This window comes from Cervus canadensis, chromosome 9, assembly GCF_019320065.1.
Source record: "Cervus canadensis isolate Bull #8, Minnesota chromosome 9, ASM1932006v1, whole genome shotgun sequence".
Lineage (NCBI taxonomy): Eukaryota > Metazoa > Chordata > Mammalia > Artiodactyla > Cervidae > Cervus > Cervus canadensis.
In genome coordinates this window covers 32,621,597-32,693,685 of record NC_057394.1, presented here as the reverse complement: position 1 = coordinate 32,693,685, position 72,089 = coordinate 32,621,597, and the positions used below count along the sequence as shown (strand labels likewise).

The 72,089-nt window shown below is 41.8% G+C and overlaps 1 long non-coding RNA gene across 1 annotated transcript; it reads left to right on the top strand.

The window, feature by feature from the left end:
* The first annotated feature begins 23,294 nt into the window (after positions 1-23,294).
* On the top strand, positions 23,295-45,673 carry LOC122447431. The gene is made up of 3 exons (XR_006271224.1): positions 23,295-23,406; positions 32,681-32,686; positions 45,632-45,673. It is a non-coding gene; the product is annotated as an uncharacterized LOC122447431 (long non-coding RNA).
* Positions 45,674-72,089: the final 26,416 nt, after the last annotated feature.

Sequence of the window (72,089 nt, the reverse complement as noted above, 5' to 3'; positions counted from 1 at the left end):
CACTCCCTTACAGGTTGGATTAGTCTAGCCTGTGGGGAGGCTTGGCCTAATGAGGGGAGGCCTCGCTGGGCATGCCTGACCCTGGAAATCTTATAGAGGAGGCGCCACTGCTTCTTAGGGAGCTGGTGGTGAGATAGACCAACCAGCCCCTGTCTTGGAAGGCCCCGACTGGACCACATTCTCTGCAGGAACAGAGACTGAAATACAACCAGCCCTGGCATAGGACGCTGATACCCATGCTGAACCCTGTGATGGGCCAGACATTTATGATATGGCGGTGACCCACTGCTGATCTGGGGGAAACTGACATATCTTAGGAATGGGTAGGGGCTTTGGAAAAACCAAAGACAGAAAGGGAGCTTTAAAAGCTATCCCAAACAGCTGTTGAGGATCTGGTAAAAGTATTAATAACCTGAAAGCAAATGTTGTTTGACCTCATGGCTGCCAGGACCCACCTGAAAAGCAGTGTTGGTCTCCTGTGAAAACCTGACCAGTGCAGACATACCCACCTGCCCTGACCATCTCCGATGCCCCACCTGCTCCAGCAGAGGCCTCAGGGATACAGCCCTCGTCAGGGTAGGAAACCCCCACACCTGGGGTTTAGGATGCAGGCCGAGATCACCTCCAGCTGAGGGCCATTGGAGCCACAGAAGACCTCATGTTGAGGTCATTATTCCCTGATCCCCTAGAAATAAACTAAAGGTGACAGCTCTGGTTGACACTGCGGCTATCAAGGTGTGGGTTAAAAATATGTTCTGTTGATCACCAGCCCAGGTTGGATGCATGAGACAAGTGCTCGGGGCTGGTGTGCTGGGAAGACCCAGAGGGATCGGGTGGAGAGGGAGGTGGGAGGGGGGATCGGGATGGGGAATACATGTAAATCCATGGCTGATTCATGTCAATGTATGGCAAAAACCACTACAATATTATAAAGTAATTAGCCTCCAACAAATAAAAATAAATGGAAAAAAATATGTTCTGTTGCCCTTTCTCTCTCATGGCTCAAGCTCCCACACTGACTGAATGACATGCCCCTTTGTAGCACGCTTCCCTTGGATGGTAAAGAATCTGCCTGCAATGTGGGAGACCCGGGTTTGATCCCTGGGTTGGGAAGATCCCCTGCAGGAGGGCATGGCAACCCACTCCAATATTGTTGCCTGGAGAATCCCAGGGACAGAGGAGCCTGGCAGGCCACAGTCTATGGGGTTGCAGAGTCGGACACGGCTGACCAACACTTTGTAGTACACGAGTGCCCGGTCGGCCAGCCCACTGTCTCTAGAAATGGGGGTGCTCCTAGGCCCTGTGTTGGATGAGGATTCTCCAGATGCCCACTCCCCATTCCCCTGCAGCCCATGGGGGTGGGGGAAGCTCCTGCTGATGCCTGGTGTGTGATGATCTAGCGGGGCAATCTGTCTTCCATGGACTGCAGACTCTATTAGCCCAACAGTGACACCATCTGGATGGAAACAGGAATGAACCACAGCAGCCCATGGGCTGAGCTGAGTGGTCTGGGTGGTGCTCACTCGGGAGTCCTGGCCCTAACCCTTGGCACTGATAGCTGGGCTGTTTTAAAGGGGTGAACGCTATGGCTAGGACAGTGGGAAGCCAAGGGACAGATGATTGTGAATAAGCCCTTGTGGGGTCAGAATGTGTGGAAAGACACACTCATGCTCCCTTGCCCTGGCTCATAAGATGCTCTGCTGTGTGCTTAGTCGCTCAGTTGTGTCTGACTCTTTGCAACCCCGTGGACTGTAACCCACCAGTCTCTGTCCATGGGATTCTCCAGGCAAGAATACTGGAGTGGTTGCCATGCCCTTCTCCAGGGGTTCTTCCCAACCCAGGGATTGAAACTTCTGAGGCTCCTTCATGGGCAGGCAGATGCTTCACCACTGAGCCGCCTGGGAAGCCCACCATGTACGAATCCCCTTATCAAATTGATGATGACCAAGGATCACATTTCAAAAGTCATGATAGGAAAGACTGGGTAAAAGAACATGACGTTGAAGGGGTTCCACCTCCTTCAAAGAAAAGAAAAAAACACTCTTCTGATTCTTACCATGGATCACTGTCTATATGCTGAGAACATCGTGTCCCATCGTGCTGGGAAAGGCGTGAATCCACTAGAACATTCGATGGGATGTCCCACTGGGATGGATGGGTTACTTTGCACCCTCAGGTGAGGGGGAAGCACTCAGTCATTACTGGGATCCTGTTGTCTTGCGGCAAATGGGACCTGCTGAGATGCTATCTACCTGGAATGGCACGTAGCACCACTGAGAGAAGGTGGGAGTCCTCCTCTGGCCTCCCTGCCCCAGTGCTCCCCTCACAGTGCTGCCTTCCCAGCCAACGTGGAGGGTCTGTACAACCGGGTAGATGTCTAAATCTGTGGTCCCATGGACATCTAAGGATCAGGCCACAAGTGTAATATATATATATAATAGATAATTAATTTTATTTTTGGCTGTGCTGTCTCTATTGCTGCACAGGCTTCTCTCTAGTTGGGGTAAGTGGGAGCTACTCTTTGTTGCAGTGTGCAGATTTCTCACTGCAGCGGCTTCTCTCTTGTTTCAGAGCACAGGCTCTAGGGCACATGGACTTCAGTATTTGCAGCAAAAGGGCTCAGTAGTTGCAGTTCCTGGGCTCTAGAGCACAGGCTCAGTAGTTGTGGCCTATGGGATTAGTGGCCCATGGGAGTTCACATGCTCCACGGCTTGTGGGATCCTCTCAGACCAGGGATTGAACCTGTGGCTCCTGCATTGGCAGGCAGATTTTTTTTTACCCCTGAGCCACCAGAGAAGCCCACAGAAGTGTAATTCTTATAGAAGTGGAAGACCTTCCCGTACAAGTTCCTACTAAAGATCTGTCTTTTCAGCATTAGACTTCTGCTCCTCTTATGGTGTTTGGTCATGGAATGGGTCAAGGATGGAAATACCTTTCTACGGGGGGGCCCAGTTGTGTGCCTGGCAAAGGAATTGATCCATCTATTGGGTATGTGGGCGGCTGCCCCCTCTCGCTGGTCAGGATGGTGGCTATCACCCCCCCAGGAAGGGGATTGGAAAGCACTAAAGCAGAACATAAGGGAAGAACAAGCTGGGACAAGCATGCTTAATTCATCTGGTGTTACCCATGCTGATCTGGACACCTGGCCTGTGACACACGCTATCACTGTGTCTGGGTATTCATTTTCTGTCAGTCAAACTACACCGGCAGCCCATCAAATGGCTGACCAACAGAGTCCTAAAAATACCACCACCAGCGCCGTGGGTAGCTACACAGATTTGGGATACGTTTCATGTCACTCATCCAGCTAATAGGCATTTGAGCCCCTGGGCACCCCTATGTTGGGGATAGAACAATCATGCTATAAAAATAGCCAACCTAATTGCATGAGGAATAGGGGATGGATATCACTGGAACCTTGCAATCATTCTGTCACATCAGAGGACAGTGGCAGGTGTGGCAGTGATTGGCTGCGCTGCCCACGCCTGGGTATATATTGGGTCACTCCCAGAGGGACTCTGGTTACATGGCACAAATCTTTGGCTGTGGCTTCCACCTGGGAGGTTAGCCTGATGCTCCCTGGGTTTTCCCTGGGCACAGGAGAGAACCCACCCCATAGTAACAAACACTGCCAACCTCCCTCTCCTCGAGGCCAGATGAGCATGTTTTGTTTACCACGAGTACGATCATTTGGCCACAGACTTTGTCCCTTCTGCTGGCCTGGAGCAAGACTTAAATGAGAGCTGGCAAAGCCTGTCATTACCGAGTACTGAAATCTCTAATGAGAAAAGCTGTCCTCCCAAACAGGGTGGACTTGGACGTTATACAGCCCTGGAGGAGGCATCTGTGTCATGATCTAAACAGACTGTTGTGTGTTCACACCCGATGACTCTGCTAATGTGTCAACTTTATTAAGTCACACGAGTGCACAAGTGAACGCTCCAAATGAGCCGAAACCTGGCCTAGGGCACTTGCAAAAACAGTAGTTTGGATGATGAGGCTTTTTTTTTTTTTTAAGTCTTCATTGAATTTGTTACAATATTGCTTCTGTTATATGTGTTGTGTTTTTTTTTTTTGCCTCGGAGGCGTGTGAGATCTTGGCTTTCTGACCAGGGATCGAACCAGCCCCTGCATTGAAAGGCAAAGTCTGAATCACTGGACTGCCTGAGAAGTCCTGATGAGACTTATAATAGGAAAGCATGTGACTTATTTTGGGAATCATTATCTTAACCTGTGTCTTCTCCTGCATCTGCCTGTATTGTTGCTGCCTCCAGTGCAGCCAGAGAGTCACCAAATTAGTGAAACCCCTTGATGACCGCTCAGGTGAAAATTGTGGGGGGGATAAAAGGGGGCGTGTAAAACTGTAAGGGCCAGTCGTGGGGGTGGTGTGACCGCTGGTTCACCCTTGAGCTGGATCCGGACAGGGGGAGGCTCTTCCCCTCCTTCCGCCCATGTCCCGTGAATGTACATTTCACCTACCGTTCCCACGCTGGGAGCCATTTTCAAGGACACAGCCTTGAGAGAGAGCAGTGTGTTGTTGAGACTGTCTGGATGCACACCTAATTGAGCCCCCTTGAGAGCTGGACTGTGAAGAAAGCTGAGCACCGAAAAATTGATGCTTTTGAACTGTGGTGTTGGAGAAGACTCTTGAGAGTCCCTTGGACTGCAAGGAGATCCAACCAGTCCATCCTAAAGGAGATCAGTCCTGGGTGTTCATTGGAAGGACTGATGCTGAAGCTGAAACGCCAATGCTTTGGCCACTTCATGCGAAGAGTTGACTCATTGGAAAAGACCCTGATGCTGGGAGGGATTGGGGGCAGGAGGAGAAGGGGACGACAGAGGGTGAGATGGCTGGATGGCATCACCGACTCGATGGGCACGAGTCTGAGTAAACTCTGGGAGTTTGTGATGGACAGGGAGGCCTGGCGTGCTGCGATTCATGGGGTCGGAAAGAGTCGGACAGGACTGAACGACTGAACTGAACTGAACTAAGGCTTCTGTATAAACTGTTAAGATGCTTGGGTAGTGCAGACAGATACCCATCTTGTGGCTGCTGAAGACAAACCTCGTAAGTTCCCTTGCTTGAGAAAACTGCTACCTACCTACCTGGGGTGGGCTGCCTGCTTCTTGGGTCTCTCCCTGTATCTTCATGTTCGGCACCCATTTTGGATATCGTTGGGATGCCGAGTTTGTGAACCAACACCTAGAATAGCCAAGTTTGCAGAGACAGAAAGTAGAACAGAAGTTACCAGGGCCAGGGGGCACAGATGGGGAGTTATTTGGGATGGAGTTGCAGTCTGGGATGGTGAAAAAGTTCTGGAGGTAAATGGTGGTGATGTTTACATGATATTGCAAACAGAGGTAATGCTGTTGAACTGCACACTTAAAAATGGTTAAAATGGCAAATTTTATATTACATACATTTTATCATCATAAATACTCGAGGCCATGAATGTATTCGTTCAATGAGAAATAAACGATATGGTAACACAGGGCTTGATGTTTTTAACATCTGGCCCCCCGAAACAGCCCTGACCCCTCTGAGGGTTTCACAAGCTCCTTCGGGAACTTAACTCCATTTTTCAGTTGACTCCTCTCTCCGAGGGACTCAAAATCAAGCCCGGGGTGTGTTACCAATGCCAATCTTCATTCTGTATCACTTTCTCTGCTCAGGAGCATCCGTCCACTGAAAGTATAACCTCTGCCTCCTCTTTAGGTACTTTTCTGTCCCACCATTGCAAGAAAAGCCAGGAGACCACATATCAATGAGGTTTTTTTTTTTTTCGTTTATTTTTATTAGTTGGAAGCTAATTACTTTACAATATTGTAGTGGTTTTTGTCATACATTGACATGAATCAGCCATGGATTTACATGTATTCCCCATCCCGATCCCCCCTCCCACCTCCCTCTCCACCCAATTCCTCTGGGTCTTCCCAGTGCACCAGGCCCGAGCACTTGTCTCATGCATCCAGCCTGGGCTGGTGATCTGTTTCACCCTTGATAATTTACATGTTTCGATGCTGTTCTCTCGATGCTGTTCTCTAGATGTACAGAATAGAATTTTGGACTCTGAGGGAGAAGGCGAGGGTGGGATGTTTCGAGAGAACAGTGTCAATGAGTTTTAAGAGGTGCTCACAGGGGTCACTAACTCCCCACTTCAGGATCCAAGCCTGAGCCAGGAATTGTTGCCGAAATTTGACCTCTGTGTACCCACGTGGGTTCAAATCTTGGAGACAGAGCTTTGGGTGAAATAAAAATAGTGTTATTAAAAAACCTTTTTTTGGCCACGCCAAGTGGCATGTGGGATCTTCTCCAACCAGAGATTGAACCAGTGCACCCTGCATTGGGAGCACAGAGTCTTAACCACTAGACTGCCAGAGAAGTTCCCAAAATAGATTTATTGCCAAGCAGGGAGTCCAGAGTAGCTAGTGCTTTAAAGACTTGAACTCTCCCAAAGGCTTTCAGGGAAAGGTTTTTTAAAGATAGGGTGAGGAAGAGGGGTTTGGGGGTGTGTTATCAGCTCATGGACATTCTTCTGACTGGTAGGTGGTGAAGTAATTGGGAGTCACCATCATCAAGTTACTGGTTCCAGCTGGTCTGGGGTCTATGTGTTTGTGGACAGCATACAGTTAATTTCTTCCACCTGGTGGGGGCTTCAGTATCTGCAAAACAGCTCAAAGGACATGGCTCAGAATATTACTAGAGCCCTTGAAAGTGAAAGTTGCACAGTTGTGTCCGACTTTTTGTGATCCCATGGACTGTAACCCACCAGACTCTGCCCATGGGATTTCCCCAGGCAAGAATACTAGAGAGAATTGCCATTCCCTTCTCCAGGGGATCTTCCCGACTCAGGGGTCAGACCCAGGTCTCCTGCATTGCAGGCAGATTCTTTACCATCTGAGCCACTAGGGAAGCCCTTGAGGAGGAACTAAAGGTCCTTGAGTTTGTTTAATGGCTACATTATTATTGTTTTGTCTTGCTTGACTATTTCCCTTTCATTCTGCATTTTCTAACTTCTCTGATTAAGTTTGTTCTATGAGTAAAGTTTTTCTACAGACAAAAGGCAGGCAGAGATCATGGGTGGGAGGGTCTATTCCGGGAAGGCCTCATAGTGTCCTGCTGAGTTGTAGAAGGACTCACCAGTGTAATAAAAAAGATAGATCGTATTATTCTGAAATTAACTGTTTACCTTGCGTTTATTCCCCTTAAAGGAAGCTAGTAGAAGGGAGGGCACTGATTCAAGTGTGTATATTCCTAGCCTCTGGGCTTCTCTGGTGGCTCAGATCGTAAAGAATCTGCCTGAAATGTGAGAGACCGGGCTTCGATCCCTGGGAGGGGACGATCCCCTGGAGGAGGGCATGGGAACCCACTCCAGTATTCTTGCCTGGAGAAGTCCATGGACAGAGGAGCCTGGTGGGGTCCATATGATCGCAAAGAGTCGGACACGGCTGAGCAACTAACACACACACATTACTAGCCCCTGACACTGTGCCAGACACATAGGAGTAGGTGTTCAGTGAATTTTTTCAGCTGGAGATATTCAAGACAATTAAACCAATTTAACATTTAGTTACACCTCTATTAGTTATCTATTGCTGTGTAGCAAATTACCTGAAACTCAATGGTTTAAAGTAAAATTAATCATATATTATCTTTTACAATGTTGCTGAGTCCAAATTTTAGGCATAGCACAGGAGAAATGGCTCTATGATGGCTGGGGGCCCCAAGGCAAGGCTCAGAGGCTGGGGGCTGGAATTGTCCGAAGGTTCATTTGTTCACATGTCTAGTCCTTGACAGTGGGTCACCACACGTGGCCTTTCCATGTGGCCTGGGCTTCTTCCCAACATGTTGGCTGGGTTTCAAGGGTAAGTATTCTAAGAGACAGAGAGAGAGAGAGAAAGCCTTGTATAACTTACCTTCAGAAATCACACTACATCATTTTTGTAACATTTAGGATAGTTACAAGGTGTGTCTGTGTTCAAGGAAAGGGAAGGTAGACTCTAACAGAGGCATGTCAATGTCACTTTGTACGAAGAGTGTGGGAGATGGGTTTGTGAATTACACATGCCACAGTGGCTCAGAATCTGCCCACAATGTGAAGAGACCTGGGTTCGATCCTTGGGTTGGGAAGATCCTCCGGAGGAGGGCATGGCAACTCTCTCCAGTATTCCTGCCTAGAGAATCACCATGGATAGAGGAGCCTGGCAGGCTCCATGTGGTCACAGAGTGGGACACGATCAAGGGACTAAGCCCAGCACACAACAGCACAATGTCTATAATGGGTCAGGTACCGTGTTAATGCTTTTTCCCTTTAGAATATCTACTTCAGCTTTTTTAGTAAAGAAATCAATGATGGCAACATTCTTTTGCTCTGTTCTTCTACTTCAAGTTCCTGTAAATGTAAAAAAGCAGAATATAATTGGCTGTCTTTTTCATGACTCAAGGTTGATTTCCTTATTAATATGCTTGTTCAACAAATATTGATTTGAGCACCAACAGCTAGATGCTAAGTTAGGTGCTAAGGAGAGAGGTGAATGAAACAGAATTGGTTTCTACCCAGGTGGCCTGGTTGGTGGTGGATGAAAGCCTTGTGACCATTAATTTATTTATGTGTAGATTCTACACCAAGTCATCAAATAATAGTCATAGATTGATATGACTTTCATGAAGGCCACCCTTCTTTCTTGGTAGGGCCATGGCAACCAAGTGGCTGACCATTCTAATTTTAAAACTATCCAGGGAATAAGAGACAAAGTTCCTGATGATAAAGGTTTATGGCAATTTAAGCTCATTTTTCTTTTGCCTAGTTTTTTGTGAAGCCACAAAACTAGTCAGGTCTCTCTTTACAAACACTCGTTACACATTAAATAGTTGTTATTGATCACTTGTTATCTCTTTGCTTTTCTGGCTAATTTTTCTCAACTTTTAACTTTTCCTTAAGGGGTAATTATCTATTTTGTAAACATTTAAATATCTTGTCTTCTTCCTGTAGGGAAATTCAAACTGTACACAGAATTTTGGATAAAGTCAAGAAGGCAAGAAAGTGCGAGGTTAACTTGCGGGCCTACAAATGCTGTATTTCTGTGAGTACACACTGATAATGCTGACTTCTAATGTGGTGTACCGTATTGTTTGTACTTACATTGAAGTTTCTTGACTCTGATTCCTCTTCCTTGTAATGTAGCTCCCAACTCATGTCTGTAACCTTGCTCTAGTTTGTGCTCTGTTCTTTTAAAAAAGTTTTTTGTTTTTATTGAAATAGAGTTGGTTCACAATATTGTATTAGTTTCATGAATATAGCAAAGTGATTCAGTTATATATATATTTTTTCAGATTATTTTCCATTATAGGTTATTACAAGGTATTGAATATAGTTCCTTATGCTATGCGGTATATTCTTGTTGTGTATCTACTTTGTGTACAGTGGTTTGTGTTTTTTAATCACATACTCCTGGTTTATCCCCTCCCCTGCCCATCCTTTTTCCTTTGGTAATCACAGGTTTGTTTTCTATTTCTGTGAGTCTATTTCTGTTTTATGTATAATTTCATTTGTATTATTTAGATTCCCTATGTAAGTAATATCATATACGTCTTTCTGTTTTACTTAGTATGATATTCTTTAGGTCCACCCATGTTGCTGCAAATGGCAATATTTCATTCATTTTTATGACTGAGTAATATTCCGTTGTGTAAATATCTCCACCACATCCTAAACCAATCACCTGTCAATGGGCACTTGAGTTGCTTTCACATGTTGGCTACGGTGAACAGTGCTGCTATAAACATTGGGGTACGTGTGTCTTTTCGAGTGAGAGTTTTCACCTTTTCAGTATGTATGCCCAGGAGTCACATTGCTGGATCATATAGTTTGTGCTTTGTTCTAAAATGTCTATGTTAATCTCTTATCATCAGAATTAACATCTTAAATGAAATTACTGGGATCCTATTTTCTTGTTTTGATATTTTAACTATTTTAGCATTCTTCCTGACCTGGGCTTGAATGTTTGAAATTAATGTGTTTAGAGAAAGCTGTTCTAAATACCCTTGGAACTAGTATCATTCATTTAGCATTACTGAACTCCTATTATGTGCTAGGCACTGTGCCAAGTTGCAGAGATCTGATGCCCAGTAAACAGGCATGATCCCTGCCTTCTCAGAATCTAGTGTCTGGTCAGAGGGCTAGACTTAATCAACTGAGTTACATACCAAGAAAATGCTTGCTTAATAAGACACAGAATTGTGTGTTATTATAGAAAGATGTTATGCAGAGATGTTGGACATTTTAGTTAAATGAAATTTTGATTTTTGGACAGTTTTAGATTTACAGAAAAATTGAGAAGATACTACCAAGCATTCATTCTTGTCTACTTGGCATGCAGTTTCTTCTGTTACTGACATCTTATATTCATATGGTATATTTGTTACAGTTCATGCACCACTGTTGATACATTATCAAAGTCCATCATTTATATTTATATGTTTATTTTAATGTATTTATTTTTAATGGAAGGATAATTGCTTTACAATATTGTATAGGTTTCTGCCATACATCAGCATGAATCTGTCATAGGTACACATATGTTCCCTCCCTTTTGAACCTTTCTCCCACCTCCCACCCCTTCCCACCCCTCTACGTTGTTCCAGAGCCCCAGTTTGAATTCCCTGAGTCATACGGCAAATTCCCATTGGCTATTTATTTTACATACAGTAGTGTATATGCTTCCATGCTCCTCTCCATTTGTTCCACCCTCTCCTCCTTCCACCTGCTCATGTCCATAAGTCTGTTCTCTATGTCTGCATCTCCATTGCTGCCCTGCAAATAGGTTCATCAGTACCATCTTTCTAGATTCCATATATATGTGTTAATATATGTTTTTCTTCTCTTTCTGACTTACTTAACTCTATGATAGGCTCTAGGTTCATTTACCTCCTTAGAACTGACCCAAACGTATTCTTTTTTATTCCATTGTACATGTGTACACATGTATGTTGTACATGCGTACATGTGTATTCCATCGTACATGTGTACATGTGTATGTTGCACATGTGTACATTGTATGTTGCACATGTGTATATGCGTATTCCATTGTACATGCCTACATGTGTACATGTGTATGTTGTATGTGTGTACATGTGTATTCCATTGTACATGTGTACGTGTGTACATGTGTATTCCAGTGTACACATATACATGTGTACACATGTACATGTGTATGTTGTACATATGTATTCCATTGTAGATGTGTACATGTGTTGTCATGCATGTGTACATGTGTATTCCATTGTACATGTGTACCACAACTTCAAAGTCCATAATTTCTTCAGATTTCCGTAGCTTTCACCTCATGACCTTTTCCATCTAGATTCCACCTAGAACACCACAGTAGCTTTAATCATCATGTCTCCTTAGTCTCCTCTAGGCTGAGATGGTTTCTTAGACTTTCCCTGTCTTTGCTGACCTCAACAGTTTTGCAGAGTGCTGGTCAGGTGTGTGTAGAATGTCCCTCAGTTGGAATTTGTCTGTTTTTCTCGTGATTAGCCTGGGGTGATGGGTTTTGGGGAGGCAGACCACAGAGGTAAGGTGCCGCTCTCATCACGCCCAATCAAGGGCACATACTGCCCGATCTCCCAGAACTGGCTGGCCCCATCCAGCTCTTTAGCCCCAAGGGTGGCTGCTCTTTCTGGTCCCTTTGAAGCTGCTCACCTGCCACCAGGGGTGCTGCCCTGTGTGTGTATGTTGTCATTCAGTCACTCAGTCATGTCTGACTCTTTGTGACCCCATGAACGGCAGCACACCACACTTCCCTGTCCTTCACCATCTCCTGGAGCTTGCTCAAACTCATGTCCATTGAGTCAGTGATGCCATCCAACCATCTCATCCTCTGTCATCCCCTCCTCCTGCCTTCAATCTTTCCCAGCATCAAGGTCTTTTCTAGTGAGTTGGCTTTTAGCATCAGGTGACTGAAGTATTGGAGCTTTAGCATCAGTCCTTCCCATGAATGTTCAGGGTTGATTTCCTTTAGGATTGACTGGTGTGATATCCTTGCAGTCCAAGGGACTCTCAAGAGTCTTCTCCAACACCACAATTCAAAAACATCAGTTCTTCAGTGCTCAGCCTTCTTTATGATCCATTTCTCACATCCATACATGACTACTGCCCTGTGTGTATAGAGGTGAATTTGGTGTCGGGGAAACTCCCACTTTGAAATCCACAGATGTCTTTGGAGCAGATCCCCTCTTCCTGTCAGTCACCCTGGCCCAGCCTCTGAGCTGCTCCCTAGAGTCGATGGGACGGGAAAGTGGAGACACTGCAAATGTGAAAGTGACATCTGAGAATCTCCTCCGGGTGTTCCACCTCTGGCCTCTTTCTAGGTTCTGCTTAGGGGCCAAGCCTCACTCTCTCTCCCCCATCACAGAGAACAAGAGTTTGTTCTCTTCTGGAGGAGAGAGAGCTTCTCCACTTCATCCTGGTGGAGAGTGGGACACTGGTCTCCCCTGATCTCCCACAGTGGGGAGGGAGCATCCTGGATCCTGTTCTCTGCTCCAAGTGGGGGCCCTGGAGGGACCGGCCTGGCAGTTCTTGGCGCTCTGTGTTCCCAGAGGCGGGGGAGGCTGGAGTGAGGAACCTGAGGTAGGAGAAGGCTTGCCAGGTGGAGTCAGGGAGGCCTGGTCTCTGCTCCGGAGGCCTAGGACTTCACCTCCACCTCCACTGTATCTGCTAGACCCTTATGAAGGAGCCTGCTTCTCTCCTCCCCTCCTCCCACCAGAAAGAGGTGCATCCTCTCTACGTGACATATCTCAGTTGACATTGACCTTGACCAGCTAGTGGTCAAGGCTCTGTCAGTTTCCCCACAGTACAGTTACCCCCATGCTCCCATGCCATCCTCCTGGAAGGTCATCACCATGTACTGCCCACATGTATGGAGTGGGCAGTTCTCTTCCACCTCCCTTGAGTATCTCCATAAATTATTTGGAATTTTTCTGCATGATGGATTTGTCTTCTCTCCCCTAAAAAGTTTATGTTCATAACCAGTGTGGTCATTTGCAAGCTATGTGACCTCTGGTGAGCTGCTTAACCTTGATGAATTTGTCTCCTTATCTTTATTTTTTTTAAAATTAATTTATTTATTTTAATTGGAGGCTAATTACTTTACAGTATTGTAGTAGTTTTTATCATACATTGACATGAATCAGCCATGGGTGTACATGTGTCCCCCATCCTGAACCCCTCTCCCACCTCCCTCCCCATCTCCTTATCTTTAAAATCTGTCTTCCACAAAAATTTTTGAGACATGGAAGTCCAGAATGCTTTGTGCTTTATGAACTGTGACTCTACGGGGATCTTAGTCATTGTTTATCTTAGTTCAGATTTCTTGTCCCCCGAGGCAGTCTTTCCTGGAGGTTATCTGCGTGGTGCTCCCCGCCACCTCCAGCTCTGGGAGGGGTGAGGGGACAGTGGACCAGCCGTTGGTGGAGAAGGGTCTGTGGTTTCAGGGTGTGGCTGCTGGTTGGGGACCCAGACCCTCGGGCCCTGGTCGGAAGTTCTGCATGGCTTGAAATTCTTCACCTTCCTGCCAGGAAAGCCCCTCACCTGGGTGATGGCTGTGGTTAAGATTACCCAACAGCAAGCCGTTTCAGGACTGTGAACTGGGTCAGAGGTATGAGGAAGAGAAGGGCTTTTTCTAATCGGGGAACAGACAGGGTGCATCTGGGTCCCAGAATTTCAGTCGAGGCTGCCTCCCCTCCTCTTTCGAGCATCCTCCTTTTCTCTGCTCCTCCCTGAGACTCTCTTAGGAGGATTTTTGCTTTCACTTCTGTGCAAGTTCCTCACGCGGTTGCCCGTTGTGATTGGAACGATTGTCTTTATAAAGACACTTGAAAGTCAGGTTGGAACAAGGCACGGTCTCTGCAGAGGATGTTAAGCATGTTGACTGGAAGCCTGCCTGCCAGGACAAGATCCCTCTGCGAACACCACACACAATCTGCTATTGTCTCCGGGGATGAGACGGTGCCAACAAAAAATGCGAAGTTCCAGCCAAGAGGAGGAATCCTGCCTTAACTGCTTCACCACTAAGAGTCATTACGGGAAGGGATTGTGAGTGTGTGCGTGCGCTCGGTCATGTACGACTCTTTGCGACCCCATGGACTGTAGCCCACCAGGCTCCTCTGTTCATGGAATTTTCCAGGCAAGAATACTGGAGTGGGTTGCCATTTCTTGCTCCAGGGGAACTTCCTCACCCAGGCATCAAACCCTTGTCTCTTGCATCTCCTGCATTGGTGGTGGATTCTTTACCAGCTGAGCCAGTAGGGAAAGAGAAGGCAAAACCCCTGTCCTTGGTTTAAAGCCTGCAGACACCAGAGCACAGATGGGACCGCAGCCGAGCCTGTTAAGTGTCCTGGTACCATGGAGCTAGTGGTTCCCTCGCAGATGGGCACTGGTCAGCATCAGAGCCTCGCCTCTGTTCTGAGCTTGCCTGATGCTGCCAGTGGGGAAAGTCAGTGCCCCCTCACCTACTTTTCCACTTTCTTATTGTGGTCCCAGAAGTGTTCCTCAGGGCTAACCCTGTGCCAGGACTGTGGGGGTAAGTTTGGGGTAGCCGCATAGCTTTTTGGGCACCTTAAGGGGAAAGGATAAAATGCAATATGCAAGGAAGGACCTCGGGAAGAAGAAACAAGACAGAAAAGAGCAAAGAAATTATACTGAGTTAGGTAACGGAGGTGTCTCAGGTGGTACTAGTGGTAAAGAACCTGCCTGCCAACGCAGGAGACGTAAGAGACACAGGTTTGATCCCTGAGTCAGGAAGATAACTGGGAGGAGGGCATGGCAACCCACTCCAGTATTCTTGCCTGGAGAATCCCATGGACAGAGGAGCCTGGCAGGCTATAGTTCACAGGGTCCCAAAGAGTCAAATATGACTTAGCACACACAAAGGCAGTGTCCTAATTTTTATTTGTCCTAATTTTATTAATTCTTTAATTTGCAACTTCATGAGTGTGGGGACAGTATGAGACAAAAAGGGGAACTAAAATTCTCAAAGCCCCTTCTCCCACTTTCTCCCAGCTTCTGATGAATAAAAATAAAGGGATAATAATTAATTCTACATAGGAACTCATTTTCATTTTTGTTTTGTTTATTATTTATTTAGTGTTTGGCCATACGGCATGGAATGTGGAATCTTGGTTTCCTGACCAGGAATTGAACCTGTGCCCCCTGCATTGGAAGCGCAGACTCTTAACCACTGGGCTGCCAGGGAAGTCCAGGCGAACTTTGTTTTCTTTCTTCTCACAGCCTGTGTCAAGGTTTGAGCCTCACTGCCACTCACAGGAAACTCCTCACTGCTGTTCTGAGCTTCTGTTCTTCACTTGCCCATGAACGCAGTCCATCCTCTCCTATCCTCTCATCCAGTTCGGCTTTACTATTTAAAAATTCTAGTGCTGTGTCCTAATTCAGGACTCCGGGCATTTTGGGAAATACTGGCTTCATGTGAGTAACCCCTCAGGGGTAAAGGACTGAGCCTCTGGGGCAATGGTCAGCGTTTTCCCCTTCCTTCAAGGCCACTCCATACAGAACTACTGGCTTCAGAGGAGAAGCTCACTTCTGAGTCACCAAGATGCTTAGCCAGGTCCCATTCTAGTTTCACTCACTAAAAGTTTGTCTGTGACCCTTTATGAACTGTCTGTGGTGAAGGAAGGTGGACATCTGCTCAGGTTTTAAAGTTAGAGTCTGATCCCTTTGATATCCGAATCGCAACTGCGGCTGGTTCCACGATGGATTTTTTACCTCCTAGTCCTCTCGGGTGCACTTGACCATCTTCCAGGGAAGCCTGGAGCTCATGTATGAAAAACTGGAGAAGCTCTCGAAGATACTCTTTCTCCAGAGAGAGTTTCTTTAACTTCTGGAAGGCAGTTAGAGGAGCAGATCCCCTTAGTCCAATTAGGGGGCAAGCTGATTTGAGTCCAAGTTCCAATCTTTATGGCTTCTTTACTTGAGGTTTCCTTTTACTTCAAAAGTATAGGACATCTCACATGAAACCCTGAAATGACTGCCTGGGCATCTCCACATTGGCAGCTGCTATACTTTTCTTTTTTTTTTAATCTCCCAGCATAGTGAGACTGCCAATAGCCCTCCTTAGTGTTTCAGCTGCTTAGCAGAGAAAACACTTTTTGGATTTGCTTCCTCATCTTTTGGCCTGCACCGCAGACAAATGGATGAATAACTCGAGAGCAAAAGTGGCTTATTTTCCTGCATTTCCCTTCCCTCTAAGATCTTGTGTGCTAAGTCGATTCAGTGGTGTCCGACTCTGTGCAACCGCAACCCTATGAACTGTAGCCGACAAGGCTCCTCTGTCCATGGGATTTTTCAGGCAAGAATACTGGAGTGGGTTGCCGTGCCCTCCTCCAGGGCATCTTCCCAACCCAGGGATTGAACTCAGGTCTCCTGCATTGCAGGCAGATTCTTTACTGCTGAGACACCAGGGAAGCCATCTAGGCTCTTAGCTTGTTGCATATTGGATCTCCTGATGGTCTTGACTTGCCTGATGCAAGAGACTGCTCGCTGGTCTCACTTGTATGTATGTAAAAGTTTCTCAGTCATGTCTGACCCTTTGCGACTCCATGGACTATACAGTCAATGGAATTCTCCAGGCCAGAATACTTGAGTGAGTAGCCGTTTCCTCCTCCAGGGGATCTTCTCAACCCAGGGATCGAACCCAGGATTCCCTCATTGCAGGCGGATTCTTTACCAGTTGAACCACAAGGGAAGCCTAAGAATACTGGAGTGGGTAGCCTATCCCTTCGCCTATCCCTTCTTGACCCAGGAATCGCACCGGGGTCTCCTGCATTGCAGGCAGATTCTTCACCAACTGAGCTAAGAGGGAAGCTGCTGGTCTCACTGGTTGAGCTCAATTTCTCTGCATCTCAGCAGCCACTTTCTCTCCAGCCCCTCAATTAACTTTCCTTCTGCCAAGGATCTTGACCTTCTCAAGCTTTTGACTGCCTTTATAGTCCTTCAGCATCATTAATAGTGTGTGTGTGTTGTCCTTCTTTTCTGGTTTTATAGAATTGGTCAGCTATCAGCCAGGCAGCAACATCCTGCCCTTGTTTTAAATGCCACAGATGGAAATAGTCTACAGTTTCCCTTTCTTTTGCCTTGTTCTGAGCCATCGGTTTTAACCTGAGAAAACAAAAATATACTTGTTTGATTTTACTTACAACTTCAATGTAACAGATCTCATATTTGGGATTTCGGATGTGTTTTAAAAGACAGGGGTTCATATTTCCAGCTTCTCCCATTGTGACCTGGGCTTCCCTGGTGGCTCAATGGTAAAGAATCTGCCTACAATGTGGGAAATCCTAGTTCGATCCCTGGGTTGGAAAGATCCCCTGGAGGAGGGCTTGCAACCCACTCCAGTATTCTTGCCTAGAGAAATCTCCGTGGGCTACAGTCCATGGGGTTGCAAGAATTGGACATGACTGAGTGACTAAGCACAGAACACCTACAGGGTTGGTACTCTAGAGTAAATGCATTTTATAGTTACCATCTTACTGGTGAGAACTTCTTACTCTCTGAGAATCCAGATGAATCATCTGGGGTTTCAGCCAGACAGAGATTTCCTGCCAGAGTGAGAACAGACCATCTGTATCTCACTTGAGACAAAGGAGAAAGGAAGCCAAGGATAGATTCCTTCAGTTTCTTCAGCTGTGCAATGGATAGGATGACTCTGTGTGTGTGTTAGTCGTTCAGTCATGTCCAACTCTGTGACCCCATGGATGGTAGCCCACCAGGCTCCTCTGTCCATGAAATTTTCCAGACGAGACTACTGGAGTGGGTAGCCTTTCCCTTCTCCAGGGGATCTTCCCAACCCAGGGGTCAAACCCGGGTCTCCCACATTACAGGGAGATTCTTTACCAGCTGAGCCACAAGGGAAGTTCCAGGATGACACTGCTGCTGCTGCTGCTAAGTCACTTCAGTCGTGTCCGACTCTGTGTGACCCCATAGACGGCAGCCCACCAGGCTTCCCCGTCTCTGGGATTCTCCAGGCAAGAACACTGGAGTGGGTTGCCATTTCCTTCTCCAATGCATGAAAGTGAAAAGTGAAAGTGAAGTCACTCATCATGTCTGACTCTTCACGACCCCATGGACTGCAGCCTACCAGGCTCCTCTGTCCATGGGATTTTCCAGGCAAGAGTACTACAGTGGGTCGCCATTGCCTTCTCTAGATGATCTCAAAAATCCCTTCTAGTGGTGAGCCCACCTTCATTCTTCAGCCTCTTTATTGAGGATTTTGTTAAAAACAGCACATTTTTGTTTCCCCTAGCTGCTCAGTGGTACTGTAGGCTGGGTTTTGACATTTGCATGAATTTTGTGCATCACTAAGTTTCTTAGGGTTACCATCACAAAGGACCACAAATTGGGTGACTTAAAACACCAATGTTTTAAGAAATTCATTCTCTCGCCAATCTAGAGGCCAGGAAATCTGAAATCAAGCTGTCAGCAGGGCTAGTTTCCCCCAGAGGCTGAGGGAGAAGTCCTGTGCTGCTCTCTTAGGTTCTTGGGGCTGCTGGCAACCATTGACTTTCTCTGCCTTGTAGATACATGTGTGTATGTGAGTGCTAAGTCACTTCAGTCATGTCCAACTCTTTGTGACCCTATGAACTGTAGCCTGCCAGGCTCCTCTGTCTATGGGGATTCTTCAGGCAAGAATACTGGAGTGGGTTGCCATGCTCTGCTCCAGGGGATCTTCCTGACCTAGGGATCGAACCCATGTCTCCTGTATTGCAGGCAGATTCTTTACCACTAGTGCCAGCTGGGAAGCCCGTGATGACTTATATGGGGAGGGAATCTAAAAAAGAGAGAATGTAGATATATCTATGGCTGATTCACTTTCCTGTGTAACTGAAACTAACATAATATTGTAAATCAACCTACTCCAATAAAGAGCAAAAAATAAGAAAAAATGGGTCTGAAATGTAAACCAATACATAGACAAACATATTTAAAATAAATATATATTTCAGTAAGACTTAGATAAAAGGACTCTCAAACATTTAGATAGATTCAACTTTTGAAAAAAGAATGATACTTACTGAGTTTGTAATGTTTCCCTGAAGAAAGAAGTGGCTCATTTTGTATTTTAAATTAGTCATCAGAGGAAAAGAATTCTATGTTTTCTGGCATCCAGTCTTTTAAGGCATTACTGTCTGCATCTCTTCTATTAAACTAGGACATAGAGAGGGAGGCGACATTATACATAATAAGCTGCTCGCCATCCAACTACGAGATCCTTTCTCGTGTATTTCTGAGGGGTGAGATTGTATGGCTGCCTGCAAATATCTCAACTTGCCGCACTGTTTGAACATTGCTATTACCTTTCTGAACTTCAGATCTAGCTCTTGGATTTGTTCTCGCCAGCTCCTTAAGGTTTCTTCTGCACCAGTTGGGTTGGTATTTAGGAATCTGGATGAATACGCTCACTATCTAATACAAAGTGACATAAAACACTCCTGCCACGAACTCCACCACATAACCATACCCCGCTGTACTCCTGTGATTCATTCGGTACTAGATTAATAGCATTTATGTTATTCACAGATCTCAGTTGACCTTGATTTGCTAGAAACTCCCTCCTTTTTATCTCTGTTCTATACTGCGGAGGTTTTGTCCCACACAAACAATGGTTCTTTTGTACATCAAAGCACACGCACCCCGATACAACATCTCAAGTTTTAATTTTCCTTGCATGCATAATATGTATCCCTGCTCTGTTCAAACTCTGTTACTTCTTACCTATGTTTAATTGATGGGTAATAGAATTTTCTATTTACTTTGCCAAAGAAAAGTACTTAAAAATTAACCTTTCAGTGCCTGAATAATAAAAAAGACTGAAGCTTTTGAATGAAAATGTTTACAAAAAATGATTTCTCCTCTTTTTCAAATTTAGGAAATTCAGAGAAAAGCAGAGATCAGGTCTCACATATCTCTATTTGTCCAGCATCTCTCAAGTAACAGTCTTTATTTGTTTTGGAAAACAAAAGAGTTTTACACTCACTGAAATCTATATTTAGGTTGAGTATTAAATATATATGTATACACACACACACACACACACACACACACACACACAATCTTTCTTCAAGAATGATACAGACATTGAAGGAAGGTTTGTGGGCAATAACTAAGAGTTTAATTCAGTGAGTCAATTCTGCCATTCCTTTTCAAACTTCTTTGAAAAGTCTTTATCAAAAACCAAACAGATATGCACAAAACAGAAAGCAAAATCTAAAAACAGAATTCTCATAACCTAGGAGTTTACTCTGTAACATGGATCTTCCCTACTGTCAATAAGATACCTTAATTATAAAGCACTCCCTTTGATTAGCTTACTTTTTAGTAATCAGTGAACAATTACCTGGTATTTAGTAGTTCTGTGTAAAATATTTGTTTTCTAGCAATTACTCTATTGGCAACAGTAGGTGGGTAAAATCTTTTAAAATCTTCTTTCAAGGAGTCCAGTTCAGAGTGTTCAGCCTCTTGTTTTCACTTGTGAATTCAAATTTTTATTGAATTCAAAAATTATTTGAATGTATCTATTGTTCTAGTATGTTACTTCTCCATGAGAAGGCATAACATAGCTATTTCTGACAGCAAGATGTGTAGTGAGAATTGTCTACCTTACTTAAGAAAAAGGATCAAATTCTCCAATTTTAGTGTGACAGATATCACCTGGGCAACCTTTTCCAAATGTAGATTCCTGGGTCCCATCTTGAGAAATGCTGACTTAGTAGTTGTGGAGAAAAGGACCCAAGTCCTTATTTTAAGGAAGCAGCTCTGTTGATTCCAGTTTTCTGGCCTCAGATCATACTTTGAGAAACATTATTTTAAAATCTTACGGAGCAAAGAGCTTAGTTCTTCTTTTTTATTGCTTTCATTTTATTGATATATAATTGCCTTACAATGTTGTATTAGTTTCTCTTGTACAGTGAAGTGAATCAGCCACATGTTTACATATATCCTCTCTCTTTTGGACTTCCTTCCCACATGCTCCCTCATCCACCCATCTAGCTAAACTCCCTGTGTTTTATAGCAGGTTCCCATAGAGTAAAATAATTCAGAAAGAGAAAAACAAATATCACAAAAGAGATATGATAAAAGAGAAAATCATATATTAATGCATATATGTGCAATCTAGAAAGATGGTACAGGTGAACCTATTTCCAGGGCAGAAATACAGATGCAGGTATAGCGAACGAACATGTGGACATAGGGGAGGGGAAGAGAAGGATGGGATGAATTGGGGAGATTGGATTGATATATATACACTACCGTATATAAAACAGCTTAGTTGTATTGCTGGGAAACTTTGGAGTCTGAAGGTTTGAAGGATGAAATGGAAATGTTTTCTGGAATGCTAATATTGTACCTAGAGATGCAACAGAGATGCATAAAATATGTAAATTAGGTAGAGGAAATATTTCACAGGTCTGGCTTAATACTTTGCCTAAAGTAGGAAGGGAGAACCCTTACAGGGATAGGTGTCAAGGATAATACAGGTTGCCAAGTATTGGCTGAGCTGACAGTGGTAGGGCATTTTCCTTTTTCTCTCTGTTGGGCTTATTTAAAATGAGCTGGGCCCCATGATTACTCATGCAAAAGACTGGGACAGGCTAAAACTCCTCCATGGGAATAAAATTATTCACTCAACCATCTATACTTGTTTTTGTGTTTAAGTCTTCCCATAATTGTGCCATGTAAATACTTTGGAAATGAAATGATTGAAATCACTAGACAGTTCTTATCTCCTCCAGGGATAAATTGCTCATTTCCCCAGATGAATAGATATGGGCTACTCATAGCCTGGATTAACACAATTAGTGTAGTGCCTACTTTAAAATTAAATCATATAGTTAATTGTTTTTTATCTATATTTGGCTTTAGTTAATTACATGAGATAATATGTGTGAAAGTGCCTGGCACAGAATCTGGCATATGCTTATACTTAGATCCAATTACCTATTTAGCATCTCCTCTTAGATAACTTGCAACTACCTCAAACTCGTGTAAGTCAGATTGAACCATCTTCTCTGTCTCCTCTCCAAAGTTTCTCTAAACCAACCAGTGACTCAAGCCAGAAACATTTGTTTCATCCTTAGGATTCTTCTCCCCTCCAAGTTTGATAAACTACAAGTCTTATTGATACATACAAATCATTCATGTCATTCATTTATTCCTCAGTGAAACAGTTATGACTTTTATGAAGTTTCTGGGCAGGTTATTTGACCTCAATGTCCAATGAGTTTAGAGAAGTAGATGGGTAAGCTTTTTCAAATATTTCAAACGGTACAAGAAATAGAGAGGCTCAGTGTGTAAGGGGCAGGAAGGGGCATCCAGACCATGAAGGGTCCTTTAATAAGCCATGTTAAGAGTTTTTGAAATTTTATCCTGAGAACAATGGAAAATGTTTGAAGTTTAAAGTGAGAGAGTGACATCAGATTGGAGTTTTACAAAGAATGCTCCCTTCCTTCCTCTGATTCCATCTGTCACAACACAAGACTAGATCCCAAGCATTTCTCCCAAGGAGTATTCACATCTAGTCTCCTCCTTTCTCCTCTCAAAAGCTTGCTACACACAGTAACCAAACAAACAGAGAAAAACTGACAAGCACAAGCCCTAGAAATCTGATGCTATCACTCTCGTTTCGAATCTTTTAATGATTTCCCAATGCCCCCAGGATATGATCCAAACCCTTTGACGGGTGTTCCAAGGTTTAGGGTTCCTGTTTGCCTTTCCAGCCTCTTCTCTCACCACCTTCCCTCTCACACGCTCCAGATACACTGAACTTCTTTCAGTTATTCTAACGAACTGTGCTTTCTCATCCAGACCTTCCTGCTCTCCATGCCCAGGCACCGATCCTGCCCAGCCCACCTTGGGCAGCCAATTCAAGCTTCACTTCTATAAATTTTGACTGTGAGATCTCCTGCTACTGATCGCCATCTTTCTCAGTTGTAACATTTATCACGTTTCGCTGCTGGTCCTGGTCGGTACTCCAACCACAGTTCCTCATATGGCCCTGGCCACCCAGCAGGCTCTCAAGAAGCTGGCAGATTCTTAGTACATACCCTGGAGAACAAATGAATGAGCTAATACCTATTAGCTTCCTTCCTTTTGCTTTTTACATCATGTCTTCCTTCAAGAGTTCACTGGGGAAAGGAATGTCTCCACAATGGCATACCAGCTTTGTGTTTAGATGACAAATATTACCATGTTTGGAATGACGGTTTGCTGTTGTTCAGTTGCTCAGTCGTGTCTGACTGTTTGTGACCCCATGGACTGCAGCATTCCAGGCTTCCCTGTCCTTCACTATATCCCAGAGTTTGCTCAAACTCGGGTCCATTGACTCAATGATGTCGTCCAACCATCTCATTCTCTATTGCTCTCTTCTCCTTCCATCAATCTTTCCCAGTCTCAGGATCTTTTCCAATGAGTTGGCTCTCCACATCTGGTGGCCAAATATTAGAGCTTTAGCATCAGTCCTTCCAATGAATATTCAGGGTTGATTTCCTTTAGGATTGACTGTTTTTAACTTCTTGCAGTCCAAGGGACTCTCAAGAGTCTTTTACAGCACCACAATTTGAATACATCAGTTTTTCAGCACTCAGCTTTCTTTATGGTCCAACTCTCATATCCATACCTGACTACTGGAAAAACCATAGCTTTGACTATAGAGAATAATGGTAACCAAGTTAAGTTTTAGACAGAGATGTGAGATATGATCAATTCTGGCAAACAAGGAAAGGCTTAAGGGAAATTATTTCTAATCCAAAAGAGGGATGCTAAATTATTGTTGTATAAAATCAATTTAATCATTTGCTTAAGGTTTTTACTTATTCCTTTCACAATCATAATAATTAATATTTCAAACATGCTTTATATTTTATAAAGTGCTTTTCAGACCCCTAATCCCATTATCCTAACAACCCTATATCATTATTACTCAGCTCCTGCATTAGGAAATTGAGGCCTCACAAAAAGAGATGGTTTCAGTCCCTGGGTCGGGAAGATTTCCTGGAGAATGACATGGCAACCCACTCCAGTATTCTTGCCTGGAGAACCCCATGCACAGAGGATCCTGGCAGGCTAGAGTCCATAGCGTTGCAGAGTCAGACAGGACTAAAGGACTTAGCAGGCAATGAAGCAAAGTGACTGTCCAGCATAGGCGGTAGACCACGGCTTAAATCCACATCCTGACTTCAGATCCAGAGTTCTGCTATCTGTTCTTCTTCCCTAAACATCTGAAATGAAAGTCAAAGTAGTTGGTTACTTCTGAGAATGGTTTCACATGCATCATTATTGTATTTTTAAAATAATTTTATTTATGTATTTACTTTTGACTGTGCTGGGTCTTTATTGCTGGGAGGTCTTTTCTCTAGTTGCAATGAGCAGGGCTGTTCTCTAGTTGTGGTGCATGGGCTTTTCCTTGCAGGGACTTCTCTCGTGGAGCGCAGGCTCTAGGGCAAGCAGGCTTCAGTAGTTGTGACACGTGGGCTCCGCAGTTGCAGTTTCTGGGCTCTAGAGCACCGGTCAGTAAGCTGGGCTTAGCGAGCAACAGTGCATGGGCTTAGCTCCTCAGTGGGATGTGGGATCTTTCTGGACCAGGAATCAAACCTGTGTCCCCCGCATTGTCAGGGTGATTCTTTACCACTGAGCCATCAGGGAAGCCTGCATCATTATTTAATTCAGTAAAAGTTGAAACAAATGGGAGGAAAGGAAAAACAAGAGGTAATATAGTGCTTTGGCTGGGAATGGAACCCATTTCTGCAACATTTGCCTGTAGAAGGAGCCGTGGCAGTGTGGCTGTGTGCCCCACCTCATGGATCTGGTTCTCAGCAGGCAGGTTATCACCTGAGGAAGAAACGCTAAAACGGGGAGGCTTCCAGCTGCTGTCAGAGTTTTCAATCTTTAATAGCCAATCAGTCAACAGAAGATAGAGATTCAACCAGGCCCTTAATGAGATGAATGGAAAGCTAGAAGGCAGAGGTTAAAAAAAACAATTAGGAAATAAAGAGATAATTCTGGTCTTGATGAAGCTGCTAATCTTTGAAGGAAATATATAAGCTTTCAAAACCTCTACTGACGTGATGAGAATAGGTCTAAGTTAATTAAGAACAAATGACTTATGAAGAATCTATGCCATCAGTTCTCAACCTCGGCTGCACATTAGAACTTAAAATTAATTCTTTAAAAATTCAGTTGTCCAGACTGCAGCCCAAACCAATTAAATCAGAGTCTCTAAAGGTGGAACTCAGGCATCAAGAGTTTAAAAAACTCCTGGTTACTCCAAGTAATTCCAGTGTTTAGGCAAAGCTGAAGTGTGAGAAACAGTGCCCAGAATCCTCTTCTCTGCTAATTTAAAAGGAGTCCAACTGAGGCTCAGGTTCAAGGCATGGGTCAGGAAGATCCCCTGAAGAAGGGAATGGCCACCCACTCCAGTATTCTTGCCTGGAGAATCCCATGGACAGAGAAGCCTGGTAGGCTACAGTCCGTGGGGTTGCAAAGAGTCGGACACAACTGAAGCTACTTAGCACGCACACAAGCACGCATTCCATTCTTATTTTTATGATCCCTTATGTAGTATTTTTGCTCCCCTGGTGGTTGAGGACATGACTGAACGACTAACACACACACACACACATGCAGTATTTCAGATAATTTTAAGAAGTGCTGAGAAATTTCCAAACTGTTGAACCAAAAGTTCATTTAAATCTACTTTAAGTGACCATGTTACAACCTACATCCACTTGGATGTGTTAGTCGCTCAGTCGTGTCTGTCTGTTTTTGACCCCATGGACTGTAGCCCATCAGGATCCTCTGTCCATGGGATTCTCCAGGCAAAAATATTCGCGTGGGTTGCCATTTCCTTCTCCAGAAGATCTTCCCAATTTAGGGATCAAACCCAGGTCTCCTGGACTGCAGGGAAATTCTTTACTGTCTGAGCCACCAGGGAAGCCTGCACCTATTAGAGCACTCATTAAAGCCCAGCACAAGACTAGCGGCTTTTTCTAATATATCTCATTTAAGCTACTGTCCTCCCTTGTTATCGTGAGGTATTGGTTCCAGGACCTGAGGTGGATATCAAAAGCCATCGATACTCCATACTCAAGTTCCAAGGTGGGCCCTCTGCATCCAGGATTCTGCATCCACAGATTCATCCAAGGGAGGGGAGAGTGGTGCTGTCGTATTTATTGAAAAACATCCGAATACGAATAGGACCCCTGCAGTTCACACCTGTGTTGTTCAAGGGTCAATTGAAACTGAATTCTCACAACCCTAAGGTTTCATTATTATTTTGTTTGGTAATGAATAAGCTGAGGTTCGAAAATACACTACCTGCTTAAATTCATATAGCTCTCAAGAAGTAGCAGAGACAGAATTTGAACTTTCTGCCTGACTTTATGGTTATTAGTTTTTAAACCATGATGCATATTCATCAGAGGAGAGAAGAGATGATATTAAAGCAAGTAACAGCAAACCTTGTATCCAGATAGGCTGGGCCTTGCTGGGACTCACTTTACAGCTAGAGAACATAGATTTAAGTTTCATTTCTGCTACTACTTTCAAAACCTTTAAAATTTTAATTTTTAGGCTTCAGCTTGTTAATAAAAAATGGAGGATGATGCTATTTACAAATTTTATGTATTTTTTCTATACATGCTTGTTCTAATTGAAAAATTTAGAGTTCAAAGATGCTTTTAGAGATAAGTAAATCTCTTTTCAGTCCCTATCCCCCAGCCACTGGTTTCCTCCTGAAATAGTGGTCTGGAGATTTTATTATATTCCAACAGGGAGAATGAAATGACTGTGATTGAGTTACACTCTTCAAGACTAATATATCCTAGTGCTGGGGAGAGAATTAGCGAAATATGGACTGTTAGCACAGTAAGTGGTGCCAGTGATTAAGGATCCACCTGCCAATGCAGGAGATGCAAGAGACATGGGTTCCACCACTCTGTTGGGAAGAACCCCTGGAGTAGGAAATGGCAACCCACTCCAGTATTCTCACTTGGAAAATCCCATGGATAGAGGAAGCCTGGTGGGCTACAGTACATGGGGTCTCAAAAGAGTCGGACATAACTGAGCATGTGCACACACGCATACCAGAATAGATGTTGGGCCATAATCACTGGATAGGTAAACAAGAATGCTGCCATGGTTAAGATGACTTGTCACTTATTTAAGCAATGTCTTAACTGATTGCAATTTCCAAACTTTTGCTAATTTGGTGCTGTTGCCCTGATGATCTTTATGTAGATATCTTTTTGCACACACATAGTTCTTTCCATTGGATGAATTGCTGGAGGTGGAGTTTCCATAAGTATGTGCATGTAAATTTTGATAGATATTGCTGTTGCTTTCCATGAAATTTGGATTCATTTGCACACCACCAGGAATAATAGAATTCCTGATTCACTGTACGCTTGGATCACTATACATCATAAAACTTTTTAAACTTTGCTAATCTGGTGTGTAAAAAATGGAATTTCAGTATAGCTTAACTAGCATCTTAAAATTATTCTTTATTGAAGATTTTTTCATATTTTTAGGAGATATTTGTATTTACTCTTTAGTGGCTTACTGTTTCCAAACTTTGCTTACATTTTGTTGGTCTTACTGACATTTAGAAGCTCCTGGTATTAGAGAAATTATACTTTTTTTTACATGAATTGCAAATTTTATTCTCAGTTTGTTTTGGGCATCTTACTTACTTTCTTATTTTTCTCCTTAAATATTGTCTCTCTGATTACTAGACAGATTTCAGGTTAAAAGCTTTAACTCTACTATGGACAAATACATATATGGAAATATTTTCTGCAAGTTTTTTTGGTATCAACTAAATATTCAGTGGCCCACATATATGTTTAACCATCCACATCCATAAAATCTCTAGTTATCTTTCTGTAAGATGAAGTTTCAAACTTAGTTTAATATTTTTTTGATTTAAAGTTATTTATTTATTATAACTCTAACTTGGATTATAGTCTTTTTTTAAAGATGGGTTTCCTTGGTAGCTCAGATAGTAAAGAATCCACCTGCAATGTGGGAGACCTGGGTTCAGTCCCTGGATTGGGAAGATCTCCTGGAGGAGGGCATGGCAACTTATTCCAGTATTCTTGCTTGGACAATCCCCATGGACAGAGGAGCCTGGTGGGTTATAATCCACGGGATCACAAAGAGTTGGGGACAGGACTGAGCACACAGCACAAGCCCAGATCCTAAATTAGTTCCTTACCACCATAGGTATGATGACTCAAAAACATTTCCACAAACCATTTTGCATCACATCACATAATAAATAAGTTTACCTAATGTTTTCATCTCTCTACTTCTTGTGAGTATGCAGCTTATTCCAAGAATGCTACATTTTCTTTTTTCTTTTACTTAATGACCCCTTCCTTCACCCATTTCTCCCATTCCTCATACCCTGTTTCTACTCTGACCACCATCAATCTATTCTTTGCATCTATGTGTTTGTTTTTTTCTGTGTTTTTTATTTGTTTTGTTTTTTAGATTATACTTATAAGACAGCTGATATTTCTATTTTCTGATGGACTTATTTCACTTAGTATAATGCCCTTCAGGTTTATCTATGTTGTTGTAAATGGCAAGATTTCCTTATTTTTTATAACTGAATAATATTCTACTGTGTGCGTGTGTGTGTGTGTGTGTTGTATATCTATAGCTCAGATTTTATTTATACAGTTATCCATGGATAGACACTTAGGCTCTTTATGTTGGCTATTGTAAATAATGCTGTAATAAACATAAGAATGCATATATCTTTTTAATATGTTTTAGTGTTTTCACTTTCTTCAGATAAATACCCAGAAGTAGAATTGCTGGATCATACAGTAGATCTGAAAAATGGCTCAGGGGGTAAAGTGTTTGCCTGCAAGGTGGAAGACCTGGGTTTGATCCCTGAGACCTGGATTCAATCCCTGGGTCAGAAAGATCCCCTGGAGAAGGAAATGGCAACCCACTCCAGTACTCTTGTCTGGAAAATCCCATGGACGGAGAAGCCTGATGCAGGCTACAGTCCATGGGGTCACAAAGAGTCAGACACAACTGAGCGACTTCACTTTCACTTTTCACAGTAGATCTATTTTTAATTTTTTAAGGAAACTCCATTCTCTTTTCCACAGTGATTGCATCAACTTACTTTCACATCAATAGCGTAGAAGTGTTCCTTTTTCTCCACATCTTCACCAACACCTTATTTATTGTCTTTTTTGATAATATCCATTCTAACAGGCATGAAGTGAAAAAAAAACAAGTTTTGCTCTCACAAAATCTTGTGAATACTTGGTCCTGAAAGTCTGAACAGGTAGAAGAGTTTTCGCAATGCCAAGTTTGTTTTTGTCTTAAGACACTTGGCTGGGAAACATAAACTGAATTCTAACTAAACAGTCCTTGCGATTTCATAGCAGTATTTTGCAAGTTCTGCTAGTGAGTCCTGTGACTGTAATTCCCAAAGTTTAATGTATCTTGTTTCGGCCTTGAGACTTCAATAGCAATGCCAGGTCATCCAGTTCAGCTAACACTATTGTGCTGTGATGTGCTAAGTCACTTCAGTCATGTTCCACTCTTTGCGACCCTATGGACTGTAGCCTGCCAGGTTTATCTGTCCATGGGACTCTCCAGGCAAGAATATTGGAGTGGGTTGCCATTCTCTTCTCCAGTGGATCTTCCTGACCCAGGAATTGAACCTGTGTCTCTTAGGTCTCTTGCATTGGCAGGTGGGTTCTTTACCACTAGTGCCACCTGGGAACACCATTGCAGTTGGCATATTAACATTTTGTAACCAGCCTCACTCCGTGCCAACATTCCAAAAGGACAACCTAAATAAATACTTATTTGCCTGAATAAATCCTGTGTTAACTTCTGCAAATGAAGCCTGAATGTTTTCGAAGTCAACTTGGTGAGTAATAAAAATACTCTTATCAACGTGGAGCATATGCTGTAATCCCAGTGTCATTGTTTTGGAAAGTACTTAGATTATGGCTAAATAGTCCTTTCCGTTTGTAAGGAGCCTCTGTGCAATCTTGTGAGAGTTCTGCCATCTTTGCGTGTTCTGACTTGCCATGAAGTAAAGAACTTCCCCCATAGCTAACCAAACTTTCTTGATTTCTGACTGCTCTAAGCTTTAGAGTGCTGTTTCTTAGAGATGTATTTGTTTCAGTTGAAATTATTCCTTTTTGCATCACATATGCCAACACCTCTATTCCAGGGAGCAGCATTTTTTCTCTTTTTAAAAAAATATGTTTACTTGATTGTACTTTGGGGACAAACGGAAAGTTTGAGGTTAGTAGTAACTTAACCTCATTAGTTTGTGCAGATATTTAATTTGGGGGAAGTATCCTGAAATGTATTTGCCACATTTTAATATTTTGCTGTATTGCTGCAACAGGTCCAGTCAGAACCTATCAGAAGTAAACGTGAATTTCATGACCAGATAGGAGGAGAGCACCGTCTGCTCTTCATTTATTTGATGCTTCATAACTTTGAGGAGCGCATTCTGCTATCTGCCCATTAACCTGCCCAAGTGTTTTTTGCTGTTTGTTTATTTTGACTTGATTGGTTTTATATTTTTGTCCTTTTAGGAAGAATCAGAAAGGAGTGATTGATGGTTTTGGTGACTTGGTCCAAGTCCAAAATAAAACAGGTTTATGGGATGGAGAGGGACTAGAGGATGAGGATAGCTAGTGTGTTCAGGGAAATGTAGGCTATCTGAGGAGAGACATGGATTTCTGAGGAAGTTGGCCGTGTAAAGACTCGAGGAAAAGCCTTCCTAGGCAGAGGAATAGCTCGGGCAAGGTGCTAAGGTAAAGTTGAGTTTGGTGCATTCAGATGGAAGATGGCGGTCTCAGGACAGACATCAGCTCTCAGCAGCAGCATCAGTGTCCCTATGAACCCATTGCTGGTCGCCACTGCTGTGAGCTAGGGGTGCGGAGCTGCCATTTTGGCTCCGCAGTGACGGGAGCTGTCACTACAGAAGAAGAGAGAAAGAAAATGGTGGATGCCAAATTGTAGCCACTCTTGGGGACTTTTCTTTTGCTGAGGAATTTAAAATGGGTTGCTGAGACTTCCATGGTGGTCCAGTGGTTGAGAATCCACCTTTCAATTCAGGGGACACAGAATCAAATGCTGATTGGGGGAACTAAGTTTCCACGTGCCAGGAATCAGCTAAGTCTGTGCGCCGTAACTAGAGAAGCCCATGAGCTGCAATGAAGACCCAGCTCAGCGCCCCAAAGTAAAAAACCAAATTGGTTACACTTTCTCAAGTGGCATAGAATCAGAGAATTCTCATGAGCCTATTTTTATCTCCAGGCTGTGTTGTCTGGAAAGCAAAGATTATATAAGCAAGAGTCATTAAAGAGGACTTCTGTATTTGTTGAAAAACTGTTGTCAAGAGCTTTATATACAAATATGTATATAACAATCCTAGATGATATTATTAATGTTTATTATTTTAATCAAGCCACTGATGTGCTCCCACTTCTGTGTTCAAAGGATTGACATAGGTGATTGTGTTTCCTGTTTTAGCCCTACCTCTCAGGATGCTCACAGATGAATTTCCCTCTCAGTTATATTTTTGGAATATTTGCATCTTCCTCAATAATTAGTTTTTATTTCATAATTTCATTTCTTAATCATTGTGAAGATGTCTTTTTCTGTTGTTCTTTCAAGCTTTTTAAAAAAAAAAATTGAGAAAGATGAAGGACGTTTTAAGGTAACACAATATGGTATTGCAAATGTCCTAAGTATTTTCCATATTGTGCAATATGGCACAGATTTTTCTACATGTCACTAACCTTTTCCTTTGAAATATTTCTCATTCTTAGATAGGAAAAAAGAGAAATTCAAATAAAGTTTAAGTTTTTCTTTGCCTCTTGCCCTTTTTTCTCAACTAGGGCATTTTGATAAGTGAGTGCTTTTAGAAAAATTATACAGCCTTAGGGAGGTTAAAGGTGTTTGAAGTATGAGAAAGTTGTTAACTGAGTAAAAAGGTTGACAGGAAGTTCTGAACTAGAAATTAGCACATTTGCTCCAAATATTTCCTCTAATATATTTAGAATAAAAATTTCTTTAATGTGACATTGAATTCTATTTTTTCCAAACCATTCTTTTCTTTTAAAAACTCCTGGTATAGTGTGTGATATTGTTTTCCCTAAATGTAGTATTTATTACCTCTCATATTATTCATTAATTAATAACCAGTAAACTTGATGGCATAGGAAAATATTACTATTTCTTAAAATTTCAGATGTGTTAAGATGAAATTGCTAAATAAGTACTAGGAGGTATGCACATTGTATTATGTCGCATTTAAAGACATCTTCATAGATGGGATGACCTTACTTGTTGACTTTGCACTTAAACTTATTGTTTTTAAACTCATGTGGGAATTTATTTTCCTTATTGAGAAAATCTCAGGGCACAGTCTTGCTATAGTTTCTAAATAATAGTTTGAATAATTTTTACAGTATGAATAACTAGCTTAGAATATACATTTTTCTTTCTCCAAGTTTTCAGACTGAGCTAGTACATTTTCTTTCTCCAGTTCAATAAATCTCAAAAAGACAATGTTATACTATATAACCTATTAATTTATTGATGGAAAACTCCAGATCTAAGTTACTAGTTTATATTTGTAATGAATGTGCTTAATTTGGGATTATTGCCTAAAGGAATTAATGAGCAAAAGAAATAATCTTAAAATCTTAAAAACTCTGACACTTTCAGGCCTGGTTCTTCTTCTTTTTTTAAAAAAATGTAGATATCATCTTTTTTTTTGGACTGTGCTGTGTGATATGTGGGCTCTTATTTTCCCAACCAGGGATCAGACCCATGCCTCCTACAATGCAAGCAGGGAGCCACAACCACTGGACTTCTAGGGAAGTCTCCAGGCTTGGTATTACATTTTTATTCATTACAAATTATAATTTCACTTGATTATAATATTCTCCAGAATATTTCCCTTACAGTCTGAAGCATAGTTGACCAACGACTTAAGCTACCTGAATGTGACTTTCAGGTTTTATAATCAAACTACAACCCTACAGTCTTGTGATAGATCTGGTGTGGGCATTCTGTCTCTGATCAGCTTCATATGTATGCTAAAAATGTCTAAAGTGATCTGAGATAGGTTTTATACTGAGTCTTGCCTTGTACAAATTTATTCTAAACTTGACAGATCTCTTTAGAGTGTTACTATGTAAAATGGAGACATACTGTAAGTCACCTAAAGCCACAAGTGTCTTCAGTTAGGCATTAAACATTTAAGGGTAACTTTTAAGAACTTTGCAGTGTATATATTCTTAATGTTATAAAAATTGGCACTATATATGAACATGAACCAATTTGTGCATGTCTACGAAGCATGTTATAGCAGTTCCCTTGAGGTAGAATTCTCTTGAAAACCAGCAAGTAGTATTCTTTTTGAGTTATATGTTACAATTAGAAAGTTACATGTTCAGCTTAGATGCACTAAACAAACTCAAGAAACCTTGAGTGTTTCCTGAAAGTAAATCTGAGCCACAAACCTAGGTTATGATCCACCCTCTTTTAGAATATGCTCCATCTTAGAACACAGCACCATAATCTGTCAACATTTTTTTTCAGTTTGAGATCGGGAATCTTCCTTGTTTTTCAGATTAGGGACTTTATGAATGATCAGGTCAACTGACAATTTTAACAGGTGGAAGGAAGTTATAGTTGCCAACTGAGAGGTTTTTATAGATGGAATCAGCTCCCAGTATACTGACACAAGGATACAACGAACTCCAGGGATTGGTTTCAGTATTTTGGAAGAGCTTTTGTGATTTGGGAGATTGCTGTTTGTGCTGGCCAAAGCAGGATTTGAAAATTTTACATTAAAACATATATTTCAGAGTTCATTTTCCATCTGAATGAAATCATTAGCTCTGATTTCTCTTCTACAAAGTGAAGGAGTTAAACTGAATGCATTCTCAAGTCTATGTGAGTTCTAAACTTAAAGATTTTAAATATAATGTGGCTCCCATTGCAGTCTTAAAATTTTTAAGATATGGTGCTCTTTTAAAAATTTTTGGTGTATAATTGCTTTACAATGGTGTGTTAGGTTCTGCTGTACAACATGTGAACCAGTGATGTAGTAGATTTTCTTATTTTTTAATTGGAGGATCATTACTTTACAATATTGTGCTGGTTTCTGCCGTACATCAACATGAATCAGTCACAGGTATACACATGTCCCCAGGAGGATTTTGTTCTAAGATCTTCATGAATTCCCCAATTCTTGGATATGGAAATACATCATGTTTCCTAAGTGTAGCTTTATGATATAAGTTACCATCTCATCAATATTAGCTGAAATTTTATATCTCATTTAATAAATATAACAAAAAGTTGAGTGTGTGTGATGACTGGTAGAGAAAAAGAAAGATTTATTCAGATAGGAGTGCTGGACTGTTTTCTAGATCTCAAATCTTGCTTTGCATGACTTTGATCTTGGGAACTGAGAAAAAGAAGATATTGAGTCTCAAGCTGTATCTTAGATCCATTGATTCAGAATCTGACAGGTAGGTAAGTACCCAGAGAGCTGTAGTTTTAAAAAGCTATGTTTCTGGGACTTCCCTGGTTGTTCAGTGGTTAGAAGTCTGCCTGCCAATGTGGGGAACACGGCTCAGCAGTAAAGAATCTGCCTGGCAATTCAGGAAATGCAGGAGACTCGGATTCATCCCTGGGTTGGAAAGATCCCCTGCAGGAGGGAATGGCTACCCACTCCAGTATACTTGTCTGGAGAATCTCCTGAACATATGAGCCTGGTGGGCTACAGTCCATGGGATCGCAAAGAGTCAGACACGACTGAGCGCACATATATAGTATACATTTTTATTCCTGACCTCATTTGATATATTATCTTTAGCTGACTTTTGCATGGACTGATCCAATATCTATACTATTTTGAAGGGGTATTATCTGTTTTCACATGACAGGATAAATTATCCCAATAACTGTGAATATAAATACAATAAAAGAAGGTTGGGCTTATCACTCTAAAATACAAATATTCAATAAAATTCTAAGGGCTTGTCTATTTATTTATTTTTTGGAGATAAGTGCTAATTTCAAATAGCAGTATAATGGTGGCTCAGAAGGTAAAGAATTTGCCTGCAATATGGGAGACCTGGGTTCAATCCCTGGGTTGGAAAGATTCCCCTGGAGAAGGGAAAGGCTACCCATTCCAGTATTCTGGCCTTGCGAATTCCATGGACTGTATAGTCCGTGCAGACACAAAGAGTTGGACACAACCGAGCGACTTTCACTTTCAAGGTGTTTGCTTGTGACAACCTAACATCTAAAAGAATGTCCAGCCCGTAGGAGAGGCTGAATAATGGAATGACTTTATGGAATGACTTAATATGTTTGAATGGAGTTTTGACAATGAATACTGTTTTGAAAGGATTTTTAAAAATTCCATTTTTGTTCGTTCAACGATTTTGGGGGGATGATTTACCTGAATGACTGAACAATAGCAACAACTTGAATGACTAGGGGTGTGCCTGGCCTCAGGGACCTCAGAGACTAAAATAATGTTGGGTCTGCTCTTGTCACTCTGCTTGTCTCTGTTCGTTGGCCACATTCTCCCTCTTACAGATATGCTTCCTTTATTTGGTGAGAGCAGGAGGTCATGGCCAACAGGCTGCTTTAGGTTAGTGACCCCCATGGAAAGAGGGAGCACCTCCCTATGCCAGTGGCCATATACAATATCCCAGAGAAGAAGTCTTATTAGCCTGGGTTGGGTCACATGTCCATTCTTGGACAAAGCATGATGTCCAAGGAGACTCGTTACTGGCCAGAGCTGAGTTACATGCTACTTCTGTGACTAAAGGTGTGTGTGATATATGCAACTAATGAACTGTGATTAGCAGCTGGAGCCACACAGAGTGGGGAGCAGGGAGATAATTTATTTATGTATTTATAGATTTATTATTATTTTTTTTTACTATATATGCCTGGCAGGTATTTGCCATATCAAAGAATATTTGTTACATAAATGAATGGACCTATTAAGCTTACAAGACTCGGTTCCTCCCACTACCTTCCCTTCTAAATACCTCTCGTTTGAAAGGACAGACACGATGGCTTTCTCACCGTTCCCCAAGTATGACAGCCATCTGCAGCCTGTGCAGTCATTCCCTGAAGAAGCAGGAGTGTTGCTGCAAGAATGTTGAAGATGAGACTAGGCAAACAAAATAAGTGGTATCTGCAACACAGCTTCCTGTTTACTGGGGTCTGATCTACAGGGTGGTCTTCCTGCTCTGACTGCACTCAGTGAACTGAAAAGACACGTAAACCAACAAATAGCAGTTCAAAAAGGAGGTTCCTAGAGGGAAACGTTCAAGGTGCCATGCTCAAAGGGCCCCACTTATCTTGGGGAAGATTGGAACCTCTTCTCAGAGAAGATGCCATAAGGAGTGAATTGGAGTTGGCAGGGAGGGTTGTGCGTAGCACTCAATAAATATTTGTTGAATGAATGGATGAAAGAAGATTGAGATAGCATTTGAGTCAGAGTGATCAGTTTATTCAAAGGCACAGACTGTGAATGGCTGTCGTATTTGGGGAATGGCGAGAAAGTCATTGTGTCTGTCCTTTCAAATGAGAGGTATTTAGAAGGGAAGGTAGTGGGACGAACTGAGTCTTGTGAGCCTACTATGACCATTCATTTATGTAACAAATATTTTTTGATATGGCAAATACCTGCCAGGCACATGTAATTAAAAAAAATACATTTAAAACAATGAGATTGAATTTTATTTGGTATGTGAGAAGGAAGAGTCATGTGATCAGATTTGAGTTTTAGAAAGAAAATTCTGGCATCCATATGTAAATGTATCTTTCCAAGGAAAGGGAAGATATTTACTCATTCATTCACTTTTACCATTTATTTATTCCACTCTAGCTTGCTCATGTCTCTGAGTCTTTTGACTCTTCTTTACTATTAACCATGATAGCTGTGATGTTTCTGTTCATTCAGTGAGGGCTGTCACTTTCTTCCCAGAGCCAGCCTAGCCATGGATTGGTATTGTCTCCGCAGGTCTTGACAGGGGTGAAGTGCTCTGTCACAGAAGGCTCCTGACATCATAGAAACTCTTTCTAGTCCAGTTGTATGTCCTGCTCCTACTGATGTGGTACCCAGAATTCCACTGTACGCCTCCAGTTTCTGCTGGTACATCATGGGGTCTTGCGGCAATATTAAGGTTTTATCTCTTCGCTTGTTAGAAGATCTATACTTCTTCATTAGGATTTTATTTTGACTTAGTCCTTAGTCCTTGTCTGGTGGGCAGGAGGTTGGAGGAGATCAAGAATGCTGTGTGTGTGTGTGTGTGTGTGCATGTGCATGTGTGATCTTGTAAGGCAGAAGTTCCTTTATAACTTTTAAGAAAGGGAGGTCTGTCACTACTGATGACGTATTTAAAATCATTTAAAAATCAAACGGACAAACTGTGGCTCAGGCATCCAAAATAGAGCCATGGATAGATATGGCCATTATTGGATATGTTTTCAGACTTGTTTCTGCATCAATGAGAACTTGACTTTTCTGAACTGTTTCAAATTCAAGGACACCAGCAGCCATTCTCAAAACAATTATCTGCTACCAGCTGCAACCTTATGGTCTGTCTTGAGGTCTCCCCTCATTACTATGTGACCAATGCTTGTTTAACAAGCATCCTTACTTCTAGCCTGCTCTTGACAAACAATTTATGAAATTTTGCAGTTTTTTCCTGTGTAAGTCTCCTCCATTTTGTAGTCCAGTGGAACACAATTTAAGTGTTTCTTGAATCTCCTGGCCTAGAGTCCTTGGCTCAAATAAAACTTTATTCTATTCCTTATCATAGATTGTTTAGTGACTATTTGCATTGACACTAGCCTTTAACAGGGAGGAGTGAACCAATTATGCAGGCCCAGACGGAAAATCTTAGAATTTAAGGTTTTTAATGTTTTCACTTAGATATCACCACCCCCTGTCTTACGTTCCCACTCCATCAGAATCAGAGAATCGGAGCCCTGACTTTGGAGTAGTGAATGGCTCCATGTTGAGAATACAGCCTCTCCCGGGGCTTTGCTACTCTTAAATTAAGTTCTGGATTGGATCCTAAATTTTTCTTGCCTTTTGGTTGTGAAAGATGAGAGTCTGTATGTATACAGCTTAAGGAGGCCCCCGACTTGCACAATTACACTTTCATTGGTGATCAATCACAATCACTCTCAGGAGTTTATTGTCTTTCCCCAGAGTATCTATGGATCCCGTCATGCATCCAGATGTCTGATATGCTGCATCAGCCCTGCTCCCCTTGCATGGCACACAGGCCCAGACCTGCACAGGTGAGTTCTGACAGCTGCTCCACTAGCTGTGCCGGGTTCTGTGCGGCCCCAGTGAGGCGGTCCTGATGGCCAGCAGGTCAGCTCTTCATCTCTACGCAATCCCTTCCAAGAGAGTTTGGGATGGACATGTACACACTGCTGTATTTAAAGTGGTCTGTTAGGTAGTTAGAATAGGGAAAAGGAGTCCAGAATGGCGGTGGCTAAAGGACAAGGAAGGGAAAAGCCCGTGAAAATAGAGCAAAGGAAGGTCCGAGGACCGGAGTGAGAACCTCAGGTAAAACAAACAACACTCCTGACTGGCCCAATTTACATAAGACAGGCCCAGGGACAGAGAAACATATAAAAAGAGGAGCCAAAGCCCTCTTCTCTCTCTCCCATGCCATGGGGCTATCTTCTCTTCGCGTCTTTGGATCGACGTGCCCTCATGCCTCGAAGATGGATTTTCCTGCTATTATCTAAATAAATAGAGCTGTAACACTGAGCTGTAACACTGATTTATTTAAGAGCTATAACACGGTCCGTTCGAGACCTGAGAGCTATAGCACAGTCTGTCCTCCATGAGCTGTGACCCGCCAAGGGGCTTTAATGGCCGTCACTCCAAATTTTTGTTGTGACGAAACAAAGAACCGAGGAGCATACACTCGCCTGACAGGACCTACCATAGAACACAGGTAATTCTGCTCAATGTTATGTGGCAGCCTGGATGGTGGGGTCGGGGGAAGTAGCGGGGAGAATAGATACATGTATATGTATGGCTGAGTCGAACACCTGGGTTCGATCCCTGGGTTGGGAAGATCTCTTGGAGGAGGGCATGGCAACCCACTCCAGTACTCTTGCCTGGGAAATTAAGTTTGAAAAAAAAAAAAAGATCCCTTCCCAGGTAGGATTATATTTATAGTCCTTAAATATTTTATTTAAGCAACAGACCCTTCACGATTTCAAAGACTTTTAGCAGAGAAATCATTAAGTCTGAATTACCGATAGCACTTCTTCCACATGAGTCATTTTGTGACTTTATTATTTCTAACAAAGCCTGAGTTACTATTAAAAAAAACAAAGACTTTATATCATTCCTTAGCTATTACAAATAATCTTGTATACTCTTCCTTATTTTTACATATATTTCCTTATTTTTTTTGTCATTGTTCAGTTTTAAAGATATGGATATGGAGGCTTTTAGAAATGAAGTGAATTATTCCACAAGTCTACACTTGTGCTTCCTAGAGGCTCTGACCTTTCCAAATCCTTCAAGGCCTTGGACTTATTTATGATCTCTTGCAGCCATATGGCCTTCCCTGGTGGCTCTGATGGTAAAGGATCTGCCTGCAATGTAGGAGACCTGGGTTTAATCCCTGGGTTGAGAAGATCCCCTGGAGAAGGGAATGGCTACTCCAGTATTCTTACAGCCAGATAATTTAGCAGTGTGTCTATAATTCAAGAGCCAAAGGGGAGTGGGAAGGGGGGAAGGAGACAGTGTGAGGCTTTTTGAAATGAATCCAATTACATGCTGTAAAAGAAAAGAAGCTTCATTTTGCCTTGGGCAATGAAATACCTTGGACCCAGGCTGGATACAGGCAGGGGGGAAAAAGACCAAAGGGATGTGAAGAATTCAAGAGATTTACCCCGGGGTAGGGAAGCGATCCTGATGAAGTGGCACTGAAAACCACATTTGTTCTGGGAGCCTGAGACCAGGAGAGACAGAGACGTTTTCTTGGAAAATGTTCAGACGAAGAGTCAGGAAAATGATTGAGGGGGTTGGAGGCACTGATTTAGGAAGCCAGGTAAGGGAATGAAATAGGTTCACCTTGGCTTAGAGACAACAAAGATAGGCCTTGATAACCATCTGCAATTATTTGGATGTATAAATACCAAGGAAGGTAAAGTGCTGCTTGGGGTAGAACAAGGAAAGTATAATTACCTGATAATTAAGGTAATGAAAAGAAACCTGAATATGAAACAATTCCTATTAACAAGAAAGCTCATGGCAGTTCTATTATGAACTCTGTGGCTTTAAAGAACCAATTTTACCAAAGATAGAAACTGTAGAACATAGTTTATTAACTCAAAAGAGAATCTGGTTTTAATGCTATAAATTGTATTGTTGTTGTTTAGTCTCTCAGTCTTGTCTGACTCTCTTGAAACCTTGTGGACTGTAGCCCACCAGGCTCCTCTGTCCACGGGATTTCCCAGACAAGAGTACTGGAGTGGGTTGCCATTTCCTCTGCCAAGAGATCGTCCCAGCCCAGGGATCGAACTCATGTCTCCGCACTGGCAGGCGGATTCTTCACTGCTGAACCACCAGGGCAGCCCCAAACTGCATTGTACCTGAATTTAACTATTATATAAAAGAAAAGAAAAATTCTGCAGGATTGCACTAAGCAGATGACGTGGTTATTCAGGTGGTTGCTAAAGACACCCTTTTTGCCATTTATTCCTGATCCGTGAAGTGACCCTATATGACAGGAAGGCACAGGATGTCCTCTCCAGCAGGAAGGTTCAGTGACCTAAGGAGTGGTTGGCTCCTTGGCCCTGGGTGGGCAGGGCTGTGGTTTCTTCTACATGCCGTGAATAAGCAACCATGAGGAAGGAACTATGCCTTGTCAAACCACGCTGTATCCTTGACGGTAACGTTTAACCTACACCTTCAGATTCAGTCCTTGACATCTGCTATTTTAAAGTGCAGTCTTTACCTCTTTGTGCATTGTATGCTGTTTTTTTATAAATTGGTTACAAAATTCTCATACTTTGTGAATATTGGCATCTCTTAACTACTACTTACATTTTGAGATGGTGTATAGAATTCCTGATACATGCTTATTTTCACCCATACATAGATACTGATTGATTTGTTTTTGAGAGGAATTTGAGTCCAACAGTATATCTCAAACTTTTTGCAGTGGAAGAGTAGTTTTGTTTTTTAATTTTCAAATTTTTGTGGATGGATGCTTTTTAGAATACAGTAAAATTAATTATGAGAAATGAAATTAAAACTCTCAAGATCTAAAATACAAACCCTAATTTATTTATTTTTTTTTTAGATTTAACAGACAGAATGAATTTTGTAAATTGTTACAAAGTTTCTAAACACTCTCTGTCCTGTGTTCCACAGACAAGTCTGGGGTTCTACATTCAGTTCTGTCATTTCCTAATCATGTTGCCTGTGGCAGCTCATTGACTCACCCAGAGCATGAGTTTTCTTCCTCCTGAAATGGATCTAATGGCTCCTGGCCTTTCACTCTGGCATGGTGAAGGTTGTGGGGCAGGAAGGGAGGAAGCTTGGCTTGTAACTAGTGAGGTGCTAATTGCATCTTATAGACCACATGGGTGAAATGGTTCCTGTGTGATGTGCTTGAGATAGTTTTTATTTGTTTTTGCAAAGAAGTGACTTTTTCACTGAGTTAAATCTTTCACATTTAAGGAATTTTCTTAAATTCAAAACTACTTAATTTTGAATGCTTTTCCTTAAAGAATACATATATGTATGTATGTATGTATTTTTTGTTTTTTACATTTAACTGGGCAGTGTAATCAGGGAGCCATTAGTGTAGGTTTCAAGAAGTTATGTGTGTTAGGATAATATTCAGAAATTTTCAATCATACATATTGGCCTCTTGCCCCAGATTCTGATGTATCCTCTTCTCCCCGAGTGGATATAGTTTTTCAAAGTTCATATGTTATCTCTCTTTCCTAAAATTTTGTGTCTTATAAGTGCATGATAAAACATCAGAAAGGTGGACTTCCCTTGTGGTTCAGTGGTTAAGAATCTGCCTGCCAGTGCTGGGGACATGGGTTCAATCACTGGTCAGGAAAAATTCCACACGTCGTGGGGACAACCAAGCCCACACGTTGCAACTACGGAAGCCCGCACGCCCTACAACTTGTGCTCTGCGGCAAGAGAAGCCACTACAATGAAAAGCCCACACACCTCACCTGGAGAGTAGGCCCTACTCACTACAACTAGAGAAAGCCCAGGCATAGCAAGGAAGACCCAGTGCAGTGATAAATAAATAGAAAGAGAGATACTGTCTACAGCTGATAAAACAAAAAGACGTGTATAAAGAAACATCAGAAGGGCAGAAGGATGGGGCATGGTTGTATGGGTTCAAATAATCTCAGAGGACATTCAACCATGAACCTATTTTGATATTTCACCCACTCAACAGCATAATACAAGATGTTTGTGAGCATGGAATGTCAGGGAACGCTGCCTGTCTTTAATATAATTTAATATCTTAGCAGAAGTTGTTGTTCAGTCATTAAGTCATGTCTGACTCTTTGTGACCCCATGAACTGTAGCCCTCCAGCTCCTCTGTCCATGCGATTTCCCAGGCAAGACTACTGGAGTGAGTTGCCATTTCCTCCTCCAGGGGATCTTCCCGACCCAGGAATCAAATCCTGTTTCCTGCATTGACAGGTGGATTCTTTATTGCTGAGCGACCAGGGAAGCCCTAGGAGCTATCACGTTTTTGTGGTCAGTCTTCCCACTCAGTAGGAATGTGAGTGACTTGATATGGTAGCCTTTCATGAATGTAGGTCTGAGGAACACTGACACATAGGATTAAGATAGAAAGACTAGTTTGTAGCAGAGCCAAAAGGTGGAAGCAGCCCAAGTGTGCCCAGTGATGGATGAATGGATAAATGTGATACATATATACAACTTAGTATTTTTCGGCTTTAAAAAGAAAAGAAATCCTGGCACATATGCAGCATGTATGAGCACTGAGGACCCTATGCTAGGTGAAATAAACCAGACACAAAAAGACAAATTACTGTATCATACTACTTATATGAAGTACCTAGAGAAGTCAGGTTAATAGAGATTGAAAGTAGGATGGTGACTGTCAGGGGCTTGGGGAGGGAGCTGTTTAGTGGGTATAGAAGTAGAGTTTCAGGTTTTTTTTTGAAAGATTAAGAGCTCTAGAAATTGGTTGTGCATCAGTGTGAGTGTACTTAATACTGAGCTGCACATTAAAAAATGCCTAAAATGGTACAGGTTATATTATATTTTACCACCATTTTCAAAAAAACTATGATAAATCCTAGGAAATTAAAAATTACTGTGGTCTCCAAATCATTTTATCCCTCTAATTTATGACCTTATATGGTCCATTGCATGATTTTTGAGATGTAATAGCCTTGGTATTGGGCTTCCCTAGTGGCTCAGATGGTAAAGAATCTGCCTGAAATGTGGGAGACCTGGGTTCAATACCTGGGTTGAGAAGATTCCCTTTAGGAGGGCATGGGCTGCAGTCCATGGGGTTGCAAAGAGTCAGATGCAAGTCAGCACAGCACAGCACAACCTTGGTATTAGGACATAGGAATATAATCTGTACAACCAGAAACGTTCTCTCTCCAAATGACCTCATTGCCCATCATCAAGATATAAGTAAGGTTTATGGACAGGTTCAAAGGGACTGCTGGTACTTATCTGTTTGGAACATATAATGTGTAAGTTACTTTTCTCTGATCTTGGCCATGGTAGAGTAAGGACTTTAACTTTTTTCACAAGCCTTTCCTTTCCTCAATGTGTTTTTTCCATTGGTTTTCATTTCTGTCAGTCAGTGTCACCTTGCACTTCGGTCTCATTCCTGCTTGACAAGGTTAAGCCAGGTGATGATCTACAGTTCTGTGCAGCTTTATTTTCCATAGATTTCTCCTGATAACCATAGCGTGAACTCTAGAGTATGTGTTAGGAACTGAAAGGAAGTCAAAGGTTTTTTCATTAGCGTTTGTATTCCTGAATTCAGTAATTTTCTGAGGGGCAAAAATAATGTCAGGGTCCTCTATGAAAAAACACAGTTGAAAGAAAATTTTTTTTTCTTTTTGCCCTACATGAAACAAAATTCAGAGTATAATTATACTAATGACATCTGCCTTTATGCTGTTTCCAAATCAACCTTTTTAGAGTTTCCCTTTATCAGTATAATTAAATGTTCTGCTTTTCTTTGCTCTGATATGTTCTGAGCTACTATGGGAAATTGCTTTGAATAATTTGACTTTAAAGCTTCAGCAAACATTTTAGGAGTATTTGCATTCTGTATCAGGTGTTAAAATAAGGAAAGATAATACTTGCTTTTACTCAATTATTTTGTGTTGGATAGACACAAATATGGCTTCTTTAGTGGCTCAGTGGTAAAGAATCTGCCTGCCAATGCAGAGATGTGGGTTTGATCCCCAGGATGGGAAGATTGCCTGGAGAAGGAAATGGCAACCCATTCCAGTATTCTTGCCTGGGAAATCACATGGACAGAGGAGCCTGACGGACTACAGTCCATGGGGGTCTCTAAAGAGTCAGACGTGACTTAGCGACCACACAACAATAGGCATAAATATGGCCATTGGATTTTTTGATTAAGCTCAGATCATAACAGAAAAATAAATGTAAATGCTCTGAACTAATTATGACTCTTTCTACTGCACAGAAGATGACCGATGGTTAAGTGTTATCTCCTTTCAGAACTCTGTTAACCAGCTCACTTGTCCAACTCGGCTGATACAATATTTTCTTGATATTTGGAGACAGGTATTCTAAAAAGCCACAGGGATCTTTGTTCTGCTATTTTCAATAACTAGCACCCATGATGAGTAGTTTCCTTAAACCAAAGTCCAAAGCTTTCTATTGGTTTATAGGACCCATACTTTATCCTGAGTTAAGAAGTTCTGAAAGTAAAGCAGCTTTCCAGAGCTCTTATTTGGGGACAGTTAGCAAGATAAAGGTACCACTTATATATCAGAAAGCCAGTTCAGTCATGAAAGAGGATAGCAATTCCTGCTAAGCTCTGGGGGTGGGGTGAGAAAAGAGAGATCAATAACAGGGAGGGGATGGAGAAGAGAAAGTGAAACATGAGGATGAGTTTGTGTGAGGTACAGTCCTTTATAAAGTTCACACATCAAGGAACAGACTTGGGTTCAGTTCTTGGGAGGAGTCAATATGGGAGTTCTTATCTGTCGCATAGAGTTAATGGACATTTTAATAGTTCCTGTTCAGGGTTGGCAATTCTCTGTATCAAAAAAGAATCACATTAGTACACCGGAAACAACCGCAGCACTGTTAACTAGCTATCGGTTCAGTTCAGTTCAGTTCAGTTCAGTCGCTCAGTTGTGTCCGACTCTGCAACCCCATGAATCGCAGCATGCCAGGCCTCCCTGTCCATCACCAACTCCCGGAGATTACTCAAACTCATCTCCATGGAGTTGGTGATGCCATCCAGCCATCTCATCCTCTGTCGTCCCCTTCTCCTCCTGCCCCCAATCCCTCCCAGCATCAGGGTCTTTTCCAATGAGTCAGCTCTTCGCATGAGGTGGCCAAAGTATTGGAGTTTCAGCTTCAGCGTCAGTCCTTCCAATGAACACCCAGGACTGATCTCCTTTAGGATGGACTGGTTGGATCTCCTTGCAGTTCAAGGGACTCTCAAGAGTCTTCTCCAACACCACAGTTCTAGCTATACCCCAAAGCAAAATAAAAAGTTTGAAAAAAAAAGAGAAAAGTGTTACTTGCTCAGTGATGTCTGACTCTTTGTGACCCCATAGGCTGTGCCCGCCAGGCTCCTCTGTCCATGGGATTCTCCAGGCAAGAATACTGGAGTGGATTGCCATCCCCTTCCCCAGGGGATCTTCCCAACCCAGGGATCAAACTTGGGTCTCCTGCATTGCAGGCAGATTCTTTACCTTCTGAGCCAAAAAAAAAAAAAAAAAAAAGAATTACGTTATAAATTTGGGTTTCATATCAATGAAAGGGTCACCAGAAACGCAGAAACCCACAGAAACACAGACTGAATTCTGGGGGGCCAACTGGAGTTGAGAGCTAGTTCTTCCTTTAAAGATAGCTTCAAATGAGAATACCTGGAGAATATGTTTTCGGAGCCCAGTTACAAATGCACCAGGGTGCCCAGTGCTCACTGGTCCAGAGAGGAAGTGGAAGCTGGCATGGAGTTAGGACAGGCAGCATTTTTGTGAAGCCATGTGAGGGGAGACTGAGAAAGAGATGCGCTTGATTTTCTCCCCCTAGTGCTTTCTCCTGCGCTATAGTCAAGTCATTTGACTCCTACCTGCAGGTCTAACCTTACCTGAATTCCAGGGTTTATTTCTGACTTTCAATTGGAGGTCTTGTGGGTCAGGGTTTCTTGACTCGGCAGTAAGTCATTCCTTCGGATGAGGTGGAAATGATCTTTAAATGAGCTTCACTATCTCAGTGACTTTATGGAACTCTGTCTTCTCCTTAGACCCCCAAATTTATCCAATAATTACTTACTGATCCTTACTATCCAAACCAGGCATAGGGAGTGCAGCAGTGAGCAAAACAGATAAAAATCTCTCCGACCCTGTGATGTCTAACTCAGAGGTCCCCCTGTCTGCTGCTGGCTTCCTCATGCTGAAGCTCATTTATCCGCCTAGGCTGCAAGCTTCCTCACCTCTGGTCTTAAGGATGCTATTCCATCCAGATGTTTCATCCCCTCCATTTAGATTTCCTGTATTTATCTGATGGTACTGCAGCCACCCACCTCGGTTCTGGCTCCCCGCTTCATCTCCCAGCCCTGGCCTTGCTCCCCTCACTCCACATCCTCACCTCAGTGAACATATCTGCTTCCAGGTCTGTCTTCCCAAGTTCGCCTCATTTATCCTGGTTAACATGGTCCAGGATGCAATGACAAAAGGATGACCATTTTCCAAGTGCAATGGTCTGAGGGAGTGTGCGGACTGGAGACACGTGTTGATCCAAACTCAGCTGTACTGTTTAGCAAGTAACCCAAAACAAGTTACTTAAACTTTCTGAGTCTGTTTCCTTAATGCAAGTTGCTCTCAAAATTGCTTATCCCTCCCAGGGTATTTGAGAGATCTTAATGGGATGCTGTACACCCAGCACCTGGCAAGAGTGGGTACTCAGTGATAGTTATGACTCCTTTGGGCAGCTTCATTGTCTTATTTGATGGTGACAATAACCACAGAGAGAGAACAGAGCAGGGGATAGAATTCCTCTTCTGAAGATATAAAAACTAAGCCTTAAGAGGGTTATGAGTTACTCATGTCAAGTAGCTATTGATCAGAGGAGGAGCCAGGCTGAAGAGTCAAGACTTCTAATGTCTATTCAGTGCTTTTTTTCATTAAGTGATGATGCTTTAATCTAAAAAAAAAAAAAAATACAAAGCTGCAAAAATAATTCTACCACTACTAATTATATTTTTAAAATGTTGGTTAAAATAACTTATGATTATTCTTGGTTCAATTGTTACTGTCAATTTTTTCTTGTTAATCTGAAAGTAAACAGTGTGTGACAAGGACTAAGAACCATTTCACAATAACCAAAATGTATTTAGTTTTCACCATGTAGCAGGTCCTGAAAGTATTTTAAACGTTGACTTATTTACATTCCTTATCCACATTTTAGGATAATAGGACTGAAATAAAGAGAACGTACATGAGCCCTGTTTACAGAGCTAGCAAGTGGTGGATTGTGTGTTTGACTAAAGTCTGCCTGGCATCAGAGCCTGCAACTGCTTATTTTCTTAATTGCCTCTTTATAGAAGTATTGAGTATACTTTTTAGATTTGTTGCTGTCTATCTTGGCATTTTATATTGGTGAGTTAAATATCTGTTTATACTAGCTTGGACTGAAGCGGGCAGAGGCAGCACAAAGAGAAAAGAAGACTTCGGATTACCCACTTACTGCCAACAGGAACAAGCTTAGAATTCTACTCTGCTGCAACCTTGGGCTATTTTTATGGAAAAGGAAGGATGACTCAGAGGGCAGAGCCAAGAGCACAGAGCCAGGAGTTATAGAAAATGATTCACAGGGAGTAGGTCTGAACTGGGCTATAATCAAGAAAGTGGCCCTAGCCTATGCTAGGACCAAGGTGGCAGACAGGAGAGGAAGGGAGAAAGAGGACTGGAAAGGAGACATGAATCATATTACTTCTTTCATATGACTTTATAGTCTTTGTGCAAGAAAGGATTTCTTATGACACTAAAAATTCAAACCATAAATAGAATAACTGATGAATGATTACATCAAAATGAACAACTTTTGATAACGACAAAGAAAATGAAAAGATGAACAAAAAGCTAGGAAAAGATATATTATGAACGTGTGAAACTACAAAGGATTAGTATTGTGAATATTCGAAGAGTTCCTGCTAATGAAGAAGAGAGAAATACACAGATTTACTCAACAGTAAAGTAGGTAGGACATGAATAGGCCTGTCTTCTGTAGAAAAAGGGCTTCCCAGGTGGCTCAGATGGTAAAGCGTCTGCCTGAAATGCGGGAGACTCAACTGGGATCCCTGGGTCGGGAAGATCCCCTGGAGAAGGAAATGGCACCCCACTCCAGTACTCTTGCCTGGAAAATCCCATGGACGGGGGAGGATGGTAGGCTACAGTCTGTGGGGTCGCAAAGAGTCGGTCACGACTGAGCGACTGCACTTTCTTTCACTTTCTTTCTTCCTATAGAAAAAGATACTTGACTGACTAATAAACATATGAAAATGTTACCTTTTATTAGTAATCATTAAAATGAAACATAAAACTCAAATGAAATACCACTGACCAGTTATCAAACTGGCAAAAATTCAAAGTTAGATAGTGCTAAGTGTTAAAAGGGATATGGATCAATGGAAACCTCACCCTCTGCTGGTGGGAGTGTGAACTAGTAACGGCTCTTGCAAAAGAGTTTAACTCTATCCAGTAAAGGTAGAATTTGTCTTGAGGACCTTTGATAAAATTCCAGCCTATTACAAAGCAGGGGCGTCACTTTGGTGACAAAGGTCCATATAGTCAAAGCTATGTTTTTTCCATCGGTCATGTACAGATGTGAGAGTTGGTCCATAAAGAAGGCTGAGTGCCAAAGAATTGTTCTTTTTGAATTGTGGGGCTAGAGAAGACTCATGAGAGTCCCTTGGACTATAAGGAGATCAAGCCAGTCAATCCTAAAGGGACTCAACTCTGAATATTCTTTGGAAGGACTGTTGCTCAAGCTGAAGTTCCAATACTTTGGCTACCTGGTGTGAAGAGCCGATTCATTGGAAAAGATCCTGCTGCTGGGAAAAGTTGAGGGCAAGAGATGAAGGGGTGGCAGAGGATGAGATGGTTAGCTAGCATCACCAACTCAATGGAAATGAATTTGAGCAGACTCTGGGAGATTGTGAAGGACAGAGGAGCCTGGTGTGCTGCAGTCCATGGGGTCTCAGAGAGTGAGACATGATTTAGCGACCCAACAACAGTAATGATAAAACTCCTGGAAGGGGGACTTCCCTGGTGGTCCAGTGGTCAAGAATCCACCTTCCAGTGCAGCGGACACAGGTTTGATCCCTGTTTGGGGAACTGAGATCCCACATGCCTCTGGGCAACTAAGCCTGAATGCCGCAACTACTAAGCCCAACCGCTCTAGAACCTACGCACCATAACAAAGAGCCTGAGTGCCACAGCTAAGACCCAACTGTTGTTGTTCAGTCGCTAAGTCCTGTCCAGCTCTTGGTGACCCCGTGGACTGCAGCATGCCAGGTTTCCCTGTCCTTCACTATCTCCCGAAGTTTGCTCAAACTCATGTGCGTTGAGTTGATGAAGCCATCCAACCGTCTTATCCTCTCCTCTTGCCCTCGATCTTTCCCGGCATCAAACAAACCTGATACACCCAAATAAGTTTAAAAAAAAAAAAAACAAAACTAAACAACCCCCACTCCCAAACAAAACCGACTCAACCAAACAAAAAACTTCTGGAGGAATTCCTGCATGGGAATATTATCAGATATGTGCAAGAATGTTCACAATAAGCATGATTCTGAGTTAAGAACCAGAAAAAAAAAACCTAAATGTTCATCAACTATAGACTATATAAATAAATTCTGGTGTATTTATACTATATATAGCAGTGTATATAAATGAATGAAAGCTACGGTGTCAACATAGATAATCTTAGAAAATATTACATGGAAGAAGCAAATCGTGTAAGCATGCATACTTTATGATTTTGTTTAACTAAAGCCCAAAGCTAACAAAACTAAACAAATTGTTTAGTGATCCACATATAAAAAGTAAAACAATAAGAAGAAAGGAAAGATCAATACATTCAGGATGGTGATTGTCCTTGGAAGGAAGGAAGAGGTGTTCGGCTGAGGGGGTGGGGTACCTAGGAGTGATCTAATAAATTGGTAACATCTATTTCTTTATAAATGGGGCTTCCCTGGTGGCTTAGTGGTAAAGAATCCCCCTGCCAATGCAGGAGACTCATGTTCGATCCCTGGGTCTGGAAGATCCCCTGGAGAAGGAAAAGGTAACTCACTCCAGTATTCTTGCCTGGGAAATCTCACGGACACAGGAGCTTGGCAGGCTATAGTCCATGGGATCACAAAGAGTCGGCTAAGACTTAATGACTAAGCAAGAACAACAAACAAATTTCTCTATGTACATTCTATTTTTAAATATCATTTGGGAGATATGTTCATAAAAACATTTTTCAAGGACCGAAATATATTGCCTGGAAAATAGCTGTTTCTTAAAAGCTTCTTGTTCTTTTAGCTTCAAGATAAATGCATGTAGCATAGTCTCTCCCTGGTTTGTTACTTAAAATGACCCAGGCTTTTTTTTTAAAGGAGACATTTCACTGTTTAAGAACAGGGTCATGAGTTTTGAAGCTGTTTCTCTGATCAAGAGAAAAAAAAGTGAAGATAATAACTTGGCTTTGGTTCCATCCCACACTTAAGTTACTGAAGAACATTAGTCCACACTCGGCCATCTGCCATGCAGTGTTCAGCCAGGGCAGGGAAGGGACTTGTGTGAATTCAGAGACTTATCTCTTTGACATTCTGGCCCAGAAAAGAGAAACAGAAATATAGTACTGTCCATTGAGCCAACATTTTCCCACAGTCTGTTTCTAATTTCATAGCCTTTGTTCAGTAACTTGATAATATCAGTCCTATTCCCAGTGGGCAAATGTTAATGTCATTTAAATAGAATATGAGGAGGGGATTTGATGAACCAAAAAACTTGCTGAAGGTATTGAGACATTAAGAGCAGAGAATGCAAGAAGAAAGCAAAAATTTTCTGCTCTACCGTTTTGCAAATTATTTAACCATGTGCTCCAGGGTGGGAAAGCAAAGAGGGTCTGCCTTTAATTCTTTCGCTTTAGTATAAGTAGGTGTCACTCTGTCTAGAATACTGATTTTATTTTCTTCCCTCTTTCTCCATCTTTCCTTTATTCCTTGCAATGAAAAAAAAAAAAATTCCTCTGAAGACTCTTAGGAGAATTGGATAGGAATAAAGTCAAGGTTAAATATTAAGTGGGGTAAGATTATGGATTTGTTTTTTTTCCTTTTTGTTCAAACACGGATGACCACAGGCTGAGTGTGAGAGTAACCTGTTTTCACTGCCGCTTGGTTGAGACTTAGAAAAAGAGTAAGCAAAATATGTGACCTAAATTGTGCCTCTTTGATGAAGTCTTTCTGTCGATAATTTTTTGTAAGTATGAAGTCAATGTTAAATGGAACTTGAGGCAACAAGACCATGGGAATGTAATATGGTAATGTAATGGGAATGTAATGTTTTGATGTATGAGGTCCTGGTTTCAGAAACACAGACATGGCTGTGTTTCTTCTGTTCATACCTGTATGCATTTCTGGGCATCACAGAGTGAAAGGGATATTTGACTAGTATAAAGCATTATTTATCCAGTACTAAATTGAAAGGTCAGGCTTATTACTTTCTGTTTGATCATGTAAGGGGATAAAAACGTCCATATTCTAAACTCTAAAATGCCATCCAGTGGTTTGGAAATAAGATTTTTTTGGTATTTCAGTTATAGGTAGTAAAATAAATAATTCTGCATGGTTGCTAAAAGGAATAGCAAATGAATGGCATCAATAATTTTTCTGAAAGACTTCTTCTCATGCTAAAAAAGTCAAAGTATCTCTGCTTTTCCTCTTGTAGAAAAAACTTGGGATGGATGAAACTTTCCAAGGTAGTTTTGACTGGAAAACAAGTTTCCATATGAAATCTGATTGAGTCTCCAAAACCATATTCTAATTAGAAGAAATGGAATTTAAGAGATTGAAGAATGATTAGCAGTATAGGATGATAACATCTGCAAAAAAAAGGTCCCTGGTGGCTCAGACGGTTAAGAATCTGCCTGCAATGCAGAAGACCTGGGTTCGATCCCTGGGTCGGGAAGATCCCCTGGAGAAGGGAATGACAACACACTCTAGTATTCTGGCCTGGAGAATTCCATGGACAGAGGAGCCCCAGTGGCCTGCAGTCCATGGGGTTGCAAAGAGTTGGACATGACTGAGTGACTAAGCACAGCACATTGGCTTGAAAATTTTACCAGTAAGAATGTATTTCCAGACAGTTGCTGTTAACATACAAATTACTTTGGGCAAATAAGACATCAATTATAAGCACAGATATTAACATTCCAGCATGAGTTTGTTTCTTAAACTCAGGAGCAAAAGTGAGAAGAAAAAAAAATCGAACATGAATAAGTGAGCATTCACAATAGGATGAGAGAGAATTAGAATAATTGCAGGGAGAATGGCACAGCTTGGCACTTCACGTTTAGATCCTTTGTTACTCTTCTAGCAGGGTTTTCCATTGTAACACAGGATCAAACTTTTAAATTAAAGGGATTAAGCACTTACTCGGGGGATTTCACGCTTCACCCAGTAGGTGAGAGTTATCTGGGGAAGATATGGAGACATTTTTCATGTTCCTAAACTCACATGGAGGAGGCAGCTTCTTTCTCTTTATGAGAGATGATTATAAGCTTGAGACGCATTATCTTCTGCAGCTTGTAAACAGGATCTGAAGGCAATTTCCAGGAAAGAGTTCTAAGTTGAAATTGATAGTTAGGGGCTAACTAGTCCCCTGGAGTATACCTTCAGGCACAATAACCGTATGTTCTGGTATATCTGATAAGAGTCCCATTAAAATATCTCCACCTCTCAGGAAGATTGCCACATGGAAACAGAGGATAGGAAGAGTTTGAAGGAGACAACACTGTTTGAAGCTGGCTCTCATGCTTATTATCTGGGTGAATTTGATTGTGTCTCTAAACCTCAGTTTCTGTACCAGGAAATGGGAATAATATCTTGTGTGGGGATGGGTCTAGCATTTATCAGAAAACATTTTGTGAGACAACACAGTGGTTTTAACAGAATTCTAATATTTAAGGAAGAGTGAGTAATAATGACTGCATCTTGCTCAGTTTAGGCAAACAATGAATGCAGTATTGGTACCTGTGAGGCCAACCCAGACCAATTACTGGGCATCTCCAAAGAATTAGAAAAAAATAGATTAACAAAATTAATTTCCATTGATGTTGTCCTCAACCAAAACACAGTGTTAAAGAGGAATAGATGCTATCTCAAGGAAATCCTTGATCCCATAGGCATTATTTACATATTAGATGCCTGCTAGTACTTTTCATTTCTGTCACAACATTGATGCCACTTCTGAATTTGGATTTTTGTCATTGTTTTTCTTACAGTGAAGCATGTATATAATTCTTTGCTACCTTAATTAAGAAGCATAGGTGTGTCCAAGAACATGCATGTGGGGCCATCACTGATATTCCTTTATTTCCACAGCCAGCTCCTGGCAGGGCTCAGCATGGTTTGTCGAAGCTGGTTCTTGCATCCCTGCCATCTCTGACCAAAGAGGCCATTTCTCAGTGCCAGGTGATTCCACTCTCCCCGGCCCAGAGCTACTGTGTGCAGGTTCGCTACCCCTTACCCTCTATGGTCACCTGCATAGAGATCAGGTGGCATTAACCCTCTGAACACAAATAGTTGGTTCTTCCTCTCGTTGTCATGCTGATATTAGGCAGGATTCAGACATTGGACCCCTCATGTCTGTTTGGCTTTGTTGGGTGGAGATATCCCTCCCTGCAACAAGGTACTCAAGATCCTTTCTTACTTGCTAAAGCAGAGAAAATCAAAGTACCAGTAAGATGTCTGGCATATCATCTTCCTACATTTGATCAAATTTCATCTCACTGGAATTCAAGTAGCTTCTTTGAAAGTCAGCTGAATGTTTTAGCCAGATAGATTTTCAGTACTTGAACGACTCAAATGAACTTTCCTAGCACTGAAAATTCTATGATGAAATCACAGAATGGATGGATTGAGCAATTTTGTACTGTCTTTAATACATTACCTGCTACATGATGGACAATACATTTATACATTTCTCAATGACAGCTCTTCCAGCCACTGTCCACCCACCTCAACCTAAGTTTACTTTCTTGTGCCTCTTTTCAGGTTTTAGAGCCTAGAAAAACTAGCTCATTGTTCGATGTTAAAAAGATTAGTTTTCCAGAGTCAAATATGTGGTTCATTTGTGATAAATTTGTGTCTTTTAGCTAAGACACAAATAAAAATACATTTTATTTCTTATTCTTCTGCACACTGCTTTATTGTTTCAAGATTGCTTTATGGTATAAACTTTATGCAAACTTGCTAAATAAGACATGTTAAAATACATAATTTGTTGTACAATCAGTGTGAATAACCTAGGTAACTTGACAATCTAAGTGGGTAACTTCTACCCTGGGCTAAGTTTACTTATTTACAAGTGATAACAATGTTGTCACCGTTTACTGCTCTGGAGCTTTCCCTTGATAGTGATGTTAAGGCACATCCTGACTTCAGGAACATTAAAATATGGAAAAAATGCATCTTTGGTCACTGTAAAATGAACCAAGTCCCCTCTCTCCCCAAATCTAAAGCTCAGCCAGGTTTGACCATCACGACGAGTGAGCACTTGAAGACATGTCCCCCTTTAGACACTTGTTGCAAAAGCCAAAGGCCTGAAAAGAGAAAATTAATTCCTCCCTTTCTCTTGGTGCTCAAAGCCTGTCCATCAGCAAATCCTGTCAATCTAGTGCTTGGCCAAAAAGTTCGTTCAGGTTTTCTGTACCATCTTATGGGAAAAGCTGAACGAACTTTTTGGCCAACCCAAACCTCGACGCATACATCTCAATTCTGCTTTGAGCTCTATCTGTCTGCAATGACCATATTCCAAGACCCCATCATCTCATCCTTAGTGCCTCTGCCTTCATCTGTTCCGTCTTTGTTCTCTTTGCACCCACAACGAGTTGTGTGTGACTCTTTGTGACCCCGTGGACTGTAGCACACCAGACTCCTCTGTCCATGGGGTTTCCCAGGCAGGAATACTGGAGTGGGTTGCTATTTCCTCCTCCAGGGGATCTTCCTGATCCAAGGATCGAACCCACATTTTTTTGCATCTCCTGCACTGGCAGGCAGATTTCTTTACCAGGTGAACTACCAGTGAAGACCTGTTCTCTTTAGCACAAGGAGCCAAATCTTTTAATACATGTGGTCACATCACTTTCCTGTTTAAAAACCCTTCAGGGGATCCCAACTGCAAATCAAATAGAATCTAAACTCTTCCATGATTGGACTTGCTACTTCTCCAAAACACATCTTTGTTCCTCTCCCCCATCCTGCTGAAGCCCTGTGGGCTCCCTTCCCCTTCCTTATTCCTGTCCATCTTGTCCTTGGTCCAGAGATTCCCACCCACCAACACCACCACTTTCTTCTCATTGCAGACCCAGTATTTCTCAGGTCTTGGCTTAAATAACCCCTTAGAGAGGCTTTCCTGACAGCCCTGTCCAAGTAGGTGTCCTCTCCCTGTGTCTCTACATCCACCACCTGCATTTCTTATATTTCACTATTTTTTTTCCTTTGCAACACTTAACATTATGTGAAAGTATACCCTTATTTGTTGGTGAATAGACTCATCTCCGTAAGGGGAAACAGCCTATTTGTTTGGTCATCAAGTGCTTGGTAGATTGTTGTTCAGTTGCTCATTCATGCCCAACTCTTTGTGACCCCATGGACTGCGGCATGCCAGGCTTCCCTGTCCTTCACCATCTCCCAGAGCTTGCTCAAACTCATGTCCATTGAGTAGGTGATGCAATCCAACCACTTCATCCTCTGTTGTCCCCTTCTCCTCCTGCCTTCAATCTTTCCCAGCGTCAGAGTCTTTTCCAGTATGTCAGCTTTTCTTATCAGGTGGCGAAAGTATTTGAGCTTTAGCTTCAGCATCAGTCCTCCCAATGAATATTCAGGATTGGTTTCCTTTAGGATTGACTAGTTTGATCTCCTTGCAGTCCAAGGGACTCTCAAGAGTCTTCTCTGGCACCACAGTTCAAAAGCATCAATTCTTTGACTCTCAGCCTTCTTTATGGTCCAACTTTCACATCCATACCTGACTACTGGAAAAAAACCATAGCTTTGTAGATAGTAGTGATCCATAATTAACTATCTATGGGTTAACAGCATCAAAGGAACAGAACTCTAGACCCAGAGAGGGCTGGGGACGGTGCCAGCAAATGGGCCCGTAACGCAGGCCTAGAGGAAGAAGCATATTCAGTGGAACAGTATTTCCTAGTGGATGGAATACTGGATAGAGAATGAGAGGTCTGATTGCTGGTCTTGGCTCTTCCATGTAATAGCTGCATTCATTGAATGAGTACTTACCTTACCTATGATTCTAATTTATTTTTAGAAACGGAATCATCATACCCATGCTAGTCTTGAATTACTGCAAAGATGATATGTGGAATCTAGAAAAATGGTACAGATGAACTTATTTTCAGGGCAAGAACAGAGATGTAGATGTGGACAGGAAGAGAAGGTGAGGGTTGGGCCAACTGGGAGACTGGGATCGATATATCTACAACACCATGTGTAACATAGCTAGTGGGAATCTGGTGTAAAGCACACGAAGCTAAGCTCGGGCTCTGTTATGACCTGGATGGGAGGGGAGGGGAGCTAAGTGGAGGGGAGCTGGGGAGGGAGGGAGGGCCAAGTGGGAGGGGATACATGTATACATGTAGCTGATTCACTTTTCTGTCTAGCAGAAACTAACACAACATTGTAAAGCAAGTACATGCCAATAAAAAAATAAAAACAAACACCCAAACAAAAACAGAAAGCAAAACCAAACAAAAAACACTGATTTAAAAAACTAATAGCTTAAAACTGTCATGCGCGAAACAATTCTCCTTTCCTTCTGAAGGTTTTATGTTGCATTGTTACTACTAACCAGTCTTTTACTATTACACTTTAAAGGCTGATTGAGACAAATGGTTCTGAGACTGTTCTTCCACCGTTGATTAAGACTGAGGTGGCAAGAGGAGGGGAAGAAGACTGGGATGGCAGGTATTACCATGTAAACTTAAGTCATGGAAGCAAAGAGACAGTTACAGGAGCTGTTTAAGGCAAGGACCCTGTCACAGCAGCTGACCGAAGGTCAAACACTAGTCTTGGTTATAGGACCACCAGAACCTGGTGGGCTGTGGGTATGGCTGACAGTGAGTTTCCAGAGCCACTGAGTTTAGGAGCTTCAGTTTTCAGAGCCAAGGTCAGAATTTGTCTGCAGTTTCACTGAGGATGAAAGCATCTCTGGGATCCCAGGCCTCTGGCTACAGGTTTCAGAGGAAGGGATTCCACAGTCCTCCTCCTGGTTCTTCTTCTCCCCTCTATACCCTGAAGCTCTCATCTTCTTGTGCCTCTTAACTCTACAGATTTCTTCTATAAAGTAAGGAGCAGAAAGCTGTTCACGATATAAGTAACTGAACAGTTGGAAGCACATTTGCCTTCGAACAGGGAGTCACAGTCCTAACCTAAGCAAAAGACTCTGTAAAACTTCTGGCATTGCCCAGTGAATTGGGAAGGCACTTGGGAATAATTTGCTCTGTGCATCTCATCCCTATAGGTTTGTGCTCATAGCAGATGGGGCTCACTGTCCCTTAGAATTTGTGTCCTTCCTTCCAAGGTGAGGACTCCTTGAAGTGGCTGCTCAGTAAGGACTGCATGTAGCAGTCCCCTTGCCTCTGGTTTCCTTGCCCAAGTGTGGTGTGTTTCACTTTGAAGCCGAGGTATCTGATTAGGGCTGTGTCTTCTTCATGCTCCCTGTCCCCTCCCATTGCTGAATGCAGATGATGACAGGGTTCTAAGGAATGGGGGGAGGGGACCCCATTGCATGGGCAGAGCCTGGGTCCTTGACTCCTCATGTGATGGAAAGTTCACTACTCTCCTTAAATGCCCACCCTGGACTGCTTGATGAGTGAGAAATCAACTCATGTTGGGTTGAACTCTTGAATTTTCACACTTATTTGTTACAACCACTAGTGTTGTAACTGGCACAGAAAGTATATCCTGAGATTTAAATTGAAGTCAGGAAGTAATTCTGTTTAATATTCAAAATGGTGGTGGTTTGGTCTCTAACTCGCCTCTGACTCTTTTTGACCCTATGGACTGTAGTCCACCAGTCTCTTCTGTCCATGGGGTTTTTCCAGGCAAGAATACTGGAATGGGTTGCCATTTCCTTCTCCAGGGGATCTACCTGACCCAGGGATTGAACCCAGGTCTCCTGCCTGCAGGCAGATTCTTTACTGACTGAACTACCCAGGGATTAGAGGATCTCTAATCATATCTTCATTAAACATTTTATGTAACATATAACATAAATTATCTATTGCCCAAGTAGAAATCAGCACCAGTTATATATATAATGAAACATCAGTAAATGTTTCATTATATATATAATATATATATATAAAACATTCATCAGTTATTTGGGTTAATAACTACCAAAGATCAAAGTGACTATAAACCTTAGCAGAATAAGATTTCCCATATGTAAACCAGTCTGGAGACTTTTATTTTTCTCCATCATCTAAGAAGATGACCAAACTGCCAAAGTAAAATTGTGAAAACCTGTAAAGCAAGTTAAATAAAGGCTGTAATCTTTATACCCATCAGACAATGATGATTTATTTTTGTTTTTGACATTGCATCTTCCTGTCTTTTTTTTTCTTTGTCTTCCTTATTGTCTCTAATATTACTTTGAGAGTAAGCCAGAACGTGGTAAAAGCCTATGATTCTCCAAGTCACGGAAACAGCTGACATCCTGTCTCTCTGTATTAATGAGTAATAGACAGGTGGATATTTACCACCGGCTCCAGCTGAATTATGACAAGACCCGTCATGAGCTAGGCTGGGAGGCTTGTCTCCTGTGTGAGTGAGGCTAGTTCAATAGAACAGCTCTTGGGTTCCGCAGCAAGTGGGGACAAGTTTGTTCGTTGCTGGCTCTCTCTAAATACTCCTTACAGTTGTTTTTGTAAGGAGTCTTACAATTATTCTCTCTGCTGATGTTTGTTCTGTAGAAAATCTTTGTTAGGTCTTTTGTAGGTGAAGCTAAAGCATGCAGAGTTTTAAAAAAAATTGCTGAGGATTAAAAGGGGTATTAGAATTCAGTGTGCCTGAGGATTCTACACGTTCCTGAGGACCCTGGCAAGAAACTGGCCGTGCCCCCTGGAAGCTCCACTAACAATGGCAGGGTGAAAGAGTGAGTCCTGTTGGTGGCACACAGGAATAAAGCAGTTTGTGAAAGTGTTACTTGGTTAAATCTGTATTTGGTAATCGTAGTTTAGAAAGTGACCATGGTTTACAGGCATTGTCTCATTCATTCTTCCATCAGGCTCTTTATGGAGCTGGTGTGAAATATTAACATCCCTTCAGAAAAGTCATGGACACAGAGCAGTTTGCAGAAGGGATTGTGTGCTTGCTTTCTTTTCTGGGGTTCCATCTCGTCGACTCCGGTGAACCATGTAAAGTGGAGGGGAGACATTGTAAGCAGCTTGTAAGTTACTCTCTTAGCCACTCTTGGTGTGGTATGCAGCCTGCAATATGTCTCATAAATACTTGTGAATAAATAAATGGCTGGATGTAGGAATTAAAGAGGTGAGGCTTGAAATGACTGAAGTTTAGAGGCTGTTGTCCTGTTCCCAAGACTCTGCTTTTGTTAATATTAAAGTCTAGATTGTGCAACTCCCACATAATTCTTCTTGCAGGCGGTTTCTTAAATTGGGTCAATGTTGTTTTCACAAGCAAATATTTTGCACGCCAGCAGTCCGGCACATTTAATAAATGATAGCAAAACTCCCTGTGTTGTAGGTGGGAACTCAATAACCCTATAAATGTCCATAACTTTGGCAATGACAAAAACAGTGAAAACAGTTGTTTGGGGATTAAATAATACAGCAATAGAAATGATTGCATTACCTTGATAAATATAAAGAAAAATGGGTTGCACAGGGGAATTGAGAGAGAAGGACAAAACCGAGGCTATATGTGTGTCTTCTTAATCTAATGGCAAGATTACTAGAATGCTAGTGTTGACCCATTGGTCTCTATCTGGAGAGGAAAGACACTGATTGGAGGCTAAGGGTGCATTTAGATTTTTCAGTTTGAGTCTTTGTATGGAATATTTTGGAAGAGAGGTATCTAATCTAATTCAGAAATCATGGGCTTTAACTTCGTTCAGATTTGTGTTTATATAGCTGGCTGTGTCACTCACCAGTTCTGTAAGTTCAGTTTTAATCTCTCATTGCTGCAGTTTCTCTGTTTATAAAATACTTACCTCTACCATTATTGTATGGTACCCTTACACTAATTATTATTTTATCACCTTTAACTATGCTGTTTGACTAGTTTTTTGAAAAGTAAACTATCTTAGAAAATATTTGGGAGTATATTTTTCCTTGTTTCACGATCATTTTGAAAGATTTTTTTTAACATAGCAAGTACTGTTATTCTGCTATTTACTCAACTTTAACAAAAGCTACATATTATCAGTTATGTAATAAGTCATGTAAAAATAGGAGTTTGGATTGCTTGTGGTGGTTATTGAATTATAAACACTCCCCAGCTTATTACACAGTCTTCATCCCAAGCCTAGGGTGTGTGTGTGTGTGTGTGTGTGTGTGTGTGTGTGAGTTGCTCAGTTCTGTCCGACTCTTTGCAACCCCATGGACTGTAGCCCTCCAGGCTCTTCTGTCCATGGAATTCTCCAGGCAACAATACTGGAGTAGGTTGCCATTCCGTTCTCCAGGGGATCTTCCCGACCCAGGGATCGAACCCAGTTCTCCTACATTGCAGGCAGATTCATACTGTCTGAGCACCAGGGAAGCGCAAGCCTGGTGGATGGAGAGAGCAAAGCAATAAGAAGCAACTGTCTTAAAGCTGGAGAGTAAATCTACTTGGGAATATTCATCTGAGTCAGTTTAACCAGAAATAGTTGTATAGCCTCTGAAATTTGTAGATGCATAGAGCTCTAGTTCCACAGAGAGCACAGCTGTCTACTGTCTGTAGTAGCTACGAATACCATGTGAGAGGACTTTATTTAGTAAGCAAATAGTGCTTTAGATTGACTTGGGTTGTCAAAATCAAGCTTCTTATTTCTAAATTTTTTTTACTAGATGGTAAGTTTACTGATGTTTAAATAGAACTGTGGAGGAAATGTCATCTAGGATAGTATTTCTTAATCTCATTTTCTTATTGAAAGTTATTAAAAAAAACTTTCTCAATGGAGAAGTTCAAGCATTGTATGTAGACAGAAGAGTGTAATGAACCTCCCTGTACCCCTGACTCATTTTCAACAGTTATTATTTCTGGGTCAAATTCTGTTTCATCTATTTCCTTATCAATTCCCTCTTCCCATGCTTTAAAAGTTTACTTTTTAGAACAATTCTAGATTTACAGAAAAATTGAGATGATGTTATAGAGTTCCCATATACCTCCCATCCAGTTTCCCTTATTCTTATTTTTTAAAATAATTTTATTTAGTTATTTTTGGCTGTGCTGGGTCTTTGTTGCTACACAGGTTTTTCTCTAGTTGCGGCAAGTGGACGCTCCTCTCTCGTTGCAGCGTGTAGGCTTCTCGTTGCTGTGGCTTCTTTTGCTGGCGATCACAGGCTCTAGGATGTGTAGACTTCAGTGGTGTGGCTCCTGGGTTCTAGAGCACAGGCTGAATAGTTATGGTGCATGGGCTTAGTTGCTCCATAGCATGTGGGATCTTCCCAGATCAGGGATCAAACCCGTGTCACCTCCATTGGCAGGCAGATTCTCAACCACTGGATGACCAGGGAGGTCCACTCCTAATGCTAACGTATTATATTGCATGTGTGCTAAGTTGCTTCAGTTGTGTCCAACTCTTTGCGACCCTATGGACTATAGCCTGCCAGTCTCCTCTGTCGATGGGATTCTCCAGGCAAGAATACTGGAGTGGGTTGCCTCGCCCTCCTCCGTGGGGTCTACCTGACCCAGGAATTGAACCTGAGTCTCTTGTCTCCAGCACTGGCCGGCGGGTTCTTTACTATGAGCGCCACCTGGGAAGCCCAATATCTTATATTAATATGATGCGTTTGCTATAAATAATGAAACAATATTGTTATTGTTAACTGAAGTCCATAATTTAGATCTTCTTAGTTTTTACCTAATGTCCTTTTACTATACCAGGGTTCCATTCAGGATACCATATGATAATTAAAAGTGTTCTAACCACTTTAGTACACTGCCTCTTGTCAACATCATCATAATGGTCACAGTCAGAATGACCCCAGAAACTCTGCCGTCCCCCAGGGCTTAATTCTTCCTTTATGACATACTGGATTCATTTCCTCTTGTTTTCATCATTCATGAAACTATGCAGCACAAGGCTTCAATTTCCAGATTCTTTGTCTACCAGATATGTCCTCTTAGGGCCCAGATAAAGGAATATAAAACATCCAAAGGGACAGGGTTTCAAGGAAATCTGGATTTGGGGATAGCTGATTAAGTGACCTCCTGGGGTACAAAATCATGGGCAGCCTACTTCAGCAGTGTAAGTGGTGTATACGGTTCTTGGTAAACGAAGATGACGAATTTGACCTTGGTGGCTGCAACTTCACTATGCCATCTTCCTTGTCATTTAAATGGGAAACCCATTCGTTCACTGGGGCTGTGTAAGAGCTTGGAAGACAGACTTTCTCATGGAGAAAGATGCCCGCACAATTCAGTATGTTAAGGAAAGACCTTTTCCTGTGAACGGTCACTAAGAAGGGCTCATGCTCAGTCGCTAAGCCATGTCCAACTCTTTGTGACACCATAGACTATAGCCAAGGAGGACCAGACCTGATCAAAGCTCTGTCATGGTCCTGGCTCTGCCACTCAAAGGCAGCCAGTTCATAGTCCTGTCTGGTCTACATATCTGCAAAAATTCATAAGCTGGGCTAAGATGTCATGGGTAAAAACTGAGGCTGGAAGGTATGTATTTCTAGCTACATTTATTGACATAATGTGAAATAGGCCATGCTAAGCAATATACCTATGTTACTTCACTTGATCATCATAGTTTAATGAGGTTAACATTATGTGCCCATTGTACAGATGAGGAAATTGAGGTGTAGATGGGTGAAACAACTTAAAATCACATTACTAGTCAGACTGGTACTCAAAACTAGATATGTTATTGTAAATTTCAACAGGTAATTCTTGAGTACCTATTCCTAAGCACACAGTAGGTACTCATCCAATAAAACTTATCAAATACCTTCTAAGTACCAAATATAGTGCTAGATACTGGGGATGTTATGAGGAATAAAGAAAAATCTCAGCCTTTAGGAGGAATGTTATCATCGTCTTCCTTTCAGGTCACTCCTCTCACCTTTCATGGATCTTTCCATCTACGCATTCACCTTCATCTGTGATGACACTCCTTACACACATATTTCCTACCATATAAATAGACATACATACCTGATATCTTCTTTCTTTACAATAGCCATCAACAGGAGAGAGAAAATGTAGTGGATCATGAAAAATATGGGTAACTTAACACACATGTCACCAAAGAAACATCTAATTCATGCTGACCTGTTGGAGCCTTAGTTTCTCAAGAAAGGATAAATTATCTTTGGCCATGTTGTCTAGGGAAACAGTTTATACTTAGAAACATCCCTAGGGTTGAATAGTTATTAACAGTTTTGTAGTTTGGAGTGCTGTAATGTATAAGCTTTCTCACCATGTCCTATTACCCAGTTCATTTCCCTGTGTCTATCTCCACTGATAGAATATACTTTTCAAATTAGTACAAGCAGGCCTATGAGTTTACAGAGTCACAGAAATATAAGCATGCCACAGTTGTTTAAAAATGTGAGCTAGTCACTTATGAACCTCCACCAGAGCCAGTCACTTGATCCACGTGAGCTTTCCTACTTTCTGATATCAATACTTGGTCTTGCTGTTTTATATCAGTCAGAAACCCAGGCATCAGCTCTCATTAGATAATTGTAGCTAAAACTGTGGTTTGTGTAATCAGACAACCTATGCTTAAACTGTAGTTCTGCTACTTTCGAGTGGTTGATTTGAACAATTTGTTTTATCTCAATTTTCCATGTGTAAAATGAGAGTAATAGTACGACTTTATAGTGCTGTGAAGACGATAATAAAAGTGCTTATTAGTACCTGCCACAAGTAATAATTTTTTTTTTATTATTTAGTTAGTTGGTATTACTTAGTTTACTACTTAGTTGTTATTGATGTTATTTTAAACACTATCAAGCTATTAAAGCATATAACCCTTACTATAATTTTAGCTTGTATACCTTGATTTTGATTTTCTCAGTCTAATTTCTTTCCTCTTAGGATTATTTATTTATTTAAAAATTATTTTATTCATGCTACAATGTTCTTGATGTGCTGATGTCATGGAAAAAAAAGGAATAAACTAGTTTCTGCCCTGAGCAGCTGATAGTTTGCTAGAACATTAGGTGGACACATATTAAACCTTTATGTAAAAACAAGACAATATGTGATCATTAATATCATTCATTTGTGCTTCTGAAGCTTTAATGTGCATGTGGAGCACTTGGGGATCTTGTTAAAATGCAGGTTCTGACTATATATTAGATATCAATGGAAAAAGAATCTAAACAAGGAAAAAAAAGTATATAACCTGAATCACTTTGCTGTATATGTGAAATGAACACAACATTGTAAATCAACTACATTTCAAGAAAAAATAAAAACAAAATAAAATGCATTTTATAAATGTTAAAAAAAGATGCAGTTCCTGATCTGGCAGGTCTGGGTGAGGACTGAGAGTCTGCGTGTCTAACAAGCTCGCAGTGATGCTATTGCTGCCATTGGTCCCGAGAATACACTTTGAATAGCATAGTCGATGCTATAGGGTTTCAAAAAAGCCGGAGATTAGTGTTGACCCTGCCTTATCCATATATTAACAAAAGAAAGAAAACCAACAACATATGCTTTTTCTGCATCATCTCTTATGCAGAGGTTTAATATTTTTTTTCATGACTATGAGAATAATTAATCTCTATCAGGAAGACCAGGGCAGAGTTTGCAACTTATTCACAACAGTTGTGCAAACTATAAAGCATACAGTCATCATGTTTTTTATTTTCTCTCTCGGGTTCTAATTTTTCTTTAAATTTCTATTCTGTTCATTTTATCATACATATTTTTTTGCTGTAAGGCACCTCAAATCTTTACTTGAACAAGGAAACAATATAAACTAATGTCTTTAATTCCACTGTTTTAGTCTGATAGCACTAGTTTAAAAAAATGTGAGGGCTTTTAAGTTGAGGGTTATATCCAAATGAAATAGACCACATATTAAATAATTTAATGAACAGCCCCATTTGTCCATTAAAACAGAGGCTCTTCCTATCTTTTTGTGGGGGGAAAAGGAGCTATATATGAGAACCATATTTTAAATACAGTCTCCATACATTTTCATTTAACTATTAAAAAGATCAACTAACAAGTTCTGATAATGCTCTTTAGAAATGACATGTAATAGTAAGGACTAGAATCCTGGATGGACGATTCTGCTGAGCTATTTCTTCTGGCTCAAGTGTTGGAATGTCAGCGAGGGTTGTCAAGACATTGCTGGGTTCAAAGGTGCGTGACTTGGGTGGATCTCTCTTATTTATTTCACAAACATCTCTGACCTATTCACTTTTATCTAAAGAGTTGCTATTATTTCTGCTTTTGTCCCACTTCACTTTCATCTCACGTATCAGGGATTGAAACCCTGGTTCCTCTAATTGTGTCTGACATGAAGCTGTCAATCTTATCTCCCCGGCCTCTATTGAAATGTTCCAGATGTGTGGTAGACTCTAGGCTTGTAGGCACGACCGGCCCCTGACTCTTAAATGATCACCGCATCCTCTCTTGTCCAAGCCTCCAAGGCTGTCCGCTAAAGTCATGCATGTAATGGTACTTCAAAGCACCTTATTTTTATCCAGCCTTTTATTTTCTTTCTTCAGAAAATGACCAGCATAGTTGTCATTTTCTCTTATTGGCAGTCTCCAAGTCTCCAGTCCCCAAGGGAGCACACAAATTGATCTCTCCCGATGAGTTCGCATCTTCAACTCACCCATCTAAGCTCCTGTGAATTTGACTTAGGAGTAAAATTGTAAATATCATTTCCATATTCACATGAACCCCAAATCAAATACTGTATAAATATGTTAAAGGAGAGTGTCATAAAAACCTCGATCATCTGCACACTAATTTACTGTTTGTTAAGTGACCTTCTGAAATTTTCTTAACAAATTGCCAGAGACTTCTTGTTAGAACCAATCTCTTTATAAATATTCCTCCTCCAACCTTGACGATGGGCAGATGAATAGATGAAATGATTCATTTTCAAGACATTCTCCTCTAATTGAGCTATACTCACCTTAGATGCTCGGATCAGTGTGATGTGTCTAAAAATCTAGCTATACCCATTGTTTTTTTGTTGTAAGCTATAAGTCTCCTATATATGAATGATTTCTCTTCTGAGAGCACGTTCATAAATCCAGTTTATTCGTAAGTCCAACAAAGTTAGCCCAGACACCCAACTAGCAAAATCAGTTATATAGTACTGTACTGTTATAGGTTTATAATACTTTTCACACAAATGATATATAAAAAACTAACACAAAAATAAAGAAAACAGTTTTATTCTTACCTTGAAAAAAATTCCTTGAAAAGAGGTTCTTGAAAAATACAGTAGCACAGTACAATGGCTGGCATACAGGGGCCAGAACTCACATTTGCATCTTTGAAAGTTCACAACTTGAAGGTTCCTATGGAGGGGACTTACTGAATATGATAAACTCAAGATGACATTGTTACTTTTCCACCCCAAATTTCTTTTTATTTTACATCACCAGCTTATCCTTCCTCAATGGTCACAATCAAGTCCAGTCAATATCCTCCCTCCTCTTCTGAGTGGTGAAAAGTCAGCAAGATCAGCAAAGGCATTATTGAATATTTGTTATTCAGCAAAACAGCACATAGACTTTTTGGTTAGTCATGGCTCTTTATCACTTTTTTTCCTTGTGTTTATGCCTTTCCTTGTGTTTTAGCTTTCCCTGGTGGCTCAGTTGGTAAAGAATCTGGCTGCCAATGCAGGAGACCTGCCTGAGTACAGGAGACCTGGGTTCAAGCCCTAGGCTGGGAAGATCCCCTGGAGAAGGACATGGCAACCCACTCCAGTGTTCTTGCCTGCAAAATTCCATGGACAGAGGAGCCTGGTGAGTTATAGTCCATGGGGTTGCAAGAGTCAGACACAACTGAACAACTAAACTTTCATATACCATTTTTACACATTTTTCATTCCTCCTTATTCCTCTCTCTTTTACTTGACTCTGGGCACCGGAGGACATGGATTCAGTCTTGACTTCCTGTCTCAGTAAAGAGAAGAGTGCCTCCCTCTCAGTGGGAGCCGAGACCATTGCAACTGAATGGTTAAAAATCTGTTCCTGATATGTTTGTCTCTTAGTACAAGTTATAAAATAAAATAGCTATGGATATTTTTCTAACTTCTGAAAATTATTTTCATTATTATGAGAAGGAATCATATGCATGAGGTGAAGGAGGTAATAGTTAATATGGGCAGACCATGCTTTCTCCACTCAAATGTGACTATGAATACAGACATAGAAAAGGGCCTAAGATTAGGATTTCTAAGAAGCACCAAGGTGATCTGCTGTTGGTGTCCTGGGGGCCACATTCTGAGTGGTGAGGCCCTAGGGCCCTAAGCATCTCTGTTCTCAAATTACAAGTAATGATTGGCTTTGCCTGACACTTAACTTTTATCTTAGTTGTTTTTCCAACTTCTAGGATCTACTAAAAAACATTTCAGATATTACAGGAATTAAAAATGTAGGAAGTACAAGTTCTCAGTAATCTTTCCTCCTAGAAACAGCTGCTGTCAACAACTTGCATATTCTTCCAAATTATATTCTATGTATGACTCTCTTTCAGGAAATGAGCTCATTCAAAACATTCTGTCCTTGCTTTTCTTGCCTTCCAGTGTATTGGGGGTTTCTTTCCCCATGTAAAAACCTATAGATTCATTCTATTTTAAGGGTGGTCCATATATGATTTAGGTGTTATTTAGAAATATTTATGTTATTAAGAAGTATTTATGTAAACATAGCTTTTTAAATAAAAACAGCAGTATGTTTGGCAGGAGTCAATGTGACATAAATGAACAGATTAAAATAGAAAGAAGCTGGCTTGCCTGCAAATGATGCCGTGATGACACTTTTAAAGGAATGAGCAGACAGAGTCAAATGAGATATTCTGATGTTGGAGACACGATCCGTTCCCTTGGTGAAATGACAGTCTCTGGAAATTTTCCTGGAGGCCTGAAGCTGGGGTATTTAAGGACAGTGATTACATATGGATATAAAGATACCCTGGCGTTTACCCAGTACCCACCACTCAGGGTCCTGAGATCATAGCTACCCTGCTGTTGTTGTTCACTCAGTTGTGTCCAACTCTTGGCAACCCAACGGACAGGCTTCCCTGTCCTTCCCCATCTCCTGGAGCTTGCTCAAATTCATGTGCATCGAGTTGGTGATGCCATCCAACAATCTCATCCTCTGTTGTCCCCTTCTCCTCCTGCCCTCAGTCTTTCCCAGCATCAGGGGCCTTTTTATCATGAGTCAGTTCTTTGCATCAGGTGGCCAAAGTATTGGAGCTTCAGCTTTAGCATCAGTCCTTTCAATGAATATTCTGTGTCGATTTCTTTTAGGATTGACTGGTTTGATCTTGCCGTCCATGGGATTCTCTTAGAGTCTTCTCTAGCTCCACAGTTCGAAAGCATCAATTCTTGGGCGCTCAACCTTTGTTAGCAAGATACTGCTCAAAATCCTTCAAGCTAGGCTTCAATAATAGGTGAACCGAGAACTTCCAGATGTACAAGCTGGCTTTAGAAAAGGCAGAGGAACCAGAGATCAAATTGCCAACATCTGTTGGATCACAGACAAAAATGCAAGGGAATTCCAGAGCGTCCCTAGGCAATGCCTGCTGCTCGCCACCCAGAAGCCAGAACTGGGGTCATGCAAACTTTCCGTCTCAGGCATATGGGGTGAGTGAGCTCCACGCATCTCCCTGGCAGCCGCTGGTTTTGCAGTGTGTGGCCCGAGCAACTCCCCTGCCCAGGCCCTGTGACTTTCAGAGGCAGTGGCTTTCTCAGAGTGGGGAGAGTAGCCCTTCAATGGGAGGTCCGATTTTCCCTGAGGGTGAGGCTGGTGGCCCAGGATCCCTGACCTAGACTACAATTCACCCAGGAAACGAGGGCGTTGGTGCAGAAGAACTGTTTATACAAACAATAGGCAGAATATGTACAAACGGATCTTCGCACAACTTAGGCTCCAGGGCCACCTGTATTAGCTCGCACTGTTCACCTTTGATTCCACACCAGGAATTCACCAAGGTAACTGTGTGTGTCCTTTCTGTGTCTCTCATTCAACAATCAGGATTTCTGGCTAAAAGAGTCTCTAAATTTCAGTCGGAATGGGAATGAAATCTTTGCAGTTAATCTTTGCCTGAGATCTTTGCAATTCATTTGACTGAGAATCTTTCCCTGATAAAGAGACTCTTCACCTCCACCGCACCCCCAGCCCTTGAATCTGGCTGGAAATATGATAGACTCGGTTAATCTTCAACAGGCAATTGCAGCCGTGTTAGATCCACTTCTCCAGGGTGATTAATCACTACCGCGCTTGGCAAGCGCCGAGGGAGAGAGGTTTGTGGGGAGGAAGTGGGGCACAGGCCGCAGCTGGCCCGCTGCTGTTACCGCTCAGGCCTGGCCCCTGTTCGCCCTGCTCCGTGTCTGTCACAATCAATGGCATGACATTTCCCAACTGGTAATTACCAGAAGGATTCCTGCTGATGCCTTCTGGAACTGCCAGTCTCACAGGTAACTCTTGGCTCCTGCTGAGTCCAGTGTGTCTGCAGGTTTGGCTTTTTATCTCCATTTTCATGCTTGAACTGAAAGGAAGGTTTGTGCAGAGACTTGCAGGCTCCTTCCCCACACCTCTATCCCTTCCCCTCACCTGTCTGCGTGGAAGAACATCACAGAGGTTGGAATCCTCTGCACACACTGAAGGAGACGGTCTAGGGGTGAACTAGGAAAGAGATGCCAGGAAACATGAATGAGAGAACTGATGTTTGTGAATGAAGCTATTTATATTTTCACGTGCGGTGGGGAAAAGTGTACAAGCCATTATTTGGGGGGATTTAATTGAAAGCCTTCCTCAGAATTCGGTGTTCACCAAAGAGAAGGATTCTGAGAATTCACTGAATGCTGCAATCTAGGAAACGCACTCCAATTTGACATATCTCTGTACATTACATATAGCACCAGGATGCTATGTAATAGGTAATTTTTGAAGGAAAATAAGGTATAATGCAGAGAAGGCAATGGCAACCCATTCCAGTGCTCTTGCCTGGAGAATCCCATGGATGGGGGAGCCTGGTAGGCTGCAGTCCATGGGGTCGCTAAGAGTTGGACAAGACTGAGTGACTTCACTTTCACTTTTCACTTTCCTGCACTGGAGAAGGAAATGGCAACCCACTCCAGTGTTCTTGCCTGGAGAATCCCAGGGACAGGGGGGACTGGTGGGCTGTCATCCATGGGGTCATACAGTATCGGACACGACTGAAACGACTTAGCAACAAAGGGATACTGACTGGGGAGCTGGGTGGCTCTAAGGGAGGGATAAATCTGTAAATCTGTCATAAAGAAATATGTGTATTCCTTCTTTCACTCAGCGATGATTTATGCCAGAGGTGCCAGACGCCAGACATTGTTTCAGGTGCTGAGAACTGGAAAGGTACCAGACGGAGCTGGGGGTGGGGGTGGCTTATGATATTGAAGTCGAGGCATACTCTCATATTCTACCTGTCCTTTCTCTTCCAATCCCAGACTCTTAAGATCCCAGACTGCAGCTAGTTTCCTCACTTAGCCTGTTTTGGTAACAAAAGGGCTGTTGCCTCTGAGCTGTAGAGTTAGAATAATAATAAAAATAAAAAGACATTGAGTGTATAGATAAATGAAAGAATCCTGGCACAAGAGTACCACTAAGATGAACAGGCAAGGAGAAATTCAGGGCAACATAGAAATTTTAAATGGTTAAGAAAATTTTAAATATGTGAAAAAGAAGAGGAGAAAAATGAAGATTACTTGATACAGATTTGTTGTTCAAAGAACATGGTGCTTTGACAAGAGTGGCAAGACCAAAAGTAGATCGGTGGTTGCTAGGGGCTAGAGGTGGTGGGGAGTGGGGAGTCCTTGCTAATGGGTTTAGGAATTCTTTTGGGGGTGATGAAATGTTCTAAAATTAGATAATGGTGATGGTTGCACCTGGTTCAATTCTGAATATACTAAAAATCATTGCACTGTATTCACTGAAGGGGTGAAGTTTATTGTATATGAATTCTAACTCAATTAAGCTGTTATTAAAAAAAAGATACTGGTTCAAGCTCAGCTGCCACCATCTTCCTGTGAGGTAGGAAGTCAAGCACATAT